Here is a 72,089-nt window from a genome sequence, read left to right as displayed (position 1 = left end):
TGTCTTGGTAATTGGAACCACAGATTTGGTTAAGTATATGTTATCTAGACCTATGTTGAGGGGAAGAATTGGCAAATGGATACTAGCCTTATTAGAATTTCATTTAGAATATGTTCCCCAAAAGGCAGTAAAAGGACAAGTTTTAGCTAATTTTTTGGCAGACCATCCATCTCAAATAGAAAGCCAAGAAATAATGGAACTTGGTATGGCTAGTGTTGAGCCATGGCAAATGTGGTTTGATGGATCAAAAGCCAATGGCCTAATTGGAATTGGTATAATGATTAAATCACCACAAGAAGTAGAAACCACACATGGTTTCAGGGTGGATGAGATTACCTGTTCTCATAATCAAGCTAAATATGAAGCCTTAATAATGGAACTAGAAATTCTTATTGGATTGCAAGTTCATGCAGTTGACATATTTGGAGATTCTCAATTGGTGGTTAACCAAGTGAAAGGGATTTTCAAATGTCAAAGTATAAGCATGCTGCCATACTATGTTGTTGCATTACATTTGCTTTCTCAATTTCAAATAGCAAATGTAACTCATGTCCCAAGATTCTTGAATAATAGAGCTAATGATGTGTCTCAGAAAGTTTCGAATTTCAAGAGAAAAAATAATGTTCAAAGGGACATAAGCCAAACAACATTTCAGAAATTAATACCAACCTTAAATAAAAGGAATGTGGTCCTGGAAGTCAATCATAATGACTTACAAGAACAAGATTAGAGGCATCCAATAATGCAGTATCTGGCTAGCCCATCTTCGAAGGCCAGTAGAAAAATTAAATTGCAATCTATGCACTGCATGATATATGGTAATGCTCTCTACAAAATGGGGGGAGATGGTCTATTGCTGGAATGTTTAGGCCCAAAAGAAGCATTGACAGCTATGGCTGAGGTTCATGAAGGCATCTGTGGTGCTTATCAGCCTGGTGTAAAGATAAGATGGTTGCTTCGAAGGCATTCCTACTATTGGCCAACTATCCTTAAAGACTGCATAGAATATGCAAGAGGTTTTTAGGTATGTCAAAAGCATGGCACAATAAGGCATGTGCCCATAACTGACTTGCACGAAGTAGTGAAGCCTTGGCCATTTAGAGGATGGGCAATGGACATGATGGGGAAAATACACCCACCTTCTTTGAAGCATCATTGTTTCATTTTGGTGGCCACTGATTACTTCACTAAGTGGGTCGAAGCTAAGCCATACAAAGCTGTAGACCAAACTGAGGTCATTGGATTCATTAAGGATTTAATCCACCTCAAAACAAGTTTTCTACCACTAAAATTTCCCTGGAATTCAGTGGTTAAAAGGCCAAAACAAAGTGATCTCAAAGGCTTTAAAAGAAGGCAAGATGCTTAGCAAACACGCCACCAAAAAGGGTGAAACACCCCTAACTCCAAAAACACTTTCAACAACCATTTTTAGTACTTAAAAATAGAGCTTTTGTAGTTAACAACCAAGCCCAAAAGAGCATGCAAAGGTGGCTAAACCAATGTACAAAAACAAGCCTTAAAAGGGAATATGCTCACCCTTGAAACACTGCAGCAAAAAGACTTCAAGTCTGAGCTAAAACTAGCTTTTTGAGTCCAAACAAAGCCTTCAAGAATCTCAGTAAAAGGGTAGTGATGTTTGGCTAAGAGGTTGTGTTAAAAAATGTTAAGAACACTCACTTTCAAGCAATGTAGAGAGAGAGAGAGAGAGAGAGAGAGAGAGGGAGTCAAAATTTGTCTCTAAATTTTTTGAACCCTCAAAAAGGGGGAGGCACCTCCCCTTTTATAGAAATGCAAGAAAGAACTTGCTAAAATCCCTTCATACACGTGTATGGAGGATGCATTCTGTGCCTAATAGCTGGCACAGCTGGCACCAAAAATATCAAAAAAAAAAAAGAAAACTGGCCGTAGGCCACTTCAAGTGGCCGACCGGCCCCTTCCACTAGCCTACAGGCCACTCCAAGTGGCCTACAAGAGGGAAAAGTGGCCTACAGTAGCCAAAAGTGGCCGACAGGCCCTCCCCTCCCTCCAAGCAAGGGGTAACAAGGTATGGTCCAAAAACAAACCAAAAAGAAGAGAGCTAAGAGGCCCCAAGACAAGGCACTAAACCGAAAGCTCCCAAAACTAGCCTACCAGCCACAACAAGTGGCCTACAAGAGGGAACAGTAGCCAACAGTTACAAAAAGTGGCCTACAGGCCTCTCTCTCCCTCCAGGCAAAGGCACCAAGGCATGGTCCAAAAACAAGCCAAGAAAAAGAGAGTTAAGAGGCCCCGAGACAAGGCGCACGACCGAGATCTTCGGAAACTCAAAACGAGCACAAACATGCGCAATCATCGAGTGCACAAACGATGACGTCTGAGTCTTAAGGTCGGTCAAAAATGGAGTGTCTACAATATGTCATTATACTACTATCACGCACTGTGATATGGATGAACGTGGTCCCCTCTTGTATGTGCCCTACACATAGCACACAACTCGTAAGTACATCACTTTTCCTTAGTTTCCTCTTATTTCTCAAATGTTCAATTTGCTAAGTTCCATGTAATTAAATGCATTATAAAAACATCAAATGGACATATTAACACATTCTAAGGGTCAAACAGAGCGAAAGAAATGAACAGAATTCTACAGCTTTAGTCGCACATGCGGAAGTCCCCACCACATGCGCCGACAGGTGCACTGCACGTGCGACCCACACGTGCTTTTATTGCAGTGTAGATTAGTCCTTCACCCTTGTTTTCCGCCCGTGCAGCTGTGAGCCCCACATGTGCGGCCATGAGCCCCGCACGTGTGGTCGTATACTGTAGATACCCCATTTTTTACCACCCTTAAGACTTGGGCCCCGCAAATTGCTTACTTGTTGGTGAAAGTTACGCAGTTGCAAAGGTTTGATTTCTTCGGCAAGAGGAGAGTCAAATCCACTCACACCCCATTTTGGACCAAATCTATTTTGAAAATATTTTAGACCTTGAAACCCTCTCTTTGTAAATATTTTTCACACAAAGTTCCTACGATATTCCGAGGGTTGTATTTTGTTAAATGTTGCGCTTTTCAGTAAACCGAGCAAGGACAAAGTGGAATAAATGAAGGAGAGGTGAAATCTTTGAAATTTTCTTCAAAATATCTTGTTTAGAGGTTTGAATTTGAAGTAAAGAGGAGTGGAAAGAACAAACCAAGTTGGGGAGGAAGATGGGCATGAACCGTTAAGAGAGAGAGAGTCGAGTAGCCCTCGCTAAAATAGGCATATGCTTTTGTACACTTGGCAGCTATAAGGCCACTATCATTGTAAAGAAGACTTCTGGGGCTTCATTTTACACTGAAGAATCTTCTCATGCTGAGGCCAGATGATGGAAGTATGGTTGGATGAAGTTAGGCATCAATCCGGTTAGACCGAAACTGGGCAGTCTTCACTAAAAGAGGGATATCTCTTAGCACACTTGGCATTTTGATGTGAGGCAGCCACCATTGGAAATCTTACTTCTGGGGTTTCAATTTGGACACAAGAATGACCTGAAAAGGAGTCCATATGAAGGAGTTATGCCCATTTGAAGTTTGACCTACAGAGCAGAATTTGCTGTCGACCACAAATATAGCCTGTCAGCCAGAAAAGTGGACTGTCAGCCAGTGCAAGTAGCCGAACAGCCACTAAAGTCCCAAACTCCGATATTTCAAAGATATTTCCCCTCCAGCTGTTCCAGACTGTCCCAAATATTTCTGAATTGATATTTTTGACTTGGGCTCTCTATTTTGCTATATATTGAGGCCTTTCTCTCATTTTGCAAAGGTTAGAAGTTTGGGAGCCTCTCACACTAAAAGTCCTCTCTCTCTAGAAATTTCAGAGCTGAAAATCCTCTCTCTCTGTGGAATTCTCTCTGTCTCTCTTTCTTTATATTTTAGTGCTTGAAAGTGGGATTTTTCTACACCTTGGCAAAGGGACTCTTAGTCAAGTACCTCTATCTTGTTGCTGAGGCTCTTGGAGGATTTATTTGACCTCTCAAAGCTTGGTTTTTTCCTCATAAGTGCCTGTTTTGCTGTGGTTCTTCAAGGGTGAGTAGTTACCCTCTTTAAGCTATGTTTTGCTTAAGCATTTGGCCGCCTTTGCATGCTATTTTTGGCCTAAGTTTCAACGACAAAAACCTCTATTTTTCCTCTGTTTTTCAGTCCTAAAAGTGTTGGTTTGAGCCTTGTTTGGCTAGGGGGTTGTTTCCTCCTTTTTGCTCCTTGGCTTGTAAGGCCTTTTGAGCTATCTTTTAAGCTTTTCAAACCACCTCTTTTTGGCCTTTTGACCACTAAAATCTAGGGGATTTTCAGTGACAAAAAAAATCTTGTTTTGAGGTCCCACAAAGGAGGGGATAGCCTCCCCTTCTTGTCTCTCCATGCCATGCCCTGTTATCACTATAAAGTAGCATCTTTTTGTGGCTTATGTTGGCTCTTTTCAAGCATGTTTTTGTGACTTTTTGGGCATGTTATAACTCTGTTCTTGGCTGGTTAGAGAACCCCTCATTTGCTTCTTACACTTGTATTGTAATTTTTGCTCACTAGCCTAGCATGACTCATGAGTTAGCCCATCTTTCTGCCATTTGTTAGCTTAGTTAAAGCATGTTTTTGGTGTTATTTTGACATGCTTTAACTCTGATTTTGGTTGGTGGGGTCACCCCTTGCTTGGTTTTTGTACTTGTAGTGCAATCCTACTTGTTAGCCTAACATGCATCATACTTTATGCCTTTCATCCTAGCTTGTGTTAGCTCTATTTCAACATATTTTTGTGACTTTTTAAACCTTCCATAACTCTATTTTTGGTTTGTTTGGTCACCTTTTGCATGCTTCTTACACTTGTAGTGTAAACTTGCTCACTAGTCTAGTGTACTTGAGGGTTTAGTCTATTAATCTAGCATGTGTATGCTCCACTCCAGTATGTTTTTGGCTCTAATTTAGCATGCTTTAGGCCTGGTTTGAGTGGTCTTGGTCATGTGGCTCATGCTTTGTATAGCGATAGTGTAGTTGGAGTGTAGTTGGCCTTGCTAGTCTTGTGTTTTGAAGACCCTAACATGCTTTATTTGATGTTTGGATGATATTGCATCACTTGGGAGGTAATTTTAGAGATTATATCTTTGCCATACTTCCACTTAAATCACTCTTTCATTGTGTTTAAGAGTTGTGCCTTTATGCCTTATTTGTGAGCTTATACATGAGAATATCTTTCTTGCCATCTATGCTGCAAGTCTAGCATGTTTTTGTTACTGTTTTGACCTGCCTTAGGGCTGTTTTGAATGGTTAAGGTCATTTGAGCATTGCGTAGTATGGTTGTAGTGTAAAGGGCTTGACTAGTTTTGAGTTTCGGGGCCTTTAACATGTTGTGCATGTGATGTTTGCATGGTATGGCATCATTTGGCATGCAATTTCAGTGCATATAGTGTAGTCACACTCTCATATACTTCACTCCTTCATTGCTTTTGAGGGTTGTGTATCACGCCTTGCTTATAGGCCAACATGTGTGCATGTTCTTGTAGTATTTTGAGCTTCTATTTCATCATGATTAGGCCACTGTTTTGGAGTATCTTAGGTCTGTCCATATGTGGTTTGACTATTTAAGCTTGGCATTGCATGCCTCTTGTGAAATGCTCTTTACTAGCTTTGATGTTTTTGGCCTTCAACATGTTATGCTTGCATTGATTGCATGCCTTAAGGTCTTTAGCATCCCATTTCAGTGCTGAAATGTATACCATTGCATGGCATCTTTCATTTGTTGTATCACTTTGAAAGAGGACTTAAGCCCTTTGTTGGTTTGAGCACGAAATTGAGGTGTTCATGCCTAATGGTTTTAGCCTTCTCTTGAGGGTTTCTACAAACCAATGGCATGATGCTTCTTTCATCCTTAAGAAGCTTGTGGCTTGGACCCTGTTTCCAATTAGAGGGCTTCTCACTTTTGGACTTAACCGGTTAAAGGACTTATCGATAATGTAAAACGAGTAAACAAAATGGATCAAAGTAAAACATGGCAAGATAACATGTTTCTGTTGCATTGCATGTGTTTAGATCGGATGTTAATCTAAACACGAGAAATTAAAGACGTTCCATACTTGAAGTGATGAAACGTACCTGATTTCTTAGTCGCCGTCCCCCTTGATTGTGCATGATAGGGTGGACGCCTCTTGAGTCTTGTGTGTCATTCGTGCATTCATTGTCTTGTACAAACTTGGCTTCTCAGCCATCATGCATTGTGATGCTCGGTTGATGGCCTGAGAGTCGAGTACCGCACTCTTTTGGGCTTAAGAAATGATAAGGAGGGTGGTTGTACACACATACCCTGCAAATGTCTTGCTTTGCCCCTATCGTACTCTGCTCGTAGCAAAATTGCAGCGTGCAGAAACAACTAGCCAACCGGCCAAAGGAAGTGGCCGACCGACCACTTTAAGTGGCCTACAGCCTCCTTAAGTGGCCGACAAGTGGCCTATAGCCTCCCCTGGTGGCCAACAGTCCACCAGCTTGAAGGTAGTTCAAAATGGTTCTGGTTCTGGAGCAAAAACAACCTGGGAATTGGTTCAGTGTTCAGGAATCAAAGCGAATGCAAATAGAGGCAACCGGTGGCAAGGGATTGGACTTTCGGGAGGAAGCAAGTGAGCATGCATGCATCCCTCGCCATAAGGCCCTCTTTTAACTGCTTTATTTAACTACTTTACTTAGCTAGTTAATTTATTGGTTTTATAATTAATTAGTTAATGTGCTTAGCTAATTCAATTTATCTTTGTAATATTCTAATTAGCTTAGATTAGCTAGTTATTCAATCTCATTTGGTTTGTAATTAATTAGCAAAGATAGTTAATTAGTTGGTTTGTAGTAGTTAGTTTAATTAGCATAGCTAGTTGACTCTCTTTCTTTCGGACCCTTCGTCGAGAGGCACAAATGTTGTAATAAGGGTGCGTGCGTGTGTGCATGTCTTCCAACCCCACGTCTTTCTCCCTTTTACTTATGAGCTTTCGATGGTTAGTTTTAGGGCATGTTTCGATTAGCATCCTTATGCTTGCATGCGTGCATCATTCATTTGTTTTGCATGCACCAAGCTCGGCGCATCATACAAACTGCGTCGTATTTCAATACACTTTCTTGAATATGTGTTTAATAGCATGTTATCAAGTGTTGCACTCATATGCCATTTTAGATAGCCGAGCCTAATTAGTTGCATTTTTGCATGAGTTGCATTTGGCATTTAACATAGTTAGGATCATGCATGATTTCTAACTAGTTTCCTGTTTTGGCTCAGAGTACACTGTAACTGTTTATGCTTTAGCATCATTGCATGTGTGTAAGTGACTGCCATGATAGCATGCTTGCCATGAGGCTATTTACTTAATTGCTATAACTGCATGAACGCTTGTGGATGAAGGCTTCATTACTTGAATTGGAACAATTCATCGAAATGCGAGTTTGAAGCCCACTTAAAGTGGCAAATCGTCATGTTTTAAGCCCACCTTGTTTGGTGGCAAATCCACACTTTAGCCTACTTGAGGGTAGCAACTTCAAACCACTTTTCGAAAAACAAACATGAGATGTTTTGTTCCAACTTGAGTGATTGAGTCTATACTTGTATGCTGAGCGCATCACATAGTAAGTTAGATAATAATCAGAATAAGAACACGTGTTTTCAAAAACAACATATCATGTTAGTAGAGGCTGATCTTTGATCGGGCGAGCGGGGGTGCTCATTTCAGGACCTTCCCCCCTTGTACCCAAGTTCCCGAGCTGAGGCAACTTTGGTGATGACGGACACGTGTTCTTAGGCACGAGTGAGGGTTTCCTAAATTTCTCAAAACAAAATATTTAGGTGGCGACTCTGAAATCTGGGAAAACAGTCCATGTTTGGCGCTTTTTGATTCAAAATTGATTTTTCAAAACCAATTGTCAGATTTGGACTCTTTGGTGATTTATCAATCTTACATTACACTTTGTAAGATTAGATTCAGAACCGTGACAGGAGTCCAAACTGTAGTAGCTAGAACCCAATTCGCACCCTCTTCAAAAGGAGGGCGTGCAGAGCGAGTTCGGGGTGGTCTACATATACCCTGTTTTGGGCAGTTCGAAACTTAGACAAAAATTCAACTGACCAAACACATTGCAAGGTGCAAAATAGGGAAACATTAGCTCAATATCATGATATATCATCACAATAAACACGAATCGCAAGCATAATTAGTTCATAACCCTTTTTAAGTTCATGTATACATCCCAAATCTTTTATGTTTTCATCCATACTTGGTTTATCAAAATATATATATCTATAAACATCATGATGCATGTGAGAGCTCAAAACAGGTAAAACTAAAGAATAAAAGGTAATCCTTCTCAACATAGCTTAAAACAACCTAAAACACAAGGATCATCCTTCAAATCAACCAACTACCATAAGCAAGACTCTTGTTGTAAACCCTAGCTTACATGAATGTAAAGATTTCCTTCTCAAATCAATTACAGAGAGAGGTTAGGACATTCTAGTTAAATTATACATACCTTGAACTCTAGTCTCAAAACTCTTTTCAATTTCTTCAATCCTCACTCTTGTTGAAGCCTGCTCTCTTTCCTCTTCTTCTCTAGCACTCTCTCTCACTCTCTCAGGAGATATTTTTGTTTTGATACTAAGTCAGCCAAGACTCCTATTACAGTAACCATGTCCTGTACTATGTTCATTAATGTAGACACCCCATTTTTGACCGACCTTTAGACTTGGGCGCTACTGATGGTTTACATGGTGGTGAAAGATGTGCAGAGCAAAAGTTCGATTTCTTCGGCAAGAGGAGAGTCAAATCCCAACCTCACACCCCATTATGGACCAAAACTATTTTGAATGGTTTTTAGACCTTAAAACTCTCTCTTTCAAAATATATTTTTTGAAATAAAGTTTCTACGATGTTTTGAGGCTCGCATTTTGTTAAATGATGCGCTTTTCAGTAAACTGAATAAGGACAAAGTGGAAATGAATGAAAGAGAGTTGAAATCTTTGAAAAATCTTTCAAAACACCTTATTTAGGGGTTTGGAGTTGAAGAAAAGAAGAGTGGAGAGAAGAAACCTAGTTGAGGAAGAAGTTGGGCATCAATCGTTAAGAGAAAGTCGATCGGTCCTCGCTAAATCAGGCCTATCATTTTGTATACTTGGATTTAAGCTATAAGGCCACCACCATTGGAAATAATACTTCTGGGGTTTCTTTTTTCACTCAACAATCTCTTAAAGACGAGTCCGGATGGAGAAGATATGATTGGTTGAAGTTGGGCATCATTCCGGTTGAGTTGAAACTGAGCAGTCCTCATTAAAAGAGGCATAACTTTTTACACACTTGGAATGTTGATGCAAGTCTTCCACCATTGGAAAGCTTACTTTTGGGGATTCAATTTGGGCACAATAATGACCTACAGTGGAGTTCATATGAAGGCGTTATGCCCATTTCAAGTTGGACCAGCAGAGCAAAATTTCCTATCAGCTACAAATGTGCTGATCGGCCAAAAAAGTAGCAGATTGGCCATCACAAGTGGCAGAACGGCACCAAAGATGGCCAATCAGCCAAGAGTGACCCAAACTCAGAATTTTTGAAGATATTTTCTCCTCCAGCTGTTTCTAGCAAGCTCCAGCAGTCCCAACTTTGATATTTTCGACCAAAAGCTCTTGAATTGCTATATATGAACCTATATCTCATACTTTTGAAAGGATAGGACTTCATAAGCAAGTTTGAGAGCTTCTCTCACTAAAATCCCTCTCTCTCTACAATTTTCAGAGCTTAATCTCTGCCTCTCTCTCTTGCTCCTTGGTTCATAGAAATGCATAGAAGTAGAGAAATACTTCTTGTTTGCCCAGGCATCCTTCATCAAGGTTGCATATCTATGGGCTGAGGTCCCTTACAACTGATTTTTGGGCTGTTAGAAGGTCATTTGAGCCAAGAAAGACGCCATTTTGCTGTTGTGCTCCAAAGGTAATCACTCACCCCTTTTAGCTTGTTTTGCATACTAGCTTTGCCATAGTTTTCAACTACTTTGGGGCTGTTTTTTGGGGTGGTGTTGTACTACAAAAACCTCTATTTTTTCTCTGTTTTTCAGTCCTAAAAGTCTTGGTTTGTGCCTCGGTTGGCTAGGGGGTTGTCCTCCCTTTTGATGCTTGGCTTGTAAGGCCTTGTGAGCTAACTTTCAAACATTTCAAACAACTTCTTTTTGGCCTTAGAACCACTAAAATCCCGAGGATTTTCAGTGGTAAAACCCCTATTTTGAGGGCCCAAATAGGAGAGGGTGGTCCACTCTCCTCTTGTCTTGCTTGCTAGTGTTAATGGCTAACCAAATGAGAATGTGTTTTTACTTCTTTATCGCTTTGTTTAGGCCCATTTTTGTGACTTATCAGACCTGCCATAACTCTGTTTTTGGCTGTCTTGGTCACCACTTGCATGCTTATTGCACTTGGAGTGTAAATCCTCTTTCCTAGCCTTGTTAGCCTTACAAAGTAGCATGCTTTTTTGGTTTGAATTAGCTTAGTTCAAGCATGTTTTTGGTGTTATTTTGACATGTTATAACTCTGATTTTGATTGGTATACGCACCTCTTGCATGCTTTATACACTTGTAGTGTAATCCATGCTTACTAGTCTAGCATGCTTGATGTTTTGGCCAATCATGCTAGCTTATTTTGGCTATACTCAATACATGTTTTAGCATTATTTTGACATGCTTTAGGACTTTTTTGGGTTGCCTTGGTGATATGACTCATGTTGTGTATAGCTATAGTGCAAATGCCTTGACTAGTCTTGAGTTTTGAGGCCCCTACCATGCTATACTTGTGATGTTTGCATGCCTTGGCATCATTTGGCATGGAATTTTAGAGCTTATATCTTTTCCATATTCTCATGTTTATCACTCTTTAATTGTCTTTAAGGAGTTGGTTCTTTATGCCTGAAGTATAAGCCTATATGCATGCCATCTTGCCTAAGCTTTTGGGCCACCATATCAATGCATTTTTGGTGTTATTTTTTCCATAATATAACTCTAATTTTTGTGGGTAAAGCCAACTCATGCTTGGTTTTGATAGGTGTAGTGTAACCTTCCATATTGGCCTTGCATACTCCATGCTTCATGCCCTTTATGCTAGCTTGTTTTGGCTCTAGTCCATGCATGTATTAGCCTTGATTTGACATGCTCTAGGATTGTTTTGAGGTGTCTTGGCCATATGGTTCATGTTTTGCATAGCTATAGTGCAAGTGTCTATGCTAGTTTCAAGCTTTGAGCCCTCTTGCATGCCATACTTGTATTGTTTGGTTGATTTGGTATCATTCCATGCATGATTTCAGAGTTTCTAGTGTTGTTACACTTCCACATTTGTCACTCTTTGAGCACCTTTGAGAGTTATGTTCTTATGCTTAATTGATAGGCTAATGCATGTGCATGCATTTTCTACTTTTCATGCCTTCATTTCAACATTTTGGCCATTGTTTTGGGCATCGCTGAGGTCTGTCCGTATCCGATTTAATTCCATCTTGCATGCTTGTTTGCATTACATGTTGTTTGCATACCTTTTGTTTACATGGTTGTTGGCATGCTCATGTTGCATTGGCTTTGTTTGCATGCTTAGGTTGCATTGCATTAAGTTGGCATGCCTTTGGCTTTGATAAGTCAGTCATATTTCATTAGCATCGTTTGCATGCCATTAGCTTTGTTAAGTTGTGCATGCATTGCATTGCATTTTTTTGGATATAGTGTTAGTCCAAACATGAGGAACGAGGGACGTTTCATACTTGAAGTGATGAAACGTGCCTTAATCCTCGGTTGCCAACCCTTTTGATCAAGCATGATAGAGGTCAAGGCATTTATGTGTTTTTGTGCATTCATTTGGCATTGATTTGTGCAATCGGCCTCTTTGGCCATCATGCATCGAAATGCGTGATTGATGGCTTGAGAGCTAAGCACTACATACCTTTGAGCCTTAGACATGATAAGGGGTGTAGTTGAACACACATTTTCTTGCAAATACATTGCCATGCCTCTGTTTGTGCTCTGTTGTAGCAAAAAGAAGAGTTTGTAGGAAGACATGGCCGATCGGCTATCTAGTGTGCCGATCGGTTATCAATATTTGGCCGATAGCCTTAAAATTGGTCGATGACCATTATCCTTTGGCCGATGGCCATACCTCTTGGCCGATGACCTCTCAACATGTCCATGATGTGGGTCAGAAGTGTTTTGGAGATTGGCACAACTTTCAAAAGTCTAAAACAGTGCAAACAGAGGCAACATGAGGCATGGTAATGGATTTCCGAGCGAGGCGATCGAGCATGCATCTTCGAACTCTTAGAACTAAGCTGAGGCTTTGTAATTTGTAATTAGCTTTACTTGATTAGTTAGCATTTGAATTTGTAATTAAACTAGTTAATTTGTTAATTAGCTAACGTGTTGTAATAATTAGCTCAGTGTCAGCTAGTTATTCAATTTGATCGTGTAATAATTAGTCTAATTAGATAATTAGATTAGTTGCTTAGCTTAGCATAGCTAGCTTAGTGTACTCATTCGGACCCTCCGTCGAGAGGGTGAATTTTGTAATAAGTGTGCGTGAGTGTGTGAATGTCTTCCAACCCCACGTCTTTCTCCCTTTCACTTAACCGCTTACGATGGTTAGTTCTAGGTCATATTTTGATTAGCGTCCTTATGCTATGCATGTTTGCATCCATTCATCTGTCTTGCATACACCGGGCTTGGTGCATCATACAAACCACATTGTATTTCAATACATTTACTTGAATACGCATTCAACAGCATGTTATCAAGTTTCATCTCTTACACCATCTTAGAATAGCCAAGCCTATTTCTAGCTGCATTTTGCATGTGTTGCATTAGCCATCTTAACATGAACTAGGATTATGCATGATTTCTAATTAGTTCTCTATTTTTGCTCGGAGTACACTGTAAGTGTTTATGCTTTAGCATCTTGCATGAGTGTGAGTGTTGCCATGATAGCATGCTTACCATGAGGCTAACTACTTAAGTGTTTAATTGCATGAATGCATGTGCATGAAGGTTCGATTGCTTGAATTGGAACAATTCATCGAAATGCGAGTTTTAAGCTCACTTGAGGGTGGCAAAATCAGGTTTTCTTAAGCCCACTTGTGGGTGGTAAAATCCTCGTCTTAGCCTATTTGCGAGTAGCACCTTCAAACCATTTTCAAACAAACAAACATGAGATGTTTTGTTCCAATTTAGGCGATCTAGTCTATACTTGTATGTTGTGCGCATCACGTAGTAAGGTTAGCTAAGAAACCGGAATGAGAACACATGTGTTTTTAAAAACAACATATCATGTTAGTAAAGGTCGATCCTTTGATCGGGCGAGCGGGGGCATGACCCTCCCCTCTCGTACCCAAGTTCCTGAGCCGAGGCAACTTTGGTGAGGACGGACACGTGGCCTTAGGCACGAGTCAGGGTTTCCTAAATTTTCACCAAAATAAAACATTTAGGTGGCGACTCTGTATCTGGCAAAGCAATCCATGTTTGGCACTTCTTTATAAAATCAGTTTTCCAAAACGATTTGCCAGATTTTGGACTCTTTGGTGATTTATTGGTTTCATATTGCACTTTGTGAGATTAGATTCAGAACTGTGACATTGAGTCCAAACTGGAGTAGCTAAGAACAAAACGATTTCGCGCCTTCGCGCGCGGAGCCGTGACGTTCAAGCGGTCTATAGTTTTTGGCGACTCTGCTGGGGATTTAGAAAACTTGACTCGAATTAATGATATCTTGTTTTGTCTACACTTATGTGTTTCTTTGCATTGCATTTGCATTGGTGCGCCTTGGATACGGTGTTTACCATATGCTATTGCTAAACGGTTTGCCAGAGGCTGGCTTTGAGAAGGGTGCCATAAGGCTGACCGGTTGCGGGCTTTGCCACGACGGGAACACAAACCTCAGTTTTTACCGAGGCATCCTTTTTGACCATTCGACCTAGTGCATATCGGAATCCATAGTGACCATTCCAAGCTAGGACATATTGCTAACCCGATTGCAGGTTGTTTGAAACCGCTGCGTGCGTAGTGAAACCCTAGCTCCTGACAAGATAAGACAGGGAAACCCTACCCCTCCATAGGGGTGTTTTTGGCTCTAACTTGCTTGCTATGTGCTTTTGGAGTGTGCCTCTACAGGAATGCATGTATCAGTTTGCAAGTCTAAGTATCAGGCCTGCGGGCATCAGTATTTTGGGGGAATCAGTTTTACCTGAGGGTATCAGTTTACAGGCAAAATTTTGGGGCAGAATTTAGTAAAGAGTGCGGTTATTCAGCTGTGCTTGTATTTGTTCTGGTGAAATTAGGCTGGGATGCTCTCTGTTTTCTCTTTTGCAAGATAATCTTGGAAACATAGCTTCAGAAGGCTCCAATATCCCCCGAGTACACCGGACTTGTGTTGATTGACTTTGTTAGGTCAGAGATTCAGCTCAAGGGCAACCAGTGTTCCTTCACCAAAGGCAAGGCAAAGGAAGGCCAGTCAGGGCTCACCGGTTCATCTGATCCGATAGTCACCAGTCACATCACCTTTATTCAAACTCAGCAGACCATGATGGCACAGAGTTCGGAAGAAGTTGAGACCGTGATAGCGGCATTAAACGAGGGAATCCCCAGGCAGGGTGACACCAACGCTGAAATGCAACGCCCATCTGGGGCACCTACCACACATCCAGTCTCAGGACCCCAGCCGAACTTGGACCCACTCCCTCCAGCTGAAGATTTGCATGGTCCGGATCCCCAAGAAGGGTTGGCTCAAGCTCGAGTTTTCAGACCCTTGGCACAGCCTACTGAGAGGCTTTATCCACTTGATACTACTAATCTTGATCCGAGCTCGGAGAAAATTGCGAACCTTGAGGAACAGGTCTAAATGGCACAGGGCTTTAACTCCATTCATGACATTGAGGATGGGTATACCGAGGTTGTCGTAAGGCTCCCAGATAGATTCAGAATGCCACATATTGACCGTTTCAATGGGTCTGGAGATCCTATGGTATATCGGGCTTTTGTGGATATCCTGAAACCAATGGGTCTGACTAAGCCACAGAAACTCTCTCTGTATGCCAGAACCCTGTCGGCTGCAGCCGCCACTTGGTATGCTGAGTTGGAGGTTACAGTGAAGCAAAAGTGGGAGAAATTGGCTGAGGCCTTTGTTGATCAATATTCTTACAATACCCAGGTTGAAATGACCTGGCAAGAGCTTGAAGCAACTTGCCAGAACCCAACAGAGCCTTTTGTAGAATTTGTTGCAAGGTGGAGAACAAAGGTGGCACAGATAACGAATTACCCTTCCGAGGGGGATCAAATGCGGATAGTGGTGCAGAACCTTGAGCCTGATATGCTGCAAAAGTTAATAGTGGCACCGTTGTATACTTTCAAAAGTTTATATGAACTAGGGATTCAGATTGAGAATGCGTTCAACAGAGGGATTATTCCCAGAACAAGTAAACTAGTAAGGAGGGTTTCTATCGGGAGTACCAATGCTGTTGGTAGCACTGTTCCCAAACCCGCTAAAATCAATACAGTCGCCATAGCCGACCCTTTTTCCAAGGCCAGTCTACAAACAGCCAGCCCAGCTCGAGCTCAGGGCAGAACTTTTAACCCCCTCTATGTGAGCCTAACCAGCGCACTGAAAGTCCTGATGGAGAGATGGTATCTCAAACCCCTTGATCCTCAACCTCTGCCTAACCCACTCCCTGCCGGGCATAACTCCACGGAATATTGTGTGTATCCTCAGCAGTGCGGCCATGGCACCGATGGTTGCTGCCGCCTTCGTCATGAGATCGAGAATCTCATTGACAATCGGACAATAGTTCCACCTCAAAACCCCAAGGACCAAGTACCTCATCCATATCTCAACCTCGGCCATACACTGCCACCCACCTACAACCCCAGTATATACACCCCGACCCATATACTCAAGCCCAAGGTGTTGACCCCGGAAAGTATGAGCTTAAGCACAATGGATGAACTCGAACCCCAATCATCTCAAACCCATGAAACCACTACTTCTGAGCTGGGAAGCATGATTGAAGATCTTCAGAGAACTGTGGCAAATTTAGCCTTTGGAATTTTGGCTCCATTGTCAACTACATCACAGGCTAGAAGTTTCAATCCAAAAGGCTCCCTGATCTTGGGGCAAGCTGCAACTGAAAAGGGCCAACATGAAGCCATCTCAGATTTGGGTGTTGGCGTGTCAACAACAACGGGGCTTCGCTCTGATACAATGACCCAATCCTTTGGCCAAGTTGAGGCAAGTGGTAAGAACAAGGTAGGGGCAAACATTGATCCCCATGAACACCTTCTGTGGGCTATGGAGGCTTTGAAAGCGGAAGGGCTAAACAAACAGTAAGTTCTCACAGTTGTTGCAAAGATTGTGGATGACACTTTCGCCACTTAGAATGAGAGCACTTTGAATCAAGAGGCAAGCCGGGAGAAGGGCTGTTGTACCAGAAACGTTCCTTTCAGCTCTAATCTCATGCTCAGAAGAGATCAGCAAACCCAGTCAGCACATGTCAATCCCTTTGCTGGTGCATCCAGTAACACTCCACAAACCTCGAAGTACCAACCTCGAGGTCAGAGGGTCTTCCATACCCTCTACATGACTTTGTCCAAAGCTTTCCAAATCCTTGTTGGACAGGGCCATCTCAAACCCCTTGAGCCTCGGCATATCCCAAATAAACTTCTTGCCTTCCATGATCCGGCCAAGTACTGTGCCTTCCATCAACAAGCCGACCATGACACCAATATGTGTTTTCGTCTTCACCACAAAATACAAGATCTGATTGATAAAGAAGTCATCGTCACGCCAGGTCTTGCAAAGTCTATCGGCACTGGGTCAGTGAACTTTGGGGATAATGTGATTATATGATCGGGGGATGAACCGCCTGCTGATGTCACTCGGTTTACTCCATATGTGGGGATAGCACACACTATTTTGAGCAATGTGCAAGTGCTAGTTTTTGTGGTTTCTGACTTGGGGATTGAGTCGGTTTTGTTGTGTTGTATTGAGTCAGTCTTTTTATACAAAGTCAGTCGAGTCTGTCTTATTGTATTGACTCAGTCTTGTTTTGTTAGAGTCGGGTGATTTCGGGGGTGTTACCTCGGGCATCACTTGCTTGTTTTGTGTTTGTCTTTTACACTCTTTTGAGTCTGTTCCTGCCATGGGGCCAGTTGCACCAGAAGACTTGAATGAAACAGCAGTGATTTTCACACTTTTGAGTTTGTTTCTACCTTGAAGCCAGTTATGCCAGAAGTTTTGAATAAGATGGCAGTATTTGACTAAAAACTGTGTCTTTTATACGCCTTGAAGTCATTGAATTGACCTAAGTTTTTCAAAACTTTTTGAACACTGTGGTGAAAACAAAGAGGAAAGAATTCCTCGAGATTTGCAAAAATTTGATCAACTGAGAGAAAGAGAGGCATGCTAAGCCCTTAATGAATGAGATCATGTTTGTTAACGTGAGTACTGAGAAGGATCCTGGCTTGATCTAGATTAGTTCTACGCTGTCTTCAGCGTGAGCGATTTGTCGCTTTCTTAAAGGATCTCAAAAAATGCTTTGCGCCGTGCTGCGAAGACCTGTGTGGAATCGCTCTTGAGATTGTGCATCATAGGATCGCTCTCATGCCTCAAGTTTCAACCCCCTTTGCTTTCTGACCTTGAACTTGGATTCAGAATGTTCAAAGGTCAACCATAATGTGAGGCCTATATGGCTAGATCAGAACCAACCCTTGGACTAGGGGCAAGAAAAATCGGATCAAGAAGATCAGATGTCATCAAAAGAAGCTTGCGAAGTTTGATCAAAAGTAGACCTTGAACTAGGGGCCAAAAAAAAATGTGTCAGATGTGCTCGAAGAGTCAAAATTGGGACATTTCAACAAACTAACTGTAGCACGCCTGCGAGGGACCCCGCTACAGTTCGGACTCGATTTGTGTCATGGTTCTTAATCTTGAACCAAAGAGTCCAAATCTGGAAAATCGTTTTGAGAAAACAGATTTTAGGAAAGAAGTGCCAAACATGGACTGCTTTGCCAGATATAGAGTCGCCACCTAAATATTTTTTATGGGGGAATTTATGAAACCCTGACTCGGTGCCGAAGGCCACATGTCCGTCATCACCAGAGTTGCCTCGGCTCGGGAGCTAGGGTACGATTGGGGAAGGTCAGCTATGAGCACCCCCTCCCGCCCGATCCGAAGATCAGCCTCTACTAACCGTGATATCCGTTTTTGAAAACGTTATGTGTTCTTTAAACCGGTTATTAGCCTAGAACTACTATGTTATGCGTATAGCAAACAAGTATAGACTAGATTGCCTAATTTGGGAAAAAGCATTGCATATCCGTTTATTTTAAAAAAAATGTTTTGGAATTTTGCTACTCGCAAGTAGGCTAAAATACAAATTTCAATGAGCTATTCCAACTCAGGCAACCCAACCTTCACCCACAGGCATTCAAATAGTTTATCACATAAGCATCTAGCCGCATGGCAAACATACTGTCATGGCAACACTCACACGCATGCGGCATGCTAAAGCATAAATACTTACATAGTACTCCGTGCCAAAACAATAGACTAGTTAGCAAACATGCATGTCCTAGTTCATGTCAAGTTGACTAATGCAACACATGCAAGATGCGACTAGAGTAGGCTCGACCAACCTAAACATGGCATGTGAAATGCAACCAATTGATGCACGTATTCAATTTGGAATTTGAAATACAAATGCAGTTAGCATGATGTATCGAGCCCGTTGTATGCAGGACAAATGTATGAATGCACGCATGCATTGCATAAGGTATGCTAATTCTAAATATGCCCTAGTCTACCATCATAAGCAGGTAAATAAAAGGGAAGAAAGAAGTGGGGATTGGAAGACATACACACCACTCACACACACTTATTACAGATTTGCCCTCGCCCGGAGGGATCGAACAAATATTACAAATTAACTAACTCGCGAGCTAATTAATTATTACAAATTGCCTAATTAATTAACAAACTAACTAAGCTAGGAAAAACAGATAAATCGACTTGGGAGGAGAGCTCGATGCAATGCATGCTCGGTCTTGCTCGGAAGTGCACCGCCATGCATAGGCTGCCTCTGTTTTCCTTGCTGTACTCCTCTGGAGGTTGCCAAAACCTCAGGATTGCTTCTCTGGATACTGGGAAATGCCATCGGCTGAGTAGGATTACCATCGGCAGTGGTATGTGGTCACCGGCCATTTATAAAGCTATCGGCAGAAGGATAATTGCCGGTCGGCACTGAATACTGCCGGTCGGCATAAAGCTCCTGCAGAATCTGCAATTGACAGCAACAGAGGGCAAGGCAGAGCATGGCAATACAATTCAAACTATGTATGCACCAATCATGTCCCTTATCATGTTAGTGACTCAAAGGGACACACTCCTTGGTTCTCGGACCATCAATCACGCATTTCAATGCGTGATGGGCCAATAGACCAAGTTATGCATGTTGATTTCAAAATGCAATGCAAACCAACAAACAAATGAGGATCTCAACCTCAATCATGGATGATCAAGAGGCAAAGCATGCGTGCAATGCAACCTAAGCATGTTGACTTGGCATGCAACATGGCAAGGTAAGCAAACAAGCAATGAACAAGTATGCAAGCTAGTATACGAGGCAAACATGCAAACAAGCAAAGGGTAAACTTGAGCATGGTTTGGGCAGCTCTAAATAGGCCCAAAATAGTGGCCAAAGTGCTATAAAATGAGGGCTAAATGGCATGCAAACATGCATGCACACAAGGACCAACACTTAAGCATAAAAAGGTAACTCTCAAGCACACTTGAAAGAGGCATAACATGGACTAATGGCATGCAAGATAAGCATTGAAAATCATGTTACAAAGGGTGTTAAGCCAATTAAACAAGACAAACAAGGCGTGCAAACAAAGCCAAAAACCCAAGGCGAGCCAAGAGGCTTAAACCAAGACTAAATCAACCAAGCCTTACAAGGCTAAGAGGACTTAAAATAGGTCTAGTGCAGACCTAAACAACACCCAAGGGACACCTAGATGGCATCTAAATGGCTCAAAATTAAAAGCATGCACAATGACCAAAACATGGAGCATGCAAGTCAAGCTTCCAAAGCTTCAAAGAGGTGTCCAAAGCAAGCATACAAGCATGTCAAAGGGACTGAAATTATGCTATTAATGATGCCAAATCATTAGAACAAAGCAAGTAGTGCATGCTACATACTCACACACTTGAGGCCAACAAGCCAAAATGCAAAGGGGACATATAATACATGCCATGGCCGACCCAAACAACTATGGACAGACCTCTAGCATGACAAAATAAGCACACAAGCTTCACAAAACTAGACTTAAAACATGCTCGAACAACGGTTTACAACCTAAGGCATGTTAAGGCCTAAACATGGCATTACAAGGTAGGTATGCTAAGCATGCATGGTGTACCAAAACCAAGTAAAAACAGAGACATATTATGACATATTATGCACAAAAAACAACTAAGGCATGGTCAACATGAAGCTTAGCTAGGTGCTCCCTCAAGAGGCCAAAAATGGTCCATTTCAAGGACAACAAGGAGAGGGGGTGGCCCTCTCCTTCCTAGGACCTCAAGGCACCATCCTCACCTCTGAAATCCCTCAAGATTTCAGTGGTGAGGAGGCCCAAACACCAAGGTCCCGAAGCTTACACAAAACAGCACAAAATGGGGCCTTTCCAGGCCTAAGAGGGGTCAAACACCTCCAAACCACAAAACACTCTTAACAAACTATTCAGAGGGCCTAAAAACAGAACTTTTTTTGTGTTATACACTAAGTACAAAAACAGTTCTAAGATAGGGAAAAATACAATGCAAAAATGGGGAATATAAAGGTAAGTTTCTTACCCTTGAAGACCCTCTTCAACAATGGTGGACCAGCTGCTCCTCCAAGCTCAAAACCACCCAAGAACTTCAAGAACAACCTCTTGGAACCTCAGTAGCCAAGGGAAGGTGTAATACTATGTGCTTGTGTGCAATAGTAAGACACAAATGCACCTAGACACACACAAGAGAGAAAAAGAGAGAGAGAATGTGTATCAAACCCTAACCCTAAAACCAGAGCCCTTCTCTGTATTTTTTATCTCTAAAATCTCCAACCCTAAGGCCAAGAGAGGAGGGCTCCTCTTATAGAGGAGCCAATCTTGTAAAGCTTACAAGGTAAGCTAACAAGGGAGCCATCCCTCCATACACGTGTATGGAGGGGAACTAAATGCCACACAGTTGTCCTAAAATATCTGCAAAAGCAGATGAACAGTAGTCGGCTGCTCAAAATTGCCATTTTGACAAAAATGACTGCCGACCGGCAACAAAGAGTGCCGACCGGCCAGATACATTGCCGATGGCAACAAAAACCAGCCGGTGGCCTCTAGCCACTGCCGGTGGTGTATGGGGATGCCTCACAAGGCATTCCCTGCCCCTCCAAGGCAAAACACGAGTGTTTGGTGCAAAACCAGACACAAAATGGTCGAGTTCGGAGATCCTGAGGCAGGGCGCGTAGCCGAGACCTATGGGAACTCCAAACGAACACAAACATGGATAATCACCGAGTGTTCAAACGGTGACGTCCAAGTCTTGAGGACGGTCAAAAATGGGGTGTCTACACTAACGAAGATTGGCAAGAATGCCAAATCCCAGAAGAGAGGAAAGAAGAAAGTTTTTGCTGAAGGACAACTGAGTTCCAATCCACAACACTAGGGGCAAATTCAGCCCCCATTGGATGGACTTCTACATCATTAGCAAATAGCAACCATTCTCTTGGATTCAGATGGATTCGAGATCCTACGACCATTCAACATGGACTTGTTACACTTTTCACCCTTGAGAGGCTCGCTAGACCGAAAACCCGGAAGGGCGACCCAGGCAAAAGTTAGAGCAAAAAAATGAAGAAAAAAGAAGAAAAATGAAGAAACTGAAAAGAAAAAGTTGAAAAAAGAAGAAAAGAAAAGAAAAACAAAGCTCGCAAGGTTGAAAACCCAGAAAGGGCGGCCTTGGCAAAAGTTAGAGCGTAAAAGGAGAGGTTAATACCCGAGTGTACCTTAACCCGGAACTACGTCAGGCTTGATTCCCATCTTTGGGATACGTAGGCAACTTCATTCTGAAGTCCAGCTATAAACACATCCAAATCGACTGTCCATGTAATGGTTCTGATCATCTATGTCCTCTCTATTTCTGAAAGTTCGGTTGTGATCGTCACTTTGAGGACTGGTTACAGTGTGCTACGGTGCTATTCAAACAACGGGCAACTTTCCGTTGCAATACAGTGCACCGCAGTGCCATTCAAACGAGGGGCAATTTTCCATTGTTTTGGATCTGAGGTTGTACATCTCAAGAGTAAATTCTGTGTTGGTCGAGCAGTGGCCATTTGTAAAAAATAAGTTTTGAGAATTTTTAATGACGTTGACTAGTGCTCTCGAAAATTATTCCATTTTCCAAAACTAGACCATTTCTTGGACCCAAAAAAGGAAAATTTTCAGTGCTCACAACCTGACTTGCATGGTTTTGAATCAAAAAATCGAACAAGCATGCTAATCAAACAATCTTTTTGGTCCAAATTGTTTTAGTAGAAGCCAAAAACAAAAAAATGGTCAAAATGATGAACTAGGGGCACAGTTGAGTTAGGTGCTCTGTCTTTTCCCCATTGTCAAACATACTTGCCAGAAAGGGCACTTTACCTGCCAGAAAAGGGCACAACTGAAGCTAACAGCAAAGGGCCGAAAGCTCTCTCATCCTCCATGCAACGAGGTATCAAGTCAAGTGCAAAGCACGAACTGGAAAGGGAGCAAGATATTTGACTCCCTTATTTGAAAAGGTTTGGTCACATCCGAACTGGCCAAGGGCATCATCAACAGATGTCAGCCGCAGAGTTGCAACACACCCAGTTGTAGCGCAACCCCTCTATGGAAGAAGCTCACTGTTATGAGCGGAGGAATAAAAATCTGGTAGAATACTAGGGGCAAGAGCCCACAACTTCCGGTTTATCTATCAATCACCCAGGGAAGGGATAAAAAATCAGAGAGATTGAAGAATAGAGAAATGTGTGTTGAGAGAAAAAGTGAGGAAAAGGGCTTTTTCAAAAAAATGGAGATCGAATGCCAGAGTGATGTAAGAATCACAAGTAACAAAGGGTGGGAAACAATACCCAGAGAAACAGGATCCCTGTGCACATTTGAGTCTTGTGTTTTGTTGTGTTTTTCCTGTCTCGATTCTTGTTTTGAGTCGTTTCGAGTGTCAATAGATGTGTTTAGGTTGTTTTACCTTTGTTTTCCGTTGTTGAGTCATTTTTACTGTGGTCAGTCGTAGGCTCAATGCCCAGTTGAGAACCCTTTTCTCATTTTAATTTAAAAAATAAAATTATTTTGTGCTCAGAGTGCTTTGCCATTCTCTACATGTATGGAAAACAGGATTTCTTCTTTCATAAAACTGCAGGGTTCAACCCAGGTCATGTGAGAACAGTAGAACCAGGACCTATCTGAAGCTATATAGGTTCCAGACTGCAAAGCAAAAGAAAAGAGGGAAAATCGGAGCATCTGAGTTTGTTTCAATTTCCAAGATTGCATTCCGAATGTGCCTCTTTAAGCCTTGTCAATGCTTCGAAGTATGAGTGTGCCTCTACCTCAAGCTCAAGCTTAGGTCTGTTTCAAGCCAGAATGGCAATCACCAGTGCTCTCCTTGAGTACCATTCCCCACCAGAGTTATCTTGGCTATGTTTGCAATGAGTTCCTAGGAGACCAACTGTGACGGTGGAAACTAGAGTTCAAATGGCTGATGCCTAGAACATAAAGGTTTGGGATTTCTAAGACTAAAGTCTGGTTTAAATACCCAGGGGCATATCCCCAGCTTGAAATCTGTATGGAAGCCCCATAGGTTGAGATAGCATGTATGCATCTCAATTCCGGATACTGAACCAACCTAGTCTGTCACCCCATTGGAGAATAGGGAAAGTTGTGAATATGGTCAGGAAGAAAGGCGGCATCCAAAGTGTTCTACATGAAGAATCCTTGTTAGCATATCAGAACCTTTATACTGTGAGTGCAAGGTAAGAGTTCGAAGAACGCAAGGTAAGAGTTCAAGGAACACAAAGGGGAGATCCCCATCAGAGCAGAGTAGTTCATCGCCACTCACCCCATGAGGTGCTTTCTAAAGCACCGCTTTGTTTGTTTATTGCATTCCCTAGACATCATGCCCTACATTGTTTGTAACATGTATCAGATCATCACACATATTGCATAATTGCATCTTATACGATACTTATTCTTGTTGTTGTATAGAATATACACGTCACATTGGATGTACGTCGTTGATCCTTTTGCATAGAGTATGTACATTGCATGGAGCACGTTTTAACCTTGTTTGCATAGAATGTGCACTTCTCACCCTGGCATGAAATGCGCATCTTAATGTTGCATGGAGTATACATTTATTGCACTTGTCTTGCTATGCATGTCTCACGAGCATTGTCATGCACACTTTACTTTGCGTTGTCACGCACACTCGTTACATTGTCATGCACGCCTTACTCGCGTTGTTACGCACACTCTAGTTGCATTGTCATGCACACCTTACTTGCGTTGTTACGCATACTCTAGTTGCATTGTCATGCACCTCTTTACTTGTGTTGTCACGCATACTCCACCTGCATTGTTATGCACATCTCTCATACATTGTTATGCACCTTTCCATTGGCTTCGTATGTGCACGCGTTTATCTTGTATTGAAATTGTATCTTGATGTAACGTTGAACATGTGCTTCTACTATATTGTACCTGTTGAGTTTCTTTCTCATTCATGCACAATATTGTATGTACGGTTCATTTAAAGCTGGCATAACCAGGCGATATTGGACGTGCGATTCATTCAGAGAAGTTCCGTTTAAGATTGATTATGTTTAGTGCATTTATCACACTTACATCTATTACACATGCTCGCTTTGTGCATCTATCGCACTTACACCTACTATTACACATGCTCGCTTTGTGCATATATCGCACTTGCATCTATTGCACCCATTCACTTTGTGCATCTAGCATAAAATTTTGTTACAATTGTGCATTTGTGGTACAGTCTCGTACCTTTTTCTTGTATCTCAGGACGCGTGAAGTGTGGCCCTGGGCGGGTTGTATCTCAGGACGCGTGAAGCGCGGCCCTGGGCGGGTTCTATCTCAGGACGCGTGAAGCGCGGCCTTGGGCAGATTGTATCTCAGGACGCGTAAAGCGTAGCCTTAGGCGGGTTCTATCTCAGGACGCGTGAAGCGTGGCCCTGGGCGGGTTTTATCTCGAGATACATGAAGTGCAAGCCTGAGCGGTTTTTGGACCACTTCTCACAATTTCAGCGTGTTTCGAATTTATCTCAGGAAGCGTGAAGCGCGGCCCTGGGCGGGTTTTATCTCGGGATGCGTGAAGCACGAGCCTGAGCCATTTTTGGACCTCTTTCCACGATTTCAGCATGGTTAGATTGTCCCCTTCCTCACACGATTTCAACGTGTTTGGAATTTATCTCAGGTTGCATGGAACGCACTCCTGATTGGTTTTCTTTGTTCTTCCTCCTCTCACGATTCCAACGTGGTTGGAGTGTGTTCACCCTTTGTATCTATTATACTATCTGTTACATCGCATCTATTATCTATTGCATCATATCTATTTTTTCTGGTCTAGGAGACCTTAAATCCTCTGAAGGTGCAATTCCTTTGGTGTTTGTCGTACCCGAACGACTTCCGGTGGTCTGGTATAGCCACCTGCCTATGTTTGCAGTGAGTTCCTAGGAGTTCAACTGATATGGTGGAAAGTAGAGTTCGAATGGCTCATGCCTAGAACGCAAAGGTTCGGGATTTCTGAGACAAAAGTCTGGTTTAAATACCTAGGGGTGTATCCTCGGCTTGAAATCTGTATGGCAGCCCCATAGATTGAGATAGCATGCGTATGCACCTCAATTCCGGATACTGAACCAATCTAGTCTGTCACCCTGTTGGAGAATAAGGAAAGCTGCGACCATAGGTGAGACATTGTCGAGGTGAGTCATTGCCAATTGCCCCTATAAGGTACCTTCACTTCCTAGCTATTACATCGTCTATTGCATCTATCGCATGGTATATAGCATTTATCGCATGCATCTACTACATATCCATTATATCGCCTGCATCCTTTCCATGTTAAGCTTAGTCTGGCATGTGCCCATACTTTTTGTGTTGAAGCATGGTTCTATGATAATGTGTATGCGCCTATTCCACTAAGAGAATTGTGGTCTGAGGGTGTTGGCACCTTTTCTGTGTTAGACGTGGTCTGTTTTGTGTCCATGCCTTTGCTAGGAAAAATGTGGTTTGGCCACGCGCCTTATCTATTGTATCCATTGCATTGTAGTTTGTTGCATTCAGCATGTAGGATCACGATCTTTCCTCAGCAGATCATTCCTCACTTATATCATGCCACCCAAATACTTGTATTCTTTCTGCGAAGCACATAGTTCTGTTTGTGCATGCACCTATTCTACTAAGAGAATTGTGGTTAGAGCTCTTCGGCACCTTTTCTATGTTACACGTAGTTTGATTTTGCATCTCTATCCCTTTATAATATTTGTGTGGTTTTGTACTACTTGTGGTTTGATTATTTCATTACATTGCATGTCATTTGCATTGTTTCATTACATTGTATATCATTTACACTGTTTTGTTGTATTGCGTATCATTTGCATCTTGTCCCTGAACTACGTTGGTTTGATTCCTTGCAAAGGGATACGTAGGCAGCCTGCGGGCCCAACTATTTATTTATTTGTATTTTTGCTTGTTTTTCCAAGACTTCGGCCTTGTCAAAAATGGGTCGTCTCTGGGCTTTGACATTCACTCCCGTCATTTCATGACTTACGAGTTCTGTCAAAAAGGGGCAACTGTAGACACCCCATTTTTGACTGACCTTCAGACTTGGGCGCTACTGATGGTTTACTTGGTGGTGAAAGATGTGCAGAGCAAAAGTTCAATTTCTTCGGTAAGAGGAGAGTCAAATCCCAACCTGACACCCCATTTTGGACCAAAGCTATTTTGAATGGTTTTTAGACCTTAAAACCCTCTCTTTCAAAATATATTTTTTTTGATATAAAGTTTCTACGATACTTTGAGGCTCGCATTTTGTTAAATGATGCGCTTTTCGGTAAACTGAGCAAGAACAAAGTGGAAATGAATGAAAGAGAGTTGAAATCTTTGAAAAATCTTTCAAAACACCTTACCTAGGAGTTTGGAGTTGAAGAAAAGAAGAGTGGAGAGAAGAAACCTAGTTGAGGAAGAAGTTGGGCATCAATCGTTAAGAGAAAGTCAATCGGTCCTTGCTAAATCGGGCCAATCATTTTGTATACTCGGATTTAAGCTATAAGGCCACCACTGTTGGAAAGAATACTTCTGGGGCTTCATTTTGCACTCAAGAATCTCCTAAAGACGAGTCTGCATGGAGGATATATGATTGGTTAAAGTTTGGCATCTTTCTGGTTGAGCTAAAACTGAGCAGTTCTCACTAAAAGAGGCATAACTTTTTACACACTTGGAATTTTGATGCAAGTCTACACCATTGGAAAGCTTACTTCCGTGGCTTCAATTTGGGCACAAGAATGACTTGCAAAGGAGTTCATATGAAGGAGTTATGCCCGTTTGAAGTTGGACCCACAGAGTAGAATTTCCTATCGGCTACAAATGTGCCGATCGGCCAAAAAAGTAGCAGATTGGCCATCACAAGTAACAGATCGGCACCAAAGATGGCCGATCGCCCAAGAGTGACCCAAACTCAAATTTTTTGAAGATATTTTCTCCTCCAGCTGTTTCCAGCAAGCTCCAGCTGTCCCAACTTAGATATTTTTGACCAAAAGCTCTTGAATTGCTATATATGAACCTGTATCTCTTATTTTTGAAAGGATAGAACTTCTTAAGCAAGTTTGAGAGCTTCTATCACTAACCTCCCTCTCTCTCTACAATTTTCAGAGCTTGATCTCTGCCTCTCTCTCTAGAGCCTCTCTCTCTCTTGCTCTTTGGTTCATAGAAGTGCATAGAAGTAGAGAAATACTTCTAGTTTGCCTAGGCATCCTTCATCAAGGTTGCATATCTATGGGCTGAGGTCCCTTGCAACTGATTTTTGGGCTGTTAGAAGGTCATTTGAGCCAAGAAAAAGGCCATTTTTCTGTTGTGCTCCAAAGGTAACCACTCACCCCTTTTAGCTTGTTTTGCATACTATCTTTGCCATAGTTTTCAACTACTTTGGGGCTGTTTTTTGGGGTGGTGTTGAACTACAAAAACCTCAGTTTTTCCTCTGTTTTTCAGTCCTAAAAGTCTTGGTTTGTGCCTTGGTTGGCTAGGGGGTTGTCCTCCCTTTTGCTCCTTGGCTTGAAAGGCCTTGTGAGCTAACTGTCAAACATTTCAAACAACTTCTTTTTGGCCTTAGAACCTTTGAAATCCAGAGGATTTTTAGTGCTAAAAATCCTATTTTGAGGACCCAAATAGGAGAGGGTGGTCCCCTCTCCTCTTGTCATGCTTGCTAGTGTTGATGGCCAACAAAATGAGCATGTGCTTTTGCTTCTTTATGGCTTTGTTTGGGCTCATTTTTGTGACTTATCAGATCTGACATAACTCTGTTTTTGGCTATCTTGGTCACCTCTTGCATGCTTATTGCACTTGTAGTGTAAATCCTCTTTGCTAGCTTTGTTAGCCTTACAAAGTAGCATGCTTTTGTGGTTTGAATAAGTTTAGTTCAAGCATGTTTTTGGTGTTATTTTGACATGTTATAACTCTGATTTTGATTGGTGGACTCACCTCTTGCATGCTTTATACACTTGTTGTGTAATCCATGCTTACTAGTCTAATATGCTTGATGTTTTGGCCAATCATGCTAGCTTATTTTGGCTATACTCCATACATGTTTTAGTATTATTTTGACATGCTCTAGGACTTTTTTGGGCTGCCTTGGTCATATGACTCATGTTGTGTATAGCTATAGTGCAAATGCCTTGACTAGTCTTGAGTTTTGAGGCCCCTACCATGGTATACTTGTGATGTTTGCATGCCTTGGCATCATTTGGCATGGAATTTCAGAGCTTATATCTTTTCCATATTCTCATGTTTATCACTCTTTAATTGTCTTTAAGGAGTTGGTTCTTTATGCCTTAAGTATGAGCCTATATGCATGCCATCTTGCCTAAGCTTTTGGGCCACCATATCAATGCATATTTGGTGTTATTTTGTCGTAATATAACTTTGATTTTGTTGGTAAAGCCAACTCATGCTTGGTTTTGATAGGTGTAGTGTAACCTTCCTTATTGGCCTTGTATACTCCATGCTTCATGCCCTTTATGCTAGTTTGTTTTGGCTCTAGTCCATGCATGTTTTAGCGTTGATTTGACATGCTCTAGGACTATTTTGAGGTGTCTTGGCCACATGGTTCATGTTTTGCATAGCTATAGTGCAAGTGCCTATGCTAGTTTCAAGCTTTGAGCCCTCTTGCATGCCATACTTGTATTGTTTGGTTGATTTGGTATCATTCCATGCATGATTTCAGAGTTTCAAGTGTTGTTACACTTCCACATTTGTCACTCTTTGAGCACCTTTGAGAGTTGTGCTCTTATGCTAAATTGATAGGCTAATGCATGTGCATGCATTTTCTACTTTTCATGCCTTCATTTCAACATTTTGGCCACTATTTTGGGCATGGCTGAGGTCTGTCCATACCCGGTTTAAGTCCATCTTGCATGCTTGTTTGCATTACATGTTGTTTGCATACCTTTTGTTCACATGGTTGTTGGCATGCTCATGTTGCATTGGCTTTGTTGGCATGCTTAGGTTGCATTGCATTATGTTGGCATGCCTTTGGCTTTGATAAGTCAATCATATTGCATTAGCATCGTTTTCATGCCATTAGCTTTGTTAAGTTGCGCATGCATTGCATTGCATTGCATTTTGTTTGGATATAGTGTTTGTCCAAACACGAGGAACGAGTGACGTTTCATACTTGAAGTGATGAAACGTGCCTCAATCCTCAGTCGCCGACCCTCTTGATCAAGCATAATAGAGGTCAAGGCATTTATGCCTTTTTGTGCATTCATTTGGCATTGATTTGTGCAACTCAGCCTCTTTGGCCATCATGCATCGAAATGCGTGATTGATGGCTCGAGAGCCAAGCACTACACACCTTTCAGCCTTAGACATGATAAGGGGTGTAGTTGCACACACATTTTCTTGAAAATACATTGCCATGCCTCTATTTGTGCTCTGTTGCAGCAAAATGAAGAGTTTACAGGAAGACATGGCCGATCGGCTATCTAGTGTGCCGATCGGCTATCAATATTTGGCCGATAGCCTCAAAATTGGTCGATGACTGTTATCCTTTGGCCGATGGCCATACCTCTTGGCCGATGACCTCTCAGCATGTCCATGATGTGGATCAGAAGTGTTTTGGAGATTGGCACGACTTTCAGAAGTCTAAAATAGTGCAAACAGAGGCAGCATGAGGCATGGTAACGGATTTCTGAGCGAGGCGATCGAGCATGCATCTTCGAACTCTTAGAACTGAGCTGAGGCTTTGTGACTTGTAATTAGCTTTACTTGATTAGTTAGCTTTTGAATTTGTAATTCAACTAGTTAATTTGTTAATTAGTTAACGTGTTGTAATAATTAACTTAGTGTTAGCTAGTTATTCAATTTGATTGTCTAATAATCAATCTAAATAGATAATTAGATTAGTTGCTTAGCTTAGCGTAGCTAACTTAGTGTACTCATTCGGACCCTCCGTCGAGTGGGCGAATTTTGTAATAAGTGTGCGTGAGTGTGTGAATGTCTTCCAACCCCACGTCTTTCCCCCTTTTACTTAACCTCTTACGATGGTTAGTTCTAGGTCATATTTTGATTAGCATCCTTATGCTATGCATGTTTTCATCCATTCATCTGTCTTGCATGCACCGGGCTCGGCGCATCATACAAACCGCATTGTATTTGAATACATTTACTTGAATACGTGTTCAACAGCATGTTATCAAGTTACATCTCTATTTCTAGTTGCATTTTGCATGTGTTGCATTAGCCATCTTAACATGAACTAGGATTATGCATGATTTCTAATTAGTTCTCTATTTTTGCTCGGAGTACACTGTAAGTGTTTATGCTTTAGCATCTTGCATGAGTGTGAGTGTTGCCATGATAGCATGCTTACCATGAGGCTAACTACTTAAGTGTTTAATTGCATGAATGCATGTGCATGAAGGTTCGATTGCTTGAATTGGAACAATTCATCGAAATGCGAGTTTTAAGCTCACTTGAGGGTGGCAAAATCAGGTTTTCTTAAGCCCACTTGTGGGTGGTAAAATCCTCGTCTTAGCCTATTTGCGAGTAGCACCTTCAAACCATTTTCAAACAAACAAACATGAGATGTTTTGTTCCAATTTAGGCGATCTAGTCTATACTTGTATGCTGTGCGCATCACGTCGTAATGTTAGCTAAGAAACCGGAATGAGAACACATGTGTTTTCAAAAACAACATATCATGTTAGTAAAGGACGATCCTTTGATCAGGAGAGCGGGGGTGCTCATTGCATGACCTTCCCCTCTCGTACCCAAGTTGTCACGACCCGAACCCGCCCCCATGGGTTAAGGACGTAACCGGCCAGTAACCCTAAGATTACCTACGGCCTCAACCAAAACAGACTTAAGACATCAGAGTAAAGGGGGCCAAAAGGGAAGCAAAATTTAAAGACTTTGTCCATAGAGCCGTGCTTATATGCACATCAACAGACCATATTCAGTCACGTTAATAACCCACGTCAAAAGTACAGTTTCACCAAATCCATTACAGACAGGATCATCCAAAACGAGTCAACCTATGGCAGACTAATTACAGATATACATAAAGTCCTTGCCGGCAAGACAAAATATAATTACATAACAGAAAGGCAAGGGCAGGTCTCAAGACTGAGACGCAAGGCTGACTTCCTCAAAACTCGGATTTTTTCTAGCAGACTTCATTGGGGCTGGGTTTGGACTTCCCTTGGCTCACCTACAAACACATGAATGAGCGTGAGCGATAGCCCAGTGAATAATATCAAACACAGAAGTCATATAAACAATATGTACATTATACAGAGTCTAGGTCAAGTGACTGTAGTTCTAAACAAGTTGGCCTTTGGCCCATTCTGATTTGCATCTACGTCAAAACGGCCTTTGGCCCACTCATTCATGTCAAAACGGCCTTTGACCCATTCATTTATGTCAAAACGGCCTTTGGCCCATTCATTTATGTCAAAACGGCCTTCGGCCCATTCATTTACATCAAAACGGCCTTTGGCCCATTCATTTATGTCAAAACGGCCTTCGGCCCATTCATTTACATCAAAACGGCCTTTGGCCCATTCATTTATGTCAAAATGGCCTTTGGCCCATTCATTTATGTCAAAACGGCCTTTAGCCCAATCATTTATGTCAAAACGGCCTTTGGCCCATTCATTTATGTCAAAACGGCCTTTGGCCCATTCATTTACATCAAAACGGCCTTTGGCCCATTCATTTATGTCAAAACGGCCTTCGGCCCATTTATGCATTCATATCGGACTTACGTCCACAATCCCAATTAGCAGTTCATAAAGCTTAAAAATGGGGTAAACAATTGGACATTCACAAGCATTCAAATATCGATATTACTCACAGTGATCGGCTTGTGGATTTGCCCTGGAGCTTGACCCTACACATTTCATGAATACAAGAGGGTCACTAACAGTTCAATCCATTCTTTAATTCACGTATTCCTCTTTAGGCTTTATTCTTATCTCATTAACTCATTTACGCCATATAACACATGCCTAAGAGTGATTACAAGTGAAACAGAACGGAAAACGAAACACAGAATGCATGAACGAAATTTCAGAAAACAGGGTCCCCGCTCGAGCGTGGACTTACCCGCTCGAGCGGACCCTTAAGACCTGCAAAAGTACTGGTTGCATGAAAAATACGCTCGAGCGTTAAATAGGGCGCTCGAGCGGAAGGCCTGTCAAAATAGCTCCCACACTCGAGCGTTAATTACCCCGCTCGAGCGGACATCAAGTCTGCAAAAAGTACAGGGAGCACGCATTTCCCGCTCGAGCGTCAGTTTCCCCCCGCTCGAGCGGACCTCAGAATTCTAGAAAACCCAGAACTGTGTTCTTGAGCTACATTTCGACTTTCAACCAACAATTCATGCATGCTATGGCTCAAGTTACACATTTACACATGCTAACATGCTACTAATACAAGATTACAACATTAGGAAGTTCAATTTCATGATTTGTCTACATGCATGTCCCAAAATATCTCAAACCCATCACCAACATGCTCAAATTCAAACATTCAAGACTTATACTCCCATGATTTGTACATGCATGTGGGAGATGCTCATCATTCTCAACTTAGATGATACAAATGGTGATTGCAACATGAGCTTTAACCAAAACTCTACACGAATCATGTGTTTCAAGCTCAAACATGCAAATTCAAAGTAATTTCTTACATGCATGAGTTCTAAGACTTCAAACTTAACAAAAATCAACTCATTTCATGCTCTTGATCACAAACAACCCTTGAACTTACAAGATCACAATTTCAAACTTATGAATTTAAGGCCAAATGCTTACTTAGAGGCTCAATCTTCCAAACTATAGCAATTTCTTGAGTTTAATCCTCCAATTCTTCACAAATTTGAGCCAAACACCCAACTCTCCTCTTTTCCCTCTCCCTAGCCGACTCCCTTCTCTCTTTCTTGCGTTTAATTCAGCCAAGAAGGATAACAAAGAGGGTATTTGAGTGTATAGAGCCTCACTAAGTCATAATATAATAATAATATAGAGTAATTGGGCGCTCATTCATTAATTTAATCGATTTAATCTGACCCGAATCAATTTTCCAATTAAATTTCACCGTAGGTTCTAAAAATTATGCCAATCACAATGGCGTAATCAATTTTGGGTTCTGTGGTCGATAAGGCCCTCAATTTAATTTCCAAAGCAGGTTATTCAAACAGATATTCCTACGATGAACAGATAAAACTTCAAAATCATACATATATTCGCATAATGGCACACAAAATCATATCAAAACATATAATCACATTGGCATTTAGGACCAATTAGCATAATACAGAACAGGGGTGTCACAGTCTCCCCCCCTTTAGGAAGTTTGGTCCTCCAAACTTAATTTACCTTCGTCGGAAAACAAATGTGGATAGCGTAGTCGCATTTCCTCCTCTTTTTCCCATGTAGCATCCGTCCCATAGTGTTCCTTCCATTCTACTTTCACCATTGAGATGGACTTGTTTCTCAATTCTTTCACTTGTCGGTCAACAATTCTTACCGGCCATTCAGCGTATTCCATATTCTCATCAATAGCTACCCGATGATAATCAATCACATGTAACGGGTCTCGGAGGTAACCCCTCAACATCGACACATGAAACACGTCATGGATTTTCTCGAATCCCGGTGGCAAAGCAATTCTATAAGCAACTAGACCAAGCCTCTCCAAAATTTGAAACGGCCCAATGTAACGGGGCGACAACTTGCCCTTTTTCCCAAATCTGACTTGGCCTTTCATCGGAGAAACACGGATGAACACATGGTCGCCGACCTCATACTCGAGAGGTCTTCTTCGAACGTCTGCATAATTCTTCTGTCGGTCTTGAGCTGTTTTGAGCCTTTGCCGAATAGTTTTGATCTTTTCAGAGGTGTCTTGTACAATTTCAGGCCCAAGTAAAGCTCTGTCCCCGACCTCTGTCCAACAAATAGGTGATCTACACCTCTTACCATACAAAGCCTCGTATGGTGCCATACCGATGTTGGAGTGGAAGCTGTTATTATAAGCAAATTCTGCAAGTGGCAAATAATCTTCCCAACTCCCCTGAAAATCTAAGGCACACATGTGAAGCATATCTTCCAAAGTCTGTATCGTTCGTTCTGACTGCCCATCTGTCTGTGGGTGGAATGCGGTGCTGAACCTTAGTTCTGTTCCCATAGCTTCCTGCAAACTCTTCCACAATCTAGATACAAATTTCGGATCTCTATCCGACACAATGGATACCGGAACTCCGTGTAAACGGACAATTTCATCAACATAAATAGTAGCCAGCCTGTAAGCAGTAAATGTAGTTTTGGCAGGCAGAAAATGTGCAGATTTAGTCAGTCTATCAACTACAACCCAAACAGAGTCCATACCTCGGGAAGTCCGAGGTAGACCAACAACAAAGTCCATAGTCACATGTTCCCACTTCCATTCAGGAATAGAGAGAGGTTGAAGTAGGCCGCCTGGTTTCTGGTGTTCAGCCTTAACTTGCTGACACTCAAGGCACTTGGACAGACATTCCGCTATCTCTTTCTTCATTTTAGGCCACCAATAGGTTTGTTTCAAATCCCGATACATTTTATTGTTACCCGGATGCATAGCAAATACGGATCTGTGGGCTTCATCCAAAACCCTCTTCTTTAGTTTCGGGATATCAGGGACACATATTCTGTTCTGGAATTTCAACACTTCATTCTCAATACTAAATTCTGCTTTTGGACTTGTCTAAAATTCATCCATTACCTTTCTGAGGAACTCATCCTCTTTCTGTTTCTGCTTGATTTCGTCAACAATTGCCGGCTCGGCTGTAATAGCGGCCATCAATCCACCCTGTTCACATACTACCACTTCAATTTCAGACTTTTCAAAGTCTTGCAAAATCTCCCTTTGTTCAGTAAGCAAATAAGTCACACTCCCTGTTGATTTTCTGCTCAAGGCATCTGCCACTATATTAGCTTTCCCGGGACGGTACTGAATCTCTAGATCGTAGTCTTTTATCAGTTCTAGCCATCTTCTCTGACGCATATTCAACTCTTTCTGCGTGAAGAAGTATTTCAGGCTCTTATGATCTGTGTAGACTTCACATTTTGCCCCATACAGATAATGTCACCAAATTTTCATGGCAAAAACAACTGCGGCCAATTCTAAGTCATGTGTTGGATAGTTCTTTTCGTGTGGCCTCAACTGCCTGGAGGCATAAGCAATAACTTTTTCGTTCTGCATTAACACACAACCCAAACCTTTATAAGATGCATCACTGAAAATCACAAAATTTTCCGTACCTGAAGGTAGTGTCAAAATTGGCGCAGTAGTTAATCTCGTCTTCAATTCATGAAAGGCTGATTCTCTTTCGCTATTTCACTCAAATGGTTGTCCTTTACGTGTCAATTGGGTAAGAGGTACTGCTAATTTCGAAAAGTCCTTCACAAACCTCCTGTAATACCCAGCTAAGCCCATGAAACTGCGAACTTTTGTCACATTGGTCGGTGCAGGCCAATTCACAATTGCCTCTATCTTCTGCGGATCCACTGAAATTCCTTCCTTGTTGATCACATGCCCTAAGAAAACAGCCTCATCCAACCAAAACTCACATTTCTTTAATTTAGCAAATAGTTTTCTTTCTCGAAGTATTTGTAAAACAGTCCTCAAATGATGTTCATGTTCAAGTCTGTCTTTAGAGTATATCAAAATATCATCGATGAAAACTACAACAAACTCATCAAGGTAGGTTTTAAAAATTCTATTCATTAGGTCCATAAATGCTGCCGGAGCATTAGTCACTCCAAATGGCATAACAAGAAACTCAAAATGACCATACCTCGTTCTGAATGCTGTTTTCTCAACATCCTCGGCCTTAACCTTCAACTGATGATACCCGGATCTCAAATCAATCTTAGAAAACACCTGTGATCCCTGCAACTGATCAAATAAATCATCAATACGGGGTAAGGGATACTTGTTCTTTATCGTTACCTTGTTCAATTCCCGATAATCGATGCACAGGCGCAAAGTACCATCCTTCTTTTTCACAAATAACACCGGTGCGCCCCAAGGCGAAGTGCTGGGCCGGATAAACCCTTTATTAAGAAGGTCTTGCAACTGTTCCTTTAATTCTTTCATTTCGGCGGTAGCCATCCTGTAGGGAGTTTTTGAAATAGGCTGGGTGCCTGGCACAGTCTCAATAGTGAACTCTATCTCCCTGTCTACCAATTCCCCTGGTAATTCATTTGGGAACACATCTGGGAATTCTCTAACAATGGGAATATCATTCAATTCAACATTCACGAATTGTTCAGTCAATACATAACACAAATAACCTTGGCACCCCTTCCTGATCAATTTACATGCTTTCATTGCGGATATCAAATATGGTGGAGGCACTACCCCATTTCCCACAAACACAATCTCTTTCTGTTCTGGTGGTTTAAACACAACCCTCTTTGTCACACAATCTATAGTGGCACAATATTTGGTCAACCAATCCATGCCCAAAATTACATCGAAGTGTCTAAAGTTTAAGGGCAACAAATCTACATATGGGGTAGCATCCTCAATATGCATGTCACAAAACCGATATATATAGTCACATAACACAGATTCTCCAGATGGAGCAGACACGCATAACAAATATGGCAACAATTCTAGGGGTCTTTTCAATCTAGATGCGAATGCATATGTCACAAATGAGTGCGTTGATCCAGAATCAATTAACACAAAAGCATCCTGATTACATATTGAGATAGTACCTGAGACAACGGCATTGGCATTCCGTGTATCGCCCGGAACGAGTGCAAAAACTCTCCCCTGTCTCACTGTGTCCCCAGTAGTAGTAGATCCCAAAGTATTTCCCGGCTTTGGAACTGATGCAGTTGAACTAGCTGCAAGTTTCCCCCTGTTCTGATTACATTCTCGGGCTATGTGCCCTTGCTTCCCACATTTAAAACAGCCTTCTGACGCACGGTAACAAACCCCACGGTGCCTTTTGCCACATATATTGCACATGGGAGCTGTGTCTCGGGAAGAATTTGAAGTAGTGGAGGAGCCCGTGTTTTGCTTTTTCAGAAATTTCTTCTTTGAAAAGAAGCCTTGTCTCTTGTTGCCTTTCCATTCTGTTACTGGCTTAGCTTGCCTGGCTATGTTAGCCTCCGATATGATGGCTCTGTCAAGCACCCCAATGTAGGTTTCCAATTTTAGGACATTCACCCTCTCTAGGATGTCGTTGCGGAGCCCACCCTCAAAATGTCTTGCCTTCTTATAATCAGTGTCAATCACGTGTGGTGCAAATCTGGCCAACTCAGTGAATTTGGCCTCATACTCCGCTACAGTCATGCTGTCTTGCTTGAGTTCCATGAACTCTGCCACTTTCCTATCCCGGACACACTGCGGGAAGTACTTGTCGTAGAAGATTTCTAAGAATTTCACCCAATCAACATCTCTGTGATTTTCTCTCATCAACATCCACCATCTTCTCGCTTCATCTTCTAGCATAAAAGTGGCTAGAAGCACTTTCTGAGTCTCCGAACAGGGAAACACTTCGAATAACTTCTCAATGCCGAGGACCCACGCTTCCGCTTTCAACGGATCTAATCCCCCGTGAAACTGTGGTGGTTTCATTTTCTTGAATTCCTTAGTGAGAGCTATAATCCGGTCATCGTTCTGATGATCTGGCACAGGTGGTGCCGGAGGTGGAGGTGGCGGGTGGGGTTGCTGCCACTGTTGTTGCCACTCCTGTTGCTGTCTCAAAGCTTCTGCCATTTCTTGGATCAATCTTTCCATTCTGTCCAGCTTGGCAGTAGAAGATTCCTCTAACTCATCACCTCTGGTTCTCACCATCTGATTAAACTTGCATTATATTTTACACAAAAGATCCACAATCGTGCATATACTAAGAAGCGCATAATCTTAGATAATTTGTAGTGCAAGTAATTCACAACTTACACACATAATTGTTCATATCAAACATTTAAGCATATAATCAATGCTTCTAAATTCGCGTTTATGAATGCATCCTAGATCTTATATAGACGCTTATTGCTCTTTTGGACAAGTGTGTGAGTTATTAACTCGTGCTTTGATACCACTCTGTCACGACCCGAACCCGCCCCCATGGGTTAAGGATGTAACCGGCCAGTAACCCTAAGATTACCTACGGCTTCAACCAAAACAGACTTAAGACATCAGAGTAAAGGGGGCCAAAAGGGAAGCAAAATTTAAAGACTTTGTCCATAGAGTCGTGCTTATATGCACATCAACAGACCATATTCAGTCACGTTAATAACCCACGTCAAAAGTACAGTTTCACCAAATCCATTACAGACAGGATCATCCAAAACGAGTTAACCTATGGCAGACTAATTACAGATATACATAAAGTCCTTGTCGGCAAGACAAAATATAATTACATAACAGAAAGGCAAGGACAGGTCTCAAGACTGAGACGCAAGGCTGACTTCCTCAAAACTCGGATTTTTCCTAGCAGACTTCATTGGGGCTGGGTTTGGACTTCCCTTGGCTCACCTACAAACACATGAATGAGTGTGAGCGATAGCCCAGTGAATAATATCAAACACAGAAGTCATATAAACAATATGTACATTATACAGAGTCTAGGTCAAGTGACTGTAGTTCTAAACAGGTTGGCCTTTGGCCCATTCTGATTTGCATCTACGTCAAAACGGCCTTTGGCCCACTCATTCATGTCAAAACGGCCTTTGGCCCATTCATTTATGTCAAAACGGCCTTTGGCCCATTCATTTATGTCAAAACGGCCTTTGGCCCATTCATTTACATCAAAACGGCCTTTGGCCCATTCATTTATGTCAAAACGGACTTCGGCCCATTCATTTACATCAAAACGGCCTTTGGCCCATTCATTTATGTCAAAATGGCCTTCGGCCCATTCATTTACATCAAAACGGCCTTTGGCCCATTCATTTATGTCAAAACGGCCTTTGGCCCATTCATTTATGTCAAAACGGCCTTTGGCCCAATCATTTATGTCAAAACGGCCTTTGGCCCATTCATTTATGTCAAAACGGCCTTTGGCCCATTCATTTACATCGAAACGGCCTTTGGCCCATTCATTTATGTCAAAACGGCCTTCGGCCCATTTATGCATTCATATCGGACTTACGTCCACAATCCCAATTAGCAGTTCATAAAGCTTAAAAATGGGGTAAACAATTGGACATTCACAAGCATTCAAATATTGATATTACTCACAGTGATCGGCTTGTGGATTTGCCCTGGAGCTTGACCCTACACATTTCATGAACACAAGAGGGTCACTAACAGTTCAATCCATTCTTTAATTCACGTATTCCTCTTTAGGCTTTATTCTTATCTCATTAACTCATTTACGCCATTTAACACATGCCTAAGAGTGATTACAAGTGAAACAGAACGGAAAACGAAACACAGAATGCATGAACGAAATTTCAGAAAACAGGGTCCCCGCTCGAGCGTGGACTTACCCGCTCGAGCGGACCCTTAAGACCTGCAAAAGTACTGGTTGCATGAAAAATACGCTCGAGCGTTAAATAGGGCGCTCGAGCGGAAGGCCTGCCAAAATAGCTCCCACACTCGAGCGTTAATTACCCCGCTCGAGCGGACATCAAGTCTGCAAAAAGTACAGGGAGCACGCATTTCCCGCTCGAGCGTCAGTTTCCCCCCGCTCGAGCGGACCTCAGAATTCTGGAAAACCTAGAACTGTGTTCTTGAGCTACGTTTCGACTTTTAACCAACAATTCATGCATGCTATGGCTCAAATTACACATTTACATATGCTAACATGCTACTAATACAAGATTACAACATTAGGAAGTTCAATTTCATGATTTGTCTACATGCATGTCCCAAAATATCTCAAACCCATCACCAACATGCTCAAATTCAAACATTCAAGACTTATACTCCCATGATTTGTACATGCATGTGGGAGATGCTCATCATTCTCAACTTAGATGATACAAATGGTGATTGCAACATGAGCTTTAACCAAAACTCTACACGAATCATGTGTTTCAAGCTCAAACATGCAAATTCAAAGTAATTTCTTACATGCATGAGTTCTAAGACTTCAAACTCAACAAAAATCAACTCATTTCATGCTCTTGATCACAAACAACCCTTGAACTTACAAGATCACAATTTCAAACTTATGAATTTAAGGCCAAATGCTTACCTAGAGGCTCAATCTTCCAAACTATAGCAATTTCTTGAGTTTAATCCTCCAATTCTTCACAAATTTGAGCCAAACACCCAACTCTCCTCTTTTCCCTCTCCCTAGCCGACTCCCTTCTCTCTTTCTTGCGTTTAATTCAGCCAAGAAGGATAACAAAGAGGGTATTTGAGTGTATAGAGCCTCACTAAGTCATAATATAATAATAATATAGAGTAATTGGGCGCTTATTCATTAATTTAATCGATTTAATCTGACCCGATTCAATTTTCCAATTAAATTTCACCGCAGGTTCTAAAAATTATGCCAATCACAATGGCGTAATCAATTTCGGGTTCTGTGGTTGATAAGGCCCTCAATTTAATTTCCAAAGCAGGTTATTCAAACAGATATTCCTACGGTGAACAGATAAAACTTCAAAATCATACATATATTCGCATAATGGCACACAAAATCATATCAAAACATATAATCACATTGGCATTTAGGACCAATTAGCATAATGCAGAACAGGGGTGTCACACAAGTTCTCGAGCCGAGGCAACTTTGGTGATTACGGACATGTGGCCTTAGGCACGAGTCAGTGCTTCCTAAATTTCTCCCAAAATAAAATATTTAGGTGGCGACTCTGTATCTTGCAATGCAGTCCATGTTTGGCACTTCTTTATAAAATCAGTTTTCCCAAACGATTTGCCGAATTTTGGACTCTTTGGTGATTTATCGGTCTCACATTGCACTTTGTGAGATTAGATTCAGAACCGTGACATTGAGTACGAACTGTAGTAGCTAAGGACAAAACGATTCCGCGCCTTTGCGCCTGGAGCCGTGACGTTCGGGCGGTCTACAATTAATCATGATTATGTTTGTAATTATGTGCTTAATTTGAATTTGGGTGTTAGTTGCATGATTATATGTGATTTTGGCTTTGTATTTGTTCCCGTAGGAAAATCTATTAGAATCTGTGCTTTGAACTAAAAATTGAAGGCCTTATCGGCCACAGAAATCGAAATTGACTACGCCATTGTGATTGGCGTAATTTTTAGAGCCTATGGTGAAATTTAATTGAAAATGGATTCGGAGCGAATTAATTTGTTTAAATTGAATTAATTAAGCACCATTGATTAGTTATAATTAAGTGTGATTAAGGGAAGCCTATATAAATAAGCCATACATGCTTAAGCTCATATTTTTTTGAGCACAAATCAGATCCTACACTCTAGAGAGAGAGGGTGAACCAAATTTAGAGAGAGAAAGGGACCATTCTTGACGATATTGCAAGAGAATTCAAGAAACTAAGAGGATTAGCTCAAGATTTGGCTATAATTGCAAGAATTGAAGCTTCTAAGTGAGTAATCAACCCTTAATTCATGAGTTTGAGTTTGTAACTATATGAATTCAAAGAGAATATGCGACCAAGAGCAAGAATTGAGTGGTAATTGATGAATTTGGAGTCAATGAACGCATGCATGTTTAGAATTGCCATTAATTTGCATAAGCTAGCATGTAACATGTTAATTATGAAAGATTGGGCATTGAATCATACATGCAAGCATAGTTTTGTTGGGTTTCATGGTTATAAGCACCATTTGTACCATTTGAAATAGGAATGGAGTCAAGAATTGACATGCATGCATGATTGATGAAGATATGAAGTTTGAATGCATGAATTTAATGTATTGGAAGTAAGTTTGGTATAATTTGGGTTTGCATGTGATTGATTCATAAGATTTGAGCTTCATAATGTAGTAAGTTGGTGTTTGTAGCACGTTAATAGTTGTATATGAGAGTTATGGCTTATAAAATGCAAGCTATGTTAATTTGAATGCAAGTTTGAAGCTCAAATTGGTTGCTGGAAATTTCAGAATTCGGCATGTCCGCTTGAGAGGGGAGAGCGCCACTCGAGCATGAAATGCTAGTTCCCAGAACTTTTGCAGACATGGACGTCCGCTCGAGCAGGGAGATTCACGCTCTAGTGGGGTGCCATATAGTTTGACTCTCAGCTCGAGCGTCTAAAGTCACGCTCGAGCATAAAAATGAAGTAACCAGTACTTTTGCAGACCAAAGGCGTCCGCTCGAACGGTGAACGCAGCGCTCGAGAGGGGTTCCCTGTTTCAGATATTTTGAAAAGTGGTTTTATGATTTGTTATCCGTTCTCTTTCATTTCTAAGCACTCTTAGGCATGCATTGAGTATTGTGAATGAGTTAAAATGATAAGAAAGGAGCCTAAGAGGAATGTATAAATTCAGAACGGATTGAATCGTTTGTGACCTATATGTGTTATGTAATGTGTACGATAAAGCTCAAGGGAAAATCCGCCGGCAGAACACTGTGAGTAATATCTTAGTAAAGATATTTTCAAGTATGTTACTTTCCGAATGTTACTTCTATATAAGCTTCATGGATATGTTGATTTGAAATATGAATGAGTATTCTATATGCCTAATTTTGTATAAGGCCATTTGATACGATTGATATATCTAAATTGGGCCTAAGGCCATTTGCCGTTGATATGTTTGATATATCTGAATTGGGCCTAAGGCCGTTTGACATGATCAATTGGGTCAAAGGCCATTGGACATGAATGATTGGGCCAAAGGCCGTTGGATATGAACGATTGGGCCAAGGCCGTTAGACATGAATGCAAAGATGGGCCAAAGGCCATTTGAATATGTCATTTGATATGTTTGAATACCGTGATGGTCTGAAGGCCGTTTGAATGAAAGGGATCATGATCATGAATATGAAATCCGCATGGATATAAATATAAAGAGAATGGGCCTGAGGTCGTTTGATATGTTTCAATTGGACCAAAAGTCGTTTTGAATAAAGAGTTGGCTGGACCAAAGGTCGTTTCGTATAGATGGACCCGAGGTCGTATTGTTTTATATAAGAATTGGACCTGAGGTCATTTTGCATGTGGATATGATGTGTTGGACCCAAGGTCGTTTTGTTTTGTTTAGATTTGTAAATCTGGTGTGAATGAGAATAGTGGTTCAAATGTGTACATTATAAGTATGATTCATTTATGAACGAACCTCATTCATTGACCTCTTTATTTTGATATTATTCATTGGGCGTTAGCTCACTCTTATCTATATGCATGTAGGCGAGCAAAAGGACGTTCAACCCCAGCCTTAGTGGAATTTAAGAAAGGAACCAGAGTTTTGTGAAGTCAACCCAAGTGCCTCACGCAGGAGGCTTTGTTTATGATCTTTTGTATTTCTTTTGTCACTTCTATTGGCCATGATAGACCATTTATGTGTATATGCTTTTGGCATGGCTGACTATGTATTTGAATGATCCTGGGTATACAAAATGTTAACTACTGATACGTGGTGTGAGTTATTATTAAGTATATGTGAAATGTTTTGACATGCTATGTAAGCATAGCTCATTGGACAAAATTTTTAAGTTTGCTTCCGTCTTGGCCCCTTCACTCTGCCATTATATGTTTGTTTTGGTTTGAGGCCGTAGGTAATTTCATGATTACTGGCTGGTTTATGACCTTAACCTATAGGGTGGGTTCGGGTCATGACACCTATATCTCTTTAGGTATAAGTTTTAAGAGTGTTGAACCTAATTTTTTTTCCAATTACTTCATTACGAGTCAAATTTTTACAAAACCTGATATTATGTCCCAAAAATCATCTTGATCATAATTATAAAGTCAATTTTGGGTTATCGTGCTTCTAAGGCTTCCAATTCCTTGTCTAAATGTCTTAATTTAACAGATTTTCGCCAATAACCAACAGATAAAATGTCATAATTACATAGTTCATGTATGTAAACACAACTCCACACATAATTTCACATTAAACATGTAATTACTCATATAACTAGAGATGTAAAGCATATAAGAGCGTCGGGTTATTACACTTGATCTCTCCATACTTCTTTTATCATCCCGACGGCAAAGGGGAACCTCATCACTTGGTGGTAGATTGATGCGACTGCTTGCATGGCTTGAAGCCATCATTTGCCCAGGATCAAGTTGTAAGTTGAGGGTACCTTCAATACCTAGAATTCCACTTGTTTGACAACAGATCCGCTTTGACTAGGAAGATGGTCTTTCCTATTGGCCATTATGGTTGCGAGTTAAAGCTAACCAATGGTGAGGTTGTTGGGGCCAAGTCCTTGTCATTTAGCTTGAGCTGATTGGATGTGTCATAATATATTATTTCAACTGAGCTGCCCTTGTGTTTGTCGTCTTGTATTCCTGAATGGTTTGCCAGAGGCTTGCTTGAAAAAGCATGCCATTAGGCTGACTGGTTATGGGCTCTGCCAGGATGGGAACACAAACCTCGGTTATGCCAAGGCACCCTTTTTGACCATTCGACCTAGTGCATATCAGAAGCCATAGAGACCATTCCAAACTAGGATAGGTTACTTACCCGAATGTAGGTTGTTTGAAACCGCTGTGTGCGTAGTGAAACCCTAGCTCCTGACAAAATAGGACAGGGAAACCTTACCCCACCATAGGGGTGTTTTGGCTCTCACTTGCTTGATATGTGTTGTTAGGGTGTGTCTCTACAGGTTGTATGTATCAGTTGCAAGTTTGAGTATTAGCCTGAGGGTCTCCATTTGGTTCTGATTTTGGGCAGAATTCAGTAGAGAGCACAGTCATTCAGCTATGCTCATATCTATTTTAGTGAAATTGGGTTGAGATGCAGTCTATTTTCTCTTTTGTAAGGTAGTCTTGGAACTATAGCTTCAAAAGGCTCTAATATCCCCCCGGTACACTGGACTTGTGTTGATAGGCTTTGTTAGGTCAGAGATTGAATTCAAGGGAAACCAGTGTTTCCTGCACTGAGGCAAAGCAAAGAAGGGCCAGTCAGGGCTCACTGGTTTAACTGATCCGATAGTCACCAGTCACATTATCTTTGTTCAAACTCAGCATACTGTGATGTCACAGGGCTCGGAAGAAGTTGTGACCATGATAGTGGCATTAAATCAGGGAACTGCCATGCAGGATGAGCCTAATGTTGAAATGCAATGCCCATTTGGGGCACCTACCACACATCCAGCCTTGGGGCCCCAGCCGAATTTTGACCCACTTCCACCAACTGAAGGTTCACATGGTCCGGATCCCTGAGAAGTGTTGGCTGAAGCTTGAGTTTTCATAACCCCTGGTTCAGCCTAATGAGAGGCTTTATCCTTTTGGTTTTAATGATCTCGACTCGACCTCAGTAAAGATTGCTAATCTTGAGAAGCAATTCAAAAAGGCATAGGGCCTTAACTCCATTCCCGACATTGAGGATGGGTACACCGAGGCTGCTGCACGGCTTCCAGACAGATTCAAAATGCCATACCTTGATTGTTTCGACGGGTCTGGAGATCCTATGGTACATATTCGGCTTTTCTTGGACGTCCTGAAATCGATGGGTCTGACTAAGCCACAGAAACTCTCTTTGTACGGAAGAACCTTGTCGGGTGTAGCAACCACTTGGTACGCCAAGTTGGAGAATACAGTGAAGCTAAACTAGGAAGAGTTGGCTGAGGCGTTTGTCGATCAGTACTCTTACAATACCCAAGTTGAAATGACCATCCAAGAGCTTGAAGCAACCCGCTAGAACCCAATCGGGCCTTTTGTGGAATTTGTGGCAAGGTGGAGAGCAAAGGCAGCACAGTGAAAGATCGGCCTTCTGAAAGGGACGAAGTGCAGATAATGGTGCGTAACCTTGAGCCTGATATGCTGCAAAAGTTAATAGTCGCTCCACTATTCACTTTCCAAAGTTTGCATGACTTGGGGTTTCAGATTGAGAATGCGTTCAACATAGGGAATATTCCCAAAACAAGTGAACCGACATGGAGGGTGATTTCAGGGAGTACCAAGGCTGGTAGTAGTAGCACTATTCCCAAACCCACTGAAATCAATACAGTTGCCATAACTGACCCTTTTGGCAAACCAAACCCACAAACAGCCGGCCTGACCCGAGCTCAGGGCAAAACTTTCACTCCCCTCTATATGAGCCTAACCAATGCACTAAAAGTCCTGATGGAAAGAGGGTATCTCAAACCCTTTGATCCTCAACCTCTGCCTGACCCACTCCCTGCCAGGCATAACCCCTCCAAGTACTGTGTGTACCATCAACAGCACAGTCATGGCACCGATCGTTGCTACCGCCTTCGTCATGAGCTCCAAAATCTCATCGACAACCGGACGATAGCTCCACATCCAGACCCCAATGACCAAGTACCTCATCCACATCTCAACCTAATCCATACACTGGCCATCCCTTATGACCCCAGTGTATACATTACCCCAGTCCATCTACCCAAGCCTGAGGTGTTTATCCCAGAAAGCATGGACTTATGTATGATGAATGCACTTGAAGATCTTCAGGGAACTATGGCAGATTTGGCCTCTGGGATATTGGCCCCATCATCGACCACATCACATGCTAGAAGGCCAATCCCCTGGCAAAGTGGTGGTAGGTGGTAAGAACAAGGTAGGGGCAGACATTGGCCCCCATGAACACCTTCAGTGGGTTATTGAGGCTTTGAATGCCGAAGGGCTGAACAAACAGCAAGTGATTGCAGTTGTTGCAAAGATTGTGGATGGCACTTTTACCATTCAGAATGAGAGCAGTTTAAATCAAGGGGCAAGCCGGGAGAAGGGCCATCATACCAGGAACGTTCCTTTCAGCTCTAATCCCGCGCTCGGAAGAGATCAGCAAACCCAATTAGCGCCTACCAATCCCTTTGCTGGTGCATCCAGCAAAACTCCACAAACCTTGAAGTACCAACCCCGAGGTCAAAGGGTCTTCCATCCTCTCTACATGACTTTGTCCAAAGCTTTCCAAATCCTCATTGGACAAGGCCATCTCAAACCCCTTGAGCCTCATCTCTCCCTGGTCGTCTTCCAGCCAGTCATGATGCTGCCAAGTACTGTGCCTTCCATTAACAAATCGGTCATGGCACTGATAGTTATTACCGTCTTCGTCACGAAATATAAGATCTGATTAAAAATGAGGTCATCGTCGCACCAGGCTCTGCAAAGTCTATCGACACTGGATTAGTAAACTTGGGGGATAATGTGATCATTTGATCGGGGGATGAAACACCTGCTAGACGGTGCTCAGTTTACACCAGATGTGGGGATGGAACGCACTATTTTGAGCAATGTGCAAATGTTGGTTATTTTACTTTCTGACTTGGGTATTGAGTTAGTCCTGTTGTGTTGTTTTGAGTCAGTCTTTTTCTACTGAGTCAGTCGAGTCTGTCTTGTTCTATCGAGTCAGTCCTATTGTGTTGGGGTCGGGTGATTTCAGGTGTGTTACCTTGGACATCACTTGCTTGTTTTGTGTTTGCCTTTTGCACACTTTCTTTTGCGTCTGTTTCTGTTGTTGAGCCAGTTGCGCCAAAAGATTTGAATGAAACAACAGTGATTTTCACCCTTTTGCGTCTGTTTCTTCCGTTGAGCCAGTTGTGCCAATAGATTTGAATGAAACGACAGAGATTTTTACCTACTTTTCTGTGCCTTGAAGTCATTGCATTAACCAAAGTTTTTCAAAACTTTTTAAACATTGTGATGAAAACAAAGAGCGAGGAATTCCTCAAGATTTGCAAAAATTTGATCAATTGAGAGGAAGGGAGGCACGCTAAGACTTTAATGAATGAGATCATGCTTGTTAATGTGAGTACTGGGAAGGATCCTGGCTTGATCCAGATTGGTTCTACACTGTCTTCAGCACGAGCGACTAGTCGCTTTCTTAAAAGATTTAAAAAAATTTTTGCGTTGTCCTGTGAAGACATGTATGGAATTGATCTTGGGATTGTGCAGCATAGGATCGCTCTCGGCCACGAGACTCGACCCCCTTTGCTTTCAAACCTTGAACTTGGATTCAGAATGTTCAATGGGCAACCACAACGACAAGCATATATAGCTAGATTTCAAGCAGCCCATGAACTAAGGGCAAGAAGGTCAGATTGATCAAAGGAAGCTTGCAAAGCTAGCTCAAAAGTAGCCCTCGAACTAGGGGCAAAAATGTCAGATGCGCTCAAAAATTCAAAGGATGGATCATTCTGCAAACCAATGAAGACTGGCAAGAAAGCCAAATCTGAGAAACAGAAAGAAGAAAAGTATTGCGGAAGGACAATCTAATTCCTATCCGCAACACTAAGGGCAAATTTAGCCCCCATTGGATGGACTTCTACATCATCAACGAACAGCAGACATTCTACTTGATTCAGATTGCTTTGAGATCTCAAAATCGATCAACATGGACAAAGTTAAACTTTTTTTATCCTTGAGAGGCTCGATGGGTCGAAAACCAAGAAGGGCGACCCAGGCAAAAGTTAGAGCAAGAGAAAAAGAAGAAAAGAAAAATGAAGAAAATGAAAAATGAAAAGAAAAAGAAAAGAAATGAAATGAAAAGAGAACAATGAAAAGAAAATGAAACAGAGCTCGCAAGGTTAAAAATCCGAAAGGGTGGCCTTGGTAAAAGTTAGAGCGCAAAAGGAGAGCGTCAACACCCGAGTGAACCTTAACCCGGAACTACGTCAGGCTTGATTCCCATCTTTGGGATACGTAGGCAACTTCATTATGAAGTCCAACCATAAACACTTCCAAATCATCTGTGTCCATGTGATGGTTCTGATCATCTTTGTCTTCTCTGTATCTGAGAGTTCAGTTGTGATCGTTACTTTGCGGACTGATTACAGTGTGTCGTGATGCCATTCAGACAAGGGTCAACTTCCTGTTGCCATGTAGTGCCATTTAGACAAGGGGCAATTTTCCATTATTTTGGATCTAAGGTTGTGCATCTCGAGAGTAAATTCTATGTTGGTCAAGCAGTGGCCATTTGCAAAAATAGTTTTTGAGAATTTTTAATAAGGTTCACTAATTCTCTCAAAAATTACTCAATTTTTCCAAAACTGGACCATTTCTTGGACCCAAAAAAGGAAAATTTTTCGTGCTCACAACCTGACTTGCATGGTTTTCTATCTTTTTCCCATTGTCAGGTTTTCTGTCTTTTCCCCATTGTCAACATACTTTCCAGAAAGGGCACTCTACTTGCCAGAAGGGGCACCGTACTTGCGGAAAAGGGCATTCTACTTGCCAGAAAAGGGCACCACTGAAGCTAACAACAAAGGGCCGAAAGCTCTCTCATCCTCCCAGCAGCGAAGCATCAAGATAAGTGTGAAGCACAAACTAGAACTAGAGCGGGATATTCGGTTCCCTCATCTGGATGATCAAATCAAAAATTGGTGTCTGTCCCAGAATGGGGACGTAGAAAACGCAATGTCTTAGAGACCAATCAACTCTATACCTGGCCGGTGGGGCATGTTGTAGCTTATCTCGATCAAGTTAAGCTAGGGGCATCGTTAACCAATGTCAGTTGCAGATCTGCTGCACATCTGGTCGCATCACAACCCCTATGTGGGGAAGCTCGCTGTTGTGAGCGGAAGAAGGAGAATCTAGTTGAATACTACGGGCAAGAGCCCACAACTTCCTAGTTATCCATCAACCACCTAGGGGAGGGATAAAAAAGAAGAGAGATTGAAGAATAGAGAGATGTACGCTGAGAGAAAAAGTGAGGAAAGGGATTTTTAGAAAAAATAAAAAATAAAAAATAAAAGATTGAGTGCCAGAGTGATGTGAGAATCACAAATGAGAAAGGGAGGGAAACAATACCCGGAGAAACTGACTCCTCGTGAACTGAGAGGTCTCTTACCATTGGAATACATCTGAGTGTCGTGTCGTGTTCAGGTTGTTTTACCTTTGTTTTTCCTTTGTCGAGTCGTTTTGACTGTGGTCAGTCGTAGGCTCAATACACGGTTGAAAACTCATTTCTCAATTTTAATTTCAAATTGTTTTGCGCTCAGAGTGATGTGCCATTCTCCATATTTGTACAAAACAGGATTTGTTCTTTCGTAAAACTGTAGGGTTCAACCCAGGTCATGTGAGAACAATAGAACCAGGACCTATCTGAAGCTATATGGGTTCCAGACTGCAAAGCAAAAGAAAAAAAGGGAAAATTTGCAGCATCTTAGCATGTTTCAACTTCGATAAGTTCCGAGATTGCATTCCAAGTGCACCTTCTCAGGCCTCGCCTTTCTCTGGAGTTTAAGTGTATCTCGACCCCAAGTTAAGCCTGCTTCAAGCCAGAATGGCAGTCTAAGCAGCACCCATGGTTTTTACATGTAGATGTTATCTCTCGCCAATATGAACATGGTGTCCCCTTTTCGAGCTGAGCATTTTGCAAGGTCCTCTGAGAGGTAACACTACAACAAAAATAGTCTTTAGAGACGAAAACTAATGACGAAATTTTTTTTTGTCACGAAATACGTATCTTTTAATGAGGAAAATCATATTTCGTCTCCAAATGTACCATTTTTGGAGACAAAAATAAAATTTCGTCACCAATCTAAATCATAATAAAAAAATTAGGTGACGAAATTATTTTTCGTCATTATTTATATTTTTTTTGTCATCAAATATTTTCCCGCTAATATTTTGGAAGGGTGCCAAAATTTTGAGACTTTTGGTGACGAAAAAATTTGTCACCAATTATAAAATTATTAATGACAAATATATTTTTGTTACCAATAATTTTTAATATTTTAATATCATTTAGTGACAAAACGATTTTTGTGGTCAATATTTTTATCTTTGATGAGGAAATAATTTTGTCACCAATAAAGAATTTAGTCACTAAATATTTTAGAGGGAAATAAAAATGTTTTGGCGCCTCAAACACACCCAATAATTTATCGGTTCAGACCTATTTCTCACTCACACACACACACACACAGAGACGACGCCGCTGCTCATTCTCCTCATCGATTCAGGCACAGATTCAGCGCCGATCAGCTCACTCTCCTCACCGCCGTCACCCTCTCCTCACCGCCGCTGATCTGTTATCTTCTCGTCGCCTCACCGCCCCTCGCTGCTGTGCCGATCTAGCGTCTCCTTCCCTTGCCGATCTCATCTCCTCTTCTCACCGCCGGTGATCTGTTAGTCTCTCTCTCTCTCGTTGCTCTTTTCTCTTGATGCTCCCTGTTTTTATCTTTTCTTTTGCTACTCTGTCTTCTGTATACATGATATTGTTATAGATATAATATATATATATATATATATCCTGCTCTATTTTATTTATAATTAGATTCTGAATATAATTAGATTCTGAATATGAACCTTATAATTTGATTAAGATATGAACCTTGTAATTTGATTAAGATACTGTGAAAGTAAATTAAAGTATTGTTTCTGGAGGGGAAAGATTTAGGTTTAATTTCTCCATCCTAATTCTTTCTTTAGTTACTTTTTTGTATACTTTCTGATTGTAATTCGAATCGGAGTTTTGGTAATGACTGAACATTTAAGATTTGTATGATTATGAACCACATGAGAAGAAAAAGACCTTTGCTGTTCAAGTAGTTATTTGAATTGCATGACATATGATGCATTCCATTTACCCCAATATTGAAGTTATTGACACAGTCATGATTTTCTTTTTTATTATAAATTGGGATGTAAGATTTTGAGATTAAGTAATTATCTTTTTAGTAATAAAATTCAGAGAAATATATAAAATATTATTCTTGTTTTCTTTGTGTTTTTCGTTCATTTCATACGCATCTCTACATCAGTTATAGAGTGCCTAATTTGTCATGAAATGCATTTGAAACTTAGGGATATAAGAGGCTAAGTGGAAAATAGTACAAGCTTGGATCATATAATCCCAAGGAGATGGATGGACGCCAATATATATACTATACATCATGTGCCATTATATATATATTTTTTTAATGATTTGTTGAATATAACTTAATAGTTGAATATAACTCAATGTATATATAATATACATCATGTGTCATTATTATTTTTTTTTAATGATTTATTGAATATAACTCAATAGTTGAATGTAACTCAATGTATATACACAGATTCAAGTGCTATTATTTTTTTTTTAATGATTTGTTGAATATAACTCAATAGTTGAATATAACTCAATGTATACACACAGATTCATGTGCCATTATTTTTTTTTTAATGATTTGTTGAATATAACTCAATAGTTAAATATAACTCAATGTATACACACAGATTCATGTGCCATTATTTTTTATTTTTAATGATTTGTTGAATATAACTCAATGTATAATATACATCATGTGCGATTAATTTTTTTTTTAACGATTTGTTGTTCATGGTGGTGTTAGAATGTTAAAATCAATAATGACCATTTTTGTTAGTTTTTATTCCTTACTTGCATATAACATTAGAACTTGTATAAGAATCTTCATTAAAGATCTGGACATATATTTGGTGAAGTTGTTATTGAATTTTTCAATTTAATTAGTTCATAAATACACAAGTCTACATTATACTATATTGTTCCTAATCTTTCATTTGTGATCAGACATGGATAAAAGTTGGATTGCCCTAGGTAGGACGGCTAATGGAAGGATGAGTAAACCATATAATGATGGGGTCAAGTTATTTCTTCAATTTGCAATGGGGGTTTTAGACCATAATGGTAATCTGTTGTGCCCATGTATGAAGTGTGTGAATGTTTGTAGACAAAATCTTCAAAATGTGGAAATTCATTTGCTCCAATATGGGATTATGCAAACTTACACTGTATGGCACCAGCACGGGGAACCCCGTGTTTCAAACGAGGCTTACCATGATGATGAGATGCGACTTGATGGTGATGAAATTGTAGGTGGTATTGACGCCTTAGTAGAAGATCGAATAAGAGGGGAATCGACTGATACAACCCAAGGGGAGGAAGTGAGAACTTTTGATCAATTGTTGACTGATGTCAAGCGTGAGCTGTTCCCAAATTGTACAAATTATACTTTGTTAAAGTTTGTGATTGAGGTGCTTAATATGAAGGTAACAAATCATTGGAGCAATAAGTCAGTTGATATGATGCTAGAGTTTTTAAGTAGACTTTTACCGAAAGAAAATTTGGTTCCAAAGTCAACTTATGAAGCTAAGAAAATACTACGTGACTTGGGCTTGTCATATGAGCTCATTCATGCTTGCATAAATGATTGTGTATTATTTTGGAAGGAGAATGCAACACTAGATAAATGTCCGACTTGTAAGACATCTAGATACAAGATCAATCGTGGAAGGGGTAAGAAGATCCCTCATAAAGTATTGCGGTACTTCCCTTTGACACCAAGGTTGAAAAGATTGTACATGTCAAGGAAGAGTGCTGAGGACATGAGATGGTACAAAGACAAACGAGTGGACGACGAGATATTGAGGCATCTTGCTGACAGTGATGAGTGGAAGGAATTTGATGCACAACATCCCGAGTTTGCCTTGGAGCCTCGAAATGTAAGGCTAGGGTTGGCCGTTGATGGGTTTAACCCTTTTGGGAACATGAACAACTCTTATAGTTTGTGGCCCGTCATACTCATTCCATACAACTTGCCACCTTGGTTGGTTATGAAGGATCCATTTTCTTTGATGTCATTACTTATTCCTAGAGAATCGCAACCAGGGATTGATATTGACGTCTACATGGGACCATTGGTAGATGAGTTGAATGATTTATGGACAAATGGTGCATTGACTTACGACGCCTCCACCAATGAGACTTTTCGAATGCATGCAGCTTTGTTGTGGACAATACATGATTGGCCTGCATTTGGTGACATATCTGGGTGGAGAACAAAGGGTCATTATTCTTGTTACACTTGCAATGATGAACCGTATTTTCAATCTCTGAGAAGTAAGACGGGGTACACTAACCATCGATGTTACTTGCCTGAGAACCACCCAGAAAGGCGAAAGAGTAGGGCTTACATTGGTAAGATTGAGAAACGGAAGAGATCTTTGGAGTTGCCGGCGGAAAAGATACAAGACCAGTTGGACAACGTGACAGATGTCATATATGGAAAGCATCCAAGTAATAGAAAAAGGCCCCGTCAAGCACCTAATTGGACAAAGGTAAGCATCTTGTATGAGTTACCCTATTGGAAGAAGCGAAAACTTCGACACAATATTGATGTCATGCATGTGGAGAAAAATTTTAGTGAAAATGTTTTCGGAACTATGTTAGGCATTGATGGAAAGAACAAGGACACAGAGAAAGCACGATTAGACTTGGAAGATATGGATATAAGGAAAGAGCTATGGCTAACACAACGACCCGATGGATCATATGTCAAGCCTCGAGCAATCTTTTCATTGACACCTGCAGAGAGGGAGGGTTTCTTTGAATTTTTAAAAACTGTCAAGTATCCAGATGGGTATGCGGCAAACATATCCAAATCAGTGAATGCAAGAAATGGTAGACTAACAGGCCTAAAAAGCCACGACTGCCATGTACGAATACAAAGAATTCTTCCCATTGGAATGCGTGGTTACGTGGATAAAGAAATTAGCACAACACTTTTTGAGTTAGGCAATTTCTTCCAAGACTTATGCTCTAGGACACTAAGGCGGAGCGAACTAGAGAAATTAGAGGAACGTATAATACACATTTTATGCAAGCTTGAAAAGATCTTTCCTCCAGCCTTCTTCGATGTGATGATCCACTTGGCTATTCATTTGCCTCGTGAGGCTATTCTTGGAGGACCCGTACAATATCGATGGATGTACCCAATTGAAAGGTATTTTTACACTTATACTTGTAAATGAGATTTACGTAAGTGTGTCACATATGTAATTATACTCCTAATTCGTTCTCTCTTGAAGGTTTATGGGAGCATTAAAAAAATATGTGACCAACCGAGCTCGACCAGAAGGTTCAATTGCCGAGGCTTACATTGTCAAAGAGTGCATTACTTTTTGTTCAATGTATGTTGATGGGATTGAAACCGTGCATAATCGACCAGAACGGAATGAAGATCGCGGTGAACGTCAACAAGGGTTAACAGTATTCACAGAAACTGCACGTCCAATTGGTCTAATCACACGAGATGCTGAAATGTCTCAAGAAATTCGTGATATTGCTCATTGGTTTGTGTTGTACAATAGCCCGGAGATTGAAAAGTATTTGGAGTATGTGTTTCATTGAATTATGTTTATGCTTAGCTTTTTTATTTGTCGAACTACGTAGTAATCACTTTTTTTTTTTTTTTTGAGTAGGGAACACAAAAATCTATTACAAACTCAAGCTAGACATGACATAACCCACATACAACGACAAGAATTTCCCAAGTGGTTCAAAGAGAGGGTAAAATATTTATAATTCTTCAACATTTACAACTTCAACAAAATTAAATTTTTATAAAATGTCGTCATTCATAAATTATTTACTTATTGTTTGTTACATGTAATTGTAGATAAATACAGTGAGAATAGAAGAGTCATTAGAGGCAACTGATGAATTGTGGTCATTAGCAAATGGTCCTAATTTGCTAGTGAAAGAGTACTCAGGTTGCATAATCAATAGCAGCCGGTTCCATACTCGAGATCTAGACAACCGTCGTACGAGTCAGAATAGTGGTGTGCTTACACACGGGGATCATGAAGGAAAATTGCATGACTTTTACGGTCACTTGTGCAAGGTTTTGGAATTTGACTACATATGTGGCAAAAAGGTTGTTTTGTTCCAGTGTGAATGGTACAACACTGGTAGAAACAGAACAATACGACTTGATACATATTGCACAAGCATTGACGTCACAAGTCGGTGGTACCAATCTGACCCATTTATCCTACCTAGTCAAGCTAAGCAAGTCTTCTATCTGAATAATACCAAATTGGGTGAGCCTTGGAATGTCGTACAAAGGGTGCAACATAGGGGTGTCTTTGATGTTCTAGACACTAGTGATGGAGAATTATTGGATCCTTTAGAAAATAATGATGTGTTCCAACAAGAAAACATTACTAATGTTGTTCCAATTGACATTGACCCAATTGTTCGATACTGTAGGGATGATGTTGAATTCAATGTTATTTCGGAAGTAGGGTCATCAAATGCGATAATGGAAGAGAATAGAGATGATGAAAGAGATGAAGAACATAACATTCCTGATGTTGATATGGATCCTGATATGGATTATGATATGTAATTTTTAGTAGATCACTTTATTTTCGAACATATATTATTAATTAATGTAATTTTTATTTTATATGATTATGTTACTTTTTTTTCTTCTTTTATGTAATGGTGAATGATGACATTGTCTATATTTTTCAATTACAGTTGAATTATGTTATATAGTTGTAGAAATGGTCCGAGGCAAAAAACAATGGCTGAAACCAGGTGATTTGAGAACCAAGAAGCTAACAGAATACGAGAAACAAAGAAATAAGCGAATCAAGGAGAATTGTGAGGTAATGAATAATCTTGGAGTGAAGAATATTACAAATTCTTTAGGGAGTATGGTTCAGCCCAAATGTGCAACTGCAAGGGAAAAGGGAATTAGGGTTGAGGTAGATGATGATGTTGAGTATAACCCTTCAGAGAGTGAGGATGACAACGATGATGAGTCATTGGGTTCCTTTGACCGCGAGGTATTATACACATTTTATATTTGTGAGTGAACATGTCTTTTACTTTTTACATTTCTTCTTCACATATCTTACACATCATATCTTTTATAAAATATATTTTAACTGTTTTAAATCTCGTTTTCACTATTTGATTATGTTCTTTCAGGAACAACAGATGGCACCAGGACTTCGTTTACGGTCTCATTCAAGGCCATTACCTCCCACCCCAGAGGAAATGATGGATCCCCCAAGTGAAGAGGCCGGTACCCAACCCTTACCAGCTCAGAATGTGCAACCTGAGGACGAGGTGACTGCATCTACCATCGTTGGTAAGTTTGCAAAGTTGTTTTTAAGGTTTAAATTGCATTTGTTTACTTACTAACTCAATTAATATTATATCCTTACAGCATCACATGACAGACGTGGTCGTGGCCCGACACGTGGCATACAGGCCCATCGCATTGTCGAGAAGGATGGGAAGATGTTAGTTCCTATACCTGAACAGTTTCGTGCACCAGTAGGAGACAACGCCTCCAAGCTAGTCTCCAAAATTGGTATAGAGGTTCGAACGCAGTTACCAGACCTGAGTGTTCGTAGGTGGAAGAAGGTGAATGTTGCTGATAAGGAGCCGATGATCCAACGCTTAGCGGTAATTATTGACAAACTCTTTTCATGTTTAGTCTTTGTTTCTTTGTAATTTTTAATTTTTTTTCATTTTGCAGGATCAGTTTGATCTACAAGGCAATCAGACTGATGTAGCAAAGGCTTTAGACACACAGTTTGGTCGACGATTGAGTGGTTTCACCTATAAGTTGCACAAACAATACAAGCAACTTAAGGATGCAGGATGGGAGGATTACGCGAGAAGCCACCCACCTACAAGAGTTACTCTCAATCAGTGGACATCTCTAATTGACAAGTGGAATAGTCAAAAATTCAAGGTAAAATGTTTTATGTATGTTAATTGTCAAAAATTAAGTTTTTTCTTACTAATGTTATCTTTTCTTGTTTGTATTGGTGTTTCAATTGTGTAGGAACAATCACTAGCTAATGTGAATAATAGGATACAAATGAAAACAAAACATCGATGTGGATCAAAATCAATCCCGGTCAGGGTACACAACTCGGTGCGTTCTACACATTTATTTTATTGGATTAGTAGGCTTTGTTATTTAAATCATTGAATTAACATTGACAAACAAATGAAGCAGATAATTGCAAATGGAAAAGTGCCCGATTTAGCAGAATTTTACAAGTCCATCCACTACAATTCGGACACGCATGAATGGATTTCATCGGAGAGCCAAGTTAATTATGTATGTACAAGGCAATGCCTTTCAATTTTGATAATATTATTTATTTTGCTATGTAGGGTAGAATAACTTATACTTTGATTTATTTCAAATTAATAGGACAACCTGATACAGTCGCAAGCAGAACACCTCTCGCAGACTAGTGCGATCCCCTTGACCCCAGAGGAGTTGTCAGTGAAGGTGCTTCAGCCAAGGCCAGGTTATGTAAAAGGACTCGGTATGAGGCCTTCTTTTTTTGTGAATACAACTGTTGCACCTGTTGAAAATAGTGACCATGTTCAATGCCTCGAGCTGCAAATAGCACAACAAAAAGAACAAATTGCAAGGTTTGAAAAGTCAGAGAAGAAACAAAGCAAGAAGATACAAAGTATCATCGAGTGTTTGAGACAGAAAGGTATCACGGGAAATTTTGAGAGTGGGGAAAGTTCAGATTCTGATTAACAAGCTTCTTGGTTAGTATATTATATTTCTATGCTAACTTAGTAGAAATTTCTCCTTCAACTAAGATAGTGAACTATGCACGTAAAAGCCCGAGAAACATCACAAACACTGAAATATGTACGTGGCTCCCAATTAGGAAACTACTTTGACGTTTGCACTATTCCAACATGTAGGCATGAAACTAAGTAGAAAACTATTCCAACATGTAGGCATGGAACTAGTTGAAAAAATATGCAACAGCCACAAGACGGCCCAGGAAACACCTCAAACACCTCGGGACGGACCAATGTGAGTTGTGGAAACTTACGGAACTAGCACGGGACTTTCGGTTTGAAAACTAAGTTCAAAAATGCACTTTTCCACACTTAAGCCTGAAAATAGGCATTCGGGGGCCAAAATCGTGCAACAGCCACGAAATGGCCCGGAAACACCACAAACACCTCGGGACGGACCAATGTGAGTTGTGAAAACTTACGGAATTAGCACGGGACTCCCGGTTTGAAAACTAAGTCCAAAAATGCACTTTTTCACACTTAAGCTTGAAAATAGGCCTTCGGGGGCGAAAATCGTGCAACCACCACGAGACGGCCCGAGAAACACCTTAAACACCTCGGGATGGACCAATGTGAGTTGTGGAAACTTACAGAACTAGCACGGGACTCCCGGTTTGAAAACTAAGTCCAAAAATGCACTTTTCCATAGTTAAGCTTCAAAAATAGGCCTTCGGGGGCCAAAATCGTGCAACAGCCACGAGACTGCCCGGGCAACACCTCAAACACCTCGGGATTGACCAATGTGAGTTGTGGAAACTTACGGAACTAGCACGGGACTCCCGGTTTGAAAACTAAGTCCAAAAATGCACATTTTCACACTAAAGCTTGAAAATAGGCCTTCGGGGGCGAAAATCGTGCAACCGCCATGAGACGGCCCGAGAAACACCTTAAACACCTCGGGATGGACCAATGTGAGTTGTGGAAACTTACGGAACTAGCACGGGACTCCCGGTTTGAAAACTAAGTCAAAAAATGCACTTTTTCACACTTAAGCTTGAAAATAGGCCTTCGGGGGCGAAAATCGTGCAACCGCCACGAGACGGCCCGGGAAACACCTCAAACACCTCGGGATGGACCAATGTGAGTTGTGGAAACTTACGGAACTAGCACGGGACTCCCAGTTTGAAAACTAAGTCCAAAAATGCACTTTTCCACAGTTGTGTTTCAAAAATAGGCCTTCGGGGGCCAAAATCGTGCAACAGCCACGAGACGGCCCGGGAAACACCTCAAACACCTCGGGAATGACCAATGTGAGTTGTGGAAACTTACGGAACTAGCACGGGACTCCCGGTTTGAAAACTAAGTCCAAAAATGCACTTTTTCACACTTAAGCTTGAAAATAGGCCTTCGGGGGCGAAAATCGTGCAACCGCCATGAGACGGCCCGGGAAACACCTTAAACACCTCGGGATGGACCAATATGAGTTGTGGAAACTTACGGAACTAGCACGGGACTTCCGGTCTGAAAACTAAGTCCAAAAATGCACTTTTCTACAGTTAAGCTTCAAAAATAGGCCTTCGGGGGCCAAAATCGTGCAACAGCCACGTGACTACCCGGGAAACACCTCAAACACCTCAGGATGGACCAATGTGAGTTGTGGAAACTTACGGAACTAGCACGGGACTCCCGGTTTGAAAACTAAGTCCAAAAATGCACTTTTTCACACTTAAGCTTGAAAATAGGCCTTCGGGGGCGAAAATCGTGCAACCGCCACGAGACGGCCCGGGAAACACCTTAAACACCTCGGGATGGACCAGTGTGAGTTGTGGAAACTTACGGATCTAGCACGGGACTCCCGGTATGAAAACTAAGTCCAAAAATGCACTTTTCCACAGTTAAGCTTCAAAAATAGGCCTTCGGGGGCCAAAATCGTGCAACAGCCATGAGACTGCCCGGGAAACACCTCAAACACCTCAGGATTGACCAGTGTGAGTTGTGGAAACTTACGGAACTAGCACGGGACTCCCGCTTTGAAAACTAAGTCCAAAAATGCACTTTTCCACAGTTAAGCTTCAAAAATAGGCTTTCGGGGGCCAAAATCGTGCAACTGCCACGAGACGGTCCGGGAAACACCTTAAACACCACGGGATGGACCAATGTGAGTTGTGGAAACTTACGGAACTAGCACGGGACTCCCGGTTTGAAAACTAAGTCCAAAAATGCACTTTTCCACAGTTAAGCTTCAAAAATAGGCCTTCGGGGGCCAAAATCGTGCAACAGCCATGAGACTGCCCGGGAAACACCTCAAACACCTCGGGATGGACCAATGTGAGTTGTGGAAACTTACGGAACTAGCACGGGACTCCCGGTTTGAAAACTAAGTCCAAAAATGCACTTTTTAACACTTAAGCTTGAAAATAGGCCTTCGGGGGCGAAAATCGTGCAACCGCCACGAGACGGCCCGGGAAACACCTTAAACACCTCGGGATGGACCAATGTGAGTTGTGGAAACTTACGGAACTAGCACGGGACTCCCGGTTTGAAAACTAAGTCCAAAAATGCACTTTTCCACAGTTAAGCTTCAAAAATAGGCCTTCGGGGGCCAAAATCGTGCAACAGCCACGAGACTGCCCGGAAAACACCTCAAACACCTCGGGATTGACCAATGTGAGTTGTGGAAACTTACGGAACTAGCACGGGACTCCCGGTTTGAAAACTAAGTCCAAAAATGCACTTTTTCACACTTAAGCTTGAAAATAGGCCTTCGGGGGGCGAAAATTGTGCAATAGCCACGAGACGGCCCGGGAAACATCTCAAACACCTCGGGATGGACCAATGTGAGTTGTGGAAACTTACGGAACTAGCACGGGACTCCCGGTTTGAAAACTAAGTCTAAAAATGCATGTTAAATTGTATATGTTATAGATAAGATAATAATTGTCTAACTTTTTTTTTTTTTTTTTTTTTTGTTTCATTTTTTTGCAGATTCGAGATTTGATATGGACGTGTTTGGTAATTTGGAGGGCCAATGGTAGCTCATTTTGTGTTTTTGTTCATATTACCTTACATGTATTTTGGTTGTGTTGTAAATTTTATATTTTTGTTAGTATTAAGGGGCATGTCTGGTAATCCGCCCTTGATATTTTATTTTTGTTGATATTAGTAGACATATTTTTTGTTGGATATTAGGAGATGTGTTTGGTAATCTGCATATGGTTGATATTATATTTTTGTGGATATTAGTAAACGTTTTTGTGGATATTAGGAGACATGTTTATAATCCGCATGCAATTCATGTTGTATTTTTGTGGATAGAGCTAAAATTCGATTGTGATGTTTATGAAAATGAACAGATTTTTGTATTGATTTATAATAGATATTTTATTGAACAGGTTATTGAAATGTGCAGGGAATTGTTACTGAAAAGAAAAAATTTCAGAAGAAAATAGTACCCCCATTTTCAAAATTTTTAATTTTTATTAGTGACGAAATAAAAAATGTTGCTATAAGTTTTCAAAAAACATGACGAATAATTTGTCACTAATGATATAGTACGAAACAAATAATTTCGTCACATTTGTTGAATATTTCGTCGCTAAATTGAAATATTTGGTGACAAAATGTTTTTTGTCATTGAATAATTTTCTTTTTTGCTCATTTTAGTGACAAATTTTTTTGTCATCTTAATCTATATCATTGGTGAGGAAAACTTTGGTCACAAAAATATATTTGGTGACGAAATATTTCGTCGTAAAAAATAATTAAAATAAAATATTATTTAGTTTTGGTCACGAAATTGGTGTTTTAGAGGACGAAAAATTCAACATTTGGAGACGAAACATTTCGTCGCCAAAAATGAAAAATAGGTGACGAAACTGTTTTTCGTCACCAGGTACTTTTTGTGACGACGTATAGGCCACGAACGTGGTGACAAATTTTTTTCGTCACAGATCACTTTAGTGACGAAATTTTGATGTTTGGAGACAAAATCAGTCTGTCACCAAAGACCTTTTTTGTTGTAGTGTAAGTCGGAGGCACCAAAGTACATATTTGATGCCCCTCTCTTAAATAGAATGTGCATTTTCATATACACTTTTGTTGCATGCGTGCCGCGCATCGTTTTTGAATATGCATAAAATATGCTTTCAATGTTGCATAGAAAATGTCCCCATACTTGCATAGAAAATGCACTCTTCCATACTTGCGTAGAAAGTGCTCGTATCTTTTGCATAGAAAATGCACTCTTCCATACTTGCATAGAACATGCATTTCGTCGCACTTTTTTGTGCACCTCACTTGCATAGAAAATGCATTTTATTGCACTTTCTTGTGCATTTTAACTCACTCGCACTTTCTTGTGCATTGTACCTCACTCACACCGCCTTGTGCGCTTACACTTTGTGTCTCAATCGCGCTTTCTTACGCATCGCACTTTCTTGTGCACTTTACACTCGCACTTTCTTGTGCAGTTTACACTCTTGTTTTCTTGCGCATCGCACTGTTTTGTGTAGTTTACACTCGTGCTTTCTTGCGCATCGCACTATTTTGTGCAGTTTACACTCGTGCTTTCCCTCGTGCTTTCTTACGCATCGCACTGTTTTGTGTAGTTTACACTCACGCTTTCTTGCGCATTGTACTATCTTGTGCATTTTATTACATGCTATCACCTTGCATAGAAAATGCTTGTAGCACTTGTTAGTGCATTGCATCGCACTATCTTGCACATCTTACCTGCACTTGTTAGTGCATTGCATCGCGCTATCTTGCGTACCTTATCCGCAGTTGTCAGTGCATTGCATCGCGCTATCTTGCGGACCTTACCTGTACTTGTTAGTGCATTGTATCGCACTGTGTTGTGCCCCTGTATGGCACTGCTTTGTACATCCCCTGCATCGCACTGTCTTGTGCATTCGTTCTCACTCGAACTGTTTTGTGCATTACCTATATCGCATTGTTTTGTGCATCCATTTAGCATTGTTTTGTGCATTCACCTGCATCGCACTGTCTTGTGCACTCTCTAGTCTATGAGACCTTAAATCGTCCGAAGGTGCAATTCTTTTGGTGTTTGTCGTGCCCGAACGACTTCCAATGGTCTGGTATAGCCACCAACTTGTGTTTATGGTGAGTTCCTAAGAGATCAACTGAGACAGTGGAAACTAGAGTTCGAATGGCCGATGCCTAGAATGCAAAAGTTTGAGATTTTTGAGACTAAAGTCTGGTTTAAATACCCAGGGATGTATCCCCAGCTTGAAATATGTATGGTAGCCCCATAGGTTTAGGTTGAGGTTGAGGTAGCGGGCATGCGCCTCAATTCTGGATACTGAACCAACCTAGTCTGTCACCCTGTTGGGGAATACGGAAAGTTGCGGCCATAGACAGGGAGAAAAGTAGTACATGTGGTTTGGAAGCACAATCAAAAGGGGAAGATCCCCAGCAGCATGAGGTGAGTCATCGCTGATTACCCCTGTAAGGTACCTTCACCTCCAGCTACTACATCATCTATTGCATCTATCGCATTGCATATAGCATCTATCGCATGCATCCTTTCCATGTTAAGCTTAGTCTGGCATGTGCTCGTGGATTTCCTTCATTGAAGCATAGTTCTACATGTGTACGCGCCTATTCCACTAAGAGAATCGTGGTCTGAGGGTGTAGGCACCTTTTCTGTGTTAGACACAGTCTGTTTTGGGTTCCTGCCTTTTCTAGGCAAGATATGGTTTGGTCGTGCGCCTTATTCACTTCATCCATTGCATCATATTTTGTTTCGTTGCATTTAGCATGTAGGATCGCGATCTTTCCTCAGTAGATTATTCCTCGCTTCTATCATCCCACCCAATTACTTGTATTCTCTTTGTGAAACACATAGTTTTGCATGTGCATGCACCTATTCCACTAAGAGAATTGTGGTTTGAGGGCTCTGGCACCTTTTCTATGTTAAACATAGTTTGATTTTGCATTTCCATCCCTTTATGATATTTGTGTGGTTTTGCACTGCTTGCAGTTTGATAATTCAATTACATTGCATGTCATTTGCATTGTTTCAATTACATTGTATATCATTTACACTGTTTTGTTATATTGCATATCATTTTGCATCCTGTCCATGAACTGCACTGGTTTGATTCCTTGCAAAGGGATACGGAGGTAGCCTGCGGGCGCAACAATTTGTTACTGTATCTATATTTTGTTTGTTTGTCCAAGTCTTCGGCCTTGTCAAAAATGGGTCGTCTCTGGGCTTTGACATTCACTCACATCATTTCTTGACTCTAAGCTCCGTCAAAGAGGGGCAACTGTAGACACCTCATTTTTGACTGCCCTTAAGACTTGGGCGCCACTGATCACTTACTTGGTGGTGAAAGTTGCGTAGTTGCAAAGGTTCGATTTCTTCAGCAAAAGGAGAGTCAAATCTTAACCTCACACCCCATTTTGGACCAAAGCTATTTTGAAAAGATTTTAGACCTTGAAACCCTCTCTTTCAAAATATTTTTGAAACAAAGTTCCTACGATGTTCCGAGGCTCGCATTTTGTTAAATGTTGCGCTTTTCGGTAAGTCGAGCAACGACAAAGTGGAATAAATGAAGGAGAGGTGAAATCTTTGAAAAATCTTTCAAAATATCTTGTTTAGAGGTTTGGAGCTGAAGAAAAGAGGAGAGGAAAGAAGAAACCAAGTTAGGGAGGAAGATGGGCATGAACCGTTAAGAGAGAGAGAGTTGAGCAGCCCTCGCTAAAACAGGCCTATCCTTTTGTACACTTGGCAGCTATGAGGCCACCACCGTTCGAAAGAAGACTTATGGTGCTTCATTTTTCACTCAAGAATCTCCTCAAGCCTAGGCCAGATGCGGGAGGTATGGCTGGATGAAGTTAGGCATCAATCCGGTTGGACTGAAACTGGGCAGTCTTTACTTAAAAAGGGATATCTCTTAGTGCACTTGGAATTTTGAAGTGAGGCTGCCACCATTGGAAAGCTTACTTGCGGGGCTTCAATTTGGATAGAAGAATAACCTGAAAAGGAGTCCATATGAAGGAGTTATGCCTATTTGAAGTTTGATCTGCAGAGCAGAATTTGCTGTCGGCCACAAATATAGCCTGTCGGCCAGATAAGTGGACTGTCGGCCAGAACAAGTGCCCGGTCGACCAGTGCAAGTAGCCGACCAGCCACTAAGGTCCCAAGCTCAGATATTTCGAAGATATTTCCCCTCCAACTGTTCCAGACTGTCCCAGATATTTCTGAATTAATATTTTTGACTTGGGCTCTCTATTTTGCTATATATTGAGGCCTTTCTCTCATTTTGCAAGGGTTAGAAGTTTGGGAGCCTCTCACACTAAAAGTCCTCTCTCTCTAGAAATTTCAGAGCTAAAAATCCTCTCTCTCTCTGGAATTCTCTCTCTCTCTCTCTCTCTCTCTCTCTCTCTCTCTCTCTATATATATATATATATTTTAGTGTTTGAAAGTGGGATTTTTTGTACACCTTTGCAAATGGACTCTTAGTCAAGCACCTTTATCTTGTTACTGAGGCTCTTGAAGGATTTATTTGAGCTCTCAAAGCATGGTTTTTGAGTCAGAAGTGCCTATTTTGTTGTGGTTCTTCAAGGGTGAGCATTACCCTCTTTAAGCTTTGTTTTGCCTAACCATTTGGCCACCTTTGCATGCTATTTTTTGCCTAAGTTTTAACTAAAAAAACCTCTATTTTCCCTCTATTTTTCAGTCCTAAAAGTGTTGGTTTGAGCCTTGTTTGGTTAGGGGGTGTTTTCTCTTTTTTGTTTCTTGGCTTGTAAGGCCGTTTGAGCTATCTTTTAAGCATTTCAAACAACCTCTGTTTGGCCTTTTAACCACTGAAATCCAAGGGATTTTCAATGACAAAAAGCTTTTTTGAGGTCCCAAAAAGGAGGGGATAGCCTCTCCTCCTTGTCTCTCTATGCCATGCCTTGTTAGCACTATAAAGTAGCATCTTTTTGTGGCTTACGTTAGCTCTTTTCAAGCATGTTTTTGTGACTTTTTGGGCATGTAATAACTCTTTTCTTGGCTGGTTAGAGAACCCCTCATTTGGTTCGTACACTTGTAGTGTATTTTTTGCTCACTAGACTAGCATGACTCATGACTTAACCCATCTTTCTACCATTTGTTAGCTTACGTTAGCTCTTTTCATGCCTTTAATCCTAGCGTGTGTTAGCTCTATCTCAACATATTTTTGTGACTTTTTAGACTTTCCATAACTCTGTTTTTGGTTTGTTTGGTCACCTCTTGCATGCTTCTTACATTTGTAGTGTAAACTTGCTCACTAGTCTAGTGTACTTGAGGGTTTAGCCTATTAATCTAGCATGTGTATGCTCCACTCCAGCATGTTTTTGGATCTAATTTAGCATGCTTTAGGTATGATTTGAATGGTCTTGGTCATGTGGCTCATGCTTTGTATAGCTATAGTGTAGTTGGAGTGTAGTTGGCCTTGCTAGTCTTGTGTTTTGAAGACCCTAACATGCTTTATTTGTGATGTTTGGATGATATGGCATCATTTGGTAGGTAATTTTAGAGCTTATATCTTTTCCATACTTCCACTTAAATCACTCTTTCATTGTGTTTAAGAGTTGTGCCTTTATGCCTTGTTTGTGAGCTAATACATGAGCATATCTTTCTTGCCATCTATGCTGCGAGTCTAGCATGTTTTTGGTACTGTTTTGACCTGCCTTAGGTCTGTTTTAATTGGTTAAGGTCATTTGAGCATTGCGTAGTATGGTTGTAGTGTAAAGGGCTTGACTAGTTTTGAGTTTCGGGGCCTTTAACATGTTGTGCATGTGATGTTTGCATGGTATGGCACCATTTGGCATGTAATTTCAGTGCATGTAGTGTAGTCACACTCTCATATACTTCACTCCTTCATTGCTTTTAAGGGTTATGTATCATGCCTTGCTTATAGGCCAACATGTGTGCATGTTCTTGTAGCATTTTGAGCTTCCATTTCAACATGATGAGGCCACTATTTTGGAGTATCTTAGGACTGTCCATATGTGGTTTGACTATTTAAGCTTTGTATTGCATGCCTCTTGTGAAATGCTCTTTACTAGCTTTGATGTTTTTGGCCTTCAACATGTTATGCTTGCATTGTTTTCATGCCTTATGGTCTTTAGCATCCCATTTCAGTGCTGAAATGTATACCATTGCATGCCATCTTTCATTTGTTGTATCACTTTGAAAGAGGTCTTAAGCCCTTTGTTGGTTTGAGCACGAAATTGAGGCATTCATGCCTAATGGTTTTAGCCTTCTCTTGAAGGTTTCTACTAACCAATGGCATGATGCTTCTTTCATGCTCAAGAAGCTTGTGGCTTGGACCCTCTTTCCAATTAGAGGACTTCTCACTTTTGGACTTAACCGGTTAAGGACTTATCGGTAATCTAAAATGAGTAAACAAAATGAATGAAAGTAAAACATGCCAAGATAACATGTTTGTGTTGCATTGCATGTGTTTGGTTCAGACGTTAATCCAAACATGAGAAATGAGAGATGTTTCGAACTTAAAGTGATGAAACCTGCCTCATTTCTTAGTCGCCGTCCCCCTTGATTGTGCATGATAGGGCAGAGGCCTCTTGAGTCTTGTGTGCCATTCGTGCATTCATTGACTTGTACAAACTTGGCTTCTCGGCCATCATGCATTGCGATGCTCGGTTGATGGCCCGAGAGTCGAGTACCGCACTCCTTTGAGCTTGAGAAATAATAAGGAGGGTGGTTGTACACACATACCTGCAAATGCCTTCCTTTGCCCCTATCGTACTCTGTTTGCAGCAAAATTGCAGTGAGTAGAAACAATTGGCCAACCAGCCACTTTAAGTGGCCTACAGCCTCCTTAAGTGGCTGACAAGTGGCCTACAGCCTCCCCTGGTGGCCGACAGTCCACAAGCTTGAAGGAAGTTCAAAATGGTTCTGGTTCTGGAGCAGTAACAACCTGGGAATTGGTTCAGTGTTCAGGAATCAAAGCGAATGCAAACAGAGGCAACCGGTGGCAAGGCAACGGATTTTCGGGAGGAAGCAACCGAGCATGCATGCATCCCTCGCCCCGAGGCCCTCTTTTAACTGCTTTACTTAGCTAGTTAATTTACCGGTTTTGTATTTAATTAGTTAATGTATTTAGCTAATTCAATTCATCTTTGTAATATTCTAATTAGCTTAGATTAGCTAGTTAATCAATCTCATTTGGTTTGTAATTAATTAGCTAAGAAAGTTAATTAGTTGGTTTGTAATAGTTAGTTAAATTAGCGTAGCTAGTTAACTCTCTTTCTTTCGAACCCTCCATCGAAAGGGCACCAATGTTGTAATAAGGGTGCGTGCATGTGTGCCAGTCTTCCAACCCCACATCTTTCTCTTTTTTACTTATCAGCTTTCGATGGTTAGTTTTAAGGCACGTTTCAATTAGCATCCTTATGCTTGCATGTGTGCATCATTCATTTATTTTGCATACACCGGGCTCGGTGCATCATACAAACTGCATCGTATTTCAATACACTTTCTTGAATACGTGTTTAGTAGCATGTTATCAAGTGTTACACTCATATGCCATTTTAGATAGCCGAGCCTAATTAGTTTCATTTTTGCATGCGTTGCATTAGGCATTTAACATAGTTAGGATCATGCATGACTTCTAACTAGTTTCCTGTTTTGGCTCGGAGTACACTGTAAGTGTTCATGTTTTAGCATCCTTGCATGTGTGTAAGTGACTGCCATGATAGCATGCTTGCCCTGAGGCTATTTGCTTAATTTCTATAACTGCATGAATGCCTGTGGATGAAGGCTTCATTACTTGAATTGGAACAATTCATCGAAATGTGAGTTTTAAGCCCACTTGAAGTGGCTAATCATCATGTTTTAAGCCCACCTTGTTTGGTGGAAAATCTGCACTTTAGCCTACTTGAGGGTACCAACTTCAAACCACTTTTCAAAAAACAAACATGAGATGTTTTTTTCTAACTTGAGTGATTGAGTCTATACTTGTATGATGAGCGTATCACATAGTAAGTTAGATAATAATCAGAATAAGAACACATGTGTTTTCAAAAAGAACATATCATGTTAGTAGAGGCCGATCTTTGATCGGGCAAGCAGGGGTGCTCATTTCGAGACCTTCCCCTCTCATACCCAAGTTCCCGAGTTGAGGCTACTTTGGTGGTGATAGACACGTGGCCTTAGGCACGAGTCAGGGTTTCCTAAATTTCCCAAAACAAAATATTTAGGTGGCTACTATGAAATTTGGCAAAACAATCCATGTTTGGCGCTTTTTGATTCAAAATTGATTTTTCAAAACCAATTGTCAGATTTCGACTATTTGGTGATTTATCAGTCTTATATTGCACTTTGTAAGATTAGATTCAGAACCGTGACAGGAGTCCGAACTGTAGTTGCTAGAACCCAATTCGCGCGCTCTCCAAAAGGGGGGCGCGCGAAGCGAGTTTAGGGCGGTCTACATATATCCTATTTTGGGCAGTTTGAAACTTAGAGAAAAATTCAACTAACCAAACACGTTGCAAGGTGCAAAATAGGGAAACATTAGCTCAATATCATGATATATCATCACAATAAACATGAATCGCAAGCATAATTAGTTCATAACCCTTTTTAAATTCATATATACATCCCAAATCTTTTATGTTTTCATCCATACTTGTTTTATCAAAATATATATCTATAAACATCATGATGCATGTGGGAGCTCAAAACATGTAAAACTAAAGAATAAGAGGTAATCCTTCTCAACATAACTTAAAACAACCTAAAACCCAAGGATCATCCTTCAAATCAACCAACTACCATAAGCAAGACTCCTGTTGTAAACCCTAGCTTACATGAATGTAAAGAGTTCCTTCTCAAATCAATTAGAGAGAGAGAGGTTAGGATGTTCTAGTTAAATTATACATACCTTGAACTCTAGTCTCAAAACGCTTTTCAATTTCTTCAATCCTCACTCTTGTTAAAGCCTGCTCTCTTTCCTCTTCTTCTCTAGCACTCTCTCTCACTCTCTCAGAAGATATTTTTGTTTTGATACTAAGTCATCCAAGACTCCTATATCTATTTAGGTACAAGTTTTAAGAGTGTTGAACCTAATTTTTTTTCCAATTACTTCATTACGAGTCAAATTTTTACAAAACTTGATATTATGTCCTAAAAATCATCTTGATCATAATTATAAAGTCAATTTTGGGTTATCATGCATCTAAGGCTTCCAATTCCTTGTCCAAATGTTTCAATTTAACAGATTTTGCCAATAACCAACAGATAAAATGTCATAATTAAATAGTTCATGTATGTAAACACAACTCCACATGGAATTTCACATTAAACATGTAATTACTCATATAACTAGAGATGTAAAGCATATAAAAGGGCCAGGTTATTACACTTGATCTCCCCATATTTCTTTTATCATCCCGACGACAAAGGGGAACCTCATCACTTGGTGGTAGATTGATGCCACTGCTTGCATGGCTTGAAGCCATCATTTGCCCAGGATCAAGTTGTAAGTTGAGGGTACCTTCAATACCTAGAATTCCACTTGTTTGACAATAGACCCCGCTTTGATTGGCAAGATGATCTTTCCTATTGGCCATTCTAGTTGTGAGTTGAAGCTAACCAATGGTGAGGTTGTTGGGGCCAAGTTCTTGTCGTTTAGCTTGACCTGAATGAACACGTCATAATATATTATTTCAACTGAGCTGCCCTGGTCGATTAAAATGCATTTAATGTCAGTTTTTCATGCGGAGCGTGACTACCAATGCATCATTGTGTAGGGTCTAAATTCGTTCCAGATCTCTACTTGAAAATATAAGGATATTTGTTGTTTTGGTCTTGCCTTTCTTCACGGCATGTTGGACAGATATAAATTCCCTCATATGCTCCACTTTCTTGATCATCCCCCTGAG

At 41.0% G+C, this 72,089-nt stretch overlaps 1 protein-coding gene across 1 annotated transcript; it reads left to right on the top strand.

Moving 5' to 3' along the window:
• The first annotated feature begins 53,401 nt into the window (after positions 1-53,401).
• On the top strand, positions 53,402-55,639 carry LOC145793433 (uncharacterized). Its single transcript, XM_082876259.1, has one exon. It carries the CDS (start codon positions 53,402-53,404, stop codon positions 55,637-55,639), a length of 2,238 nt encoding a protein of 745 aa, XP_082732385.1.
• Positions 55,640-72,089: the final 16,450 nt, after the last annotated feature.

The sequence above is a fragment of the Camellia sinensis genome, chromosome 6 (assembly GCF_055761805.1).
Source record: "Camellia sinensis isolate YWXY chromosome 6, ASM5576180v1, whole genome shotgun sequence".
Lineage (NCBI taxonomy): Eukaryota > Viridiplantae > Streptophyta > Magnoliopsida > Ericales > Theaceae > Camellia > Camellia sinensis.
Note: the sequence above shows the minus strand (reverse complement) of the source record. Positions and strands in the feature narration are given on the sequence as shown.

Coding starts and splice junctions, on each gene's coding strand:
- LOC145793433 (XM_082876259.1), top strand. CDS start 53,402: ATGGATAAAAGTTGGATTGCCCTAGGTAGGACGGCTAATGGAAGGATG.